A 72,089-nucleotide genomic window follows, 5' to 3' on the forward strand; every position below is an offset into this window, starting at 1 on the left:
AAAATTATTATTTATAAGCATTTTTCATTTATTCTTAAAAGTGCTAAAATTATTTTAAACACTAAGTGAAGATAGGTCAGTTAAACCTAATTCTCTCCTAAGTGTCCAAAATATAGAACTACAATCCTTAGTGGCATGGTCTCTAATGAAGTGATGTCTATTCAATGTGCTTAGTTCTAGAGTGTTGATGGGATTTTTAGTGAGACAAATAGCACTAGTATGGTCACACTTGATAGGAATGGTACCTACTTCAATTCCATAATCAAAAAGTTGTTGTTTCATCCATAAAACTTGTGCACAACAACTACTGGCTGAAATGTATTCTGTTTCAGTGGTAGATAATGCAACACAATTTTGCTTCTTTGAAAACCAAGAAATCAGCATATTTCCAAGGAATTGAAAAGTACCGGAGGTGCTTTTCCTATCTAGTTTGCATCCTCCATAATCCGCATCAGAAAAGGCATGCAAGCTAAAGCTAGAGTCTCTAGGATACCAAAGTCCTAAACTAGGAGTGTCCTTAAGGTATCTAAAGATTCTCTTAACAGCTAGTAAATGTGATTCCTTAGGACATGATTGAAATCTAGCACATAAGCAATCACTAAACATAATGTCCGGCCTACTTGCAGTTAGATAAAGCAAAGAGCCAATCATTGACCTATATAATTTAACATCTACACATTTACCTCCTTCATCTAAGTTAAGCTTTGTTGAAGAGCTCATTGGAGTGTTATGAGGTTTCCCATTTTCCAATCCAAACTTCTTGAGCATATCTTTGACGTACTTAGCTTGATTAATGAAGATGCCATCTTTTCTTTGCTTGATTTGAAGTCCAAGAAAAATGAGAGCTCCCCCATCATGATCTCAAAACTCACTTTGCATTAGCTTAGAAAATTCTTGGCAAAGAACATCATAGTAGAACCAAATATTATATCATCAACATAAATTGAACTACTAATAAATCTTTACCTTTATGCTTTAAAAACAATGTAGTGTCAAACTTTCCTTTTGAAAAACCTTTTTCAATTAAAAAATTTGACAATCTTTCATACCAAGCTCTAGGAGCTTGTTTTAAACCATAAAGAGCTTTTGTCAATTTAAGAACATGATCTGGAAATTTTGAATCTTCAAAACTGGAGGTTGTTCCACATACACTCTTCTTTTATAAAACCATTTAAAAATGCACTTTTAACATCCATTTGATATAATTTAAATTCATGAAACATGCAAATGCTAATAACATTCTAATTGCTTCCATCCTAGCTACGGGAGCGTATGTTTCATCATAGTCTATGCCCTCTTCTTGAGTATACCCTTGAGCACAAGTCTAGCCTGTTTCTCACTATATTACCACTTTCATCAAGCTTATTCTAAAAAACCATCTGTACCTACAGTAGATTTATACTAGGCCTTTCAACTAATGTCCATACTTTACTTATCTCAATTGATTTAACTCTTCTTGCATAGCCATAATCCAATGTTCATCATTTAATGCTCTTTAATATTCTTAGGATGCATGATAAATGCAACATAATTACAAATATTCTAAGAGAAGATCGAGTGTTACCCCTTTTGATGGATCACCTATAATTTCACCATCCTTGACATAGTTGTACTCTCTTGGATAGATACTTCCTTTTCTTCAATGGTTGATAGATACTTCCTTTTCTTCAATGGTTGGATTCTCAAGAGGATCATGAGTTTCCTCATTTTCGTTTCTTCCTTTGATGATGGTTCTCCAACTTCATGTCTAACGTTATTTGTATTTATAACACCACCTCATCATTCACACAAGAATCCTTCCTCGGAAGGGGATATCATCGAAACACATGTATAGACTATTCTACAACTAAAGTTTTTTATTAAATACACGAAGGCTTTAGAATTTAAGGAATAACCCAGAAAAATTCCTTCATCACTTTTATTTACATCCAAAAGGATGAAAATAGCTAATGTTAGGCTTTTTATTTTTGAGAATTTCATATGGAGTTTTCTTTAAAATTGGCCTAATCATTACTCGATTTACAACATAACAAGCGGTATTTGTGGCTTCCGCCCAAAAATATTTTGGCAAATTATTTTCACAAAGCATGGTTCTAGCCATTTCTTCTAAAGTTCGATTTTTCCTCTCAACAACTCCATTTTGTTGAGGAGTTCTAGGTGCTGAAAAATTGTGGCTAATACCATTAGAATTACAAAAATCAATAAATCCAAGATTTTCAAATTCAGTTCCATGATCACTCCTAACTAGTATAGAGTAACCTTTTTCATTTTGGATTATTTTTGAAAATGTGATGAAATGTTCTAATGCTTCATTTTTAGTACTTAAGAATAGAACCCAAGTATATCTAGAATAGTCATCTACCAAGACAAATGCATATTTTTTCCACCCAAGCTAGTAGTTCTAGTTGGCCTAAAAAGATCTAAATGGATCAATGTAATACTCTACTAGTTGATACATCATTAATAGATTTAAAAGAAACTCGCTTTTGTTTCCTTTAGCACAAGCATCACAGATTTTATCATTATCAAATTTAAGCTTAGGCAACCCTCTTACTAAGTCTCCTTGAATTAACCGTTGCAAACATCATACTAGCATGTCCTAGTCTCCTATGCCATAACCAACTATCATGCTCATCCTTAGCAACTAGGCACAAAAATAGTCATGTAAATAAATATAAATGCATCATGTATATGTTTCCTATTTATGACCAATAAGCATAATCGAAATAGATGCATGTCAATCAATTTTGCAAACTTTTAATTTAAAAGAAAATAAGACATTGTATCTTTTGTCAAATTCATTATTCAAAAGATTATGCTTTAACCCATTCACATATAAACCATTATGCAATGTTGATTATCAAAATTAAGAGCTTATGCATAAAGTTTTATAAAGATGTTATGCATTAAAGATTGATATCGATTTAGAGAGATCATTAAACTTTGAAATTACTTGCATAAACATTAAAACAAAATTTAAGGTCAAAAATCAAATTGTTTGAAATTTATATCAATGGTTTAAAATGAATATCAATTACGTTAAAATTTTGACCAAGTTTTATTATGATGAACTAAAATTCTGAAAATAAATATAACTTAAATGTTCATCATAACATATTTTCAACATACATGAGAATAAACAATTTTGCAAAATCAAAAATTATTCAACATTTGAAACCTCATGTATGCACAAACTAAATGAGCAACCAAATAAAATAATAACATTAAGTTTAGAGGTTACCCATTTCTTTTTCATGTGTGGCTAGAGCATTTTGAATCTCATCATCTTCATCACCATTGCTCCCACACATCTACAAGAGACATTTAGGTGGATTTTGGTATCCAATTGCTTTGGATCCTTGAACATTAGTTTCAATCCCTCTTGTTCCTTTTGGAACCCATACTTGTCTAATTTTAAATCGTTTTCCTTTCTTTAAAGGACAAGTATTTTCCTTATGACCATGATAATGACAATGTGAGCATATTGTCATTATTGAATTATTTGATATGATTTCTTTTTCTTTTGTTAGTCATTAAAGCTTAACTTTCAAATCGAAATTTTCTCTTTCAATATTTTCAAACTTCATTTTTGAAAATTCTAAATCCTTCAGCATTTCATTTTGTTTTTCAAAATCCATTTGATTTCTAAAAGAATGTTATTTAATTTGAAAATTTCTTTTTCAAAGTTTTCAGATTTTATTTTTGAAAGCTCTAACTCCTTTTTCAACATTTCATTTTGATTTTCCAAGTCTGTTTTAGCTTTCAAAATAAACTCATTTTTAGCTATAAATCTAGAAATCAATTTATTATATTTGGAGTTCATGGTCTCAAACTCCGAAAATAATTTATTATAAGCATCTTGTAACTCACTAAAGGATTTTGAATTTAATCTATTTGAGTTAGAAGATACCTTTGGCTCTGTGAGAGCTAATAGAGACATCACTTTTATTGGTTCTTCTTTTTCCTCGTCTCTATAGATCTCCTCAAGCTTTCCCACATTTCCTTGGCACTTGAACAAGAAGAAACTCTTTTATACTTAGGACAATTGCACAACACAACATGTGCATAGCCTTTGAGTTTTGTTGAGCTTCATTCCGTTCTTGAACACTCCACTTCTTTGCCTTCTTAGTAGGAGAGGAATATCCTTTCTTGATTATCATCCAAGCTTCCATATCAAAAGCTTTGATGAATATCATCATACACCTTTTCCAACGACGATAATTTGTTCCATTGAAGTGAGAAGGCACGTCAATTGGTCTGGATTCTTCCATGGACAATGAACCGGAAGTGGACCCATCTTTATCGTTTAACTCTTCCTGGATCTACTCAAGAGGTGATTAAACCTTCAAATGAGTGAGGCTCTGATACCAATTGTTGAGTTAATCGATCGACGGAATCGGCCAAGAGGGGGGTGAATTGGCAATTAAAAATTTCGTGGAAGCTTTTGTAGAAAATTGAAAGTAATTGCACAATGATTTACAGTGGTTCGACTTTCTCAAACAAAGTCTACGTCCACTACCTTAGCTATCCACTAAGGATTTTCCAACAAATTCACTAATTTGTTCTTTCTTTTGAGGCCAAAGAGATAACCTTACAAAATCCCTCAAGAGTATACCCCAACTCTTGAGACACTCTTTTTTCCCAAAGAGAATATTACAAATTTGCAAACTTACAAGAAAACCTCACAAGGTAAGATGTTTGCACAATTCTAGAACAAAGAAAAGAACACTCAAAGATAAATACAATTGAGTACAAAAGTGTTCTTGAAAGCAAATGATATTGGATGAAAGGCTTGAAATGCTCAAACTTGAGGTTTGATGCTTTCTCTTTGATTCTCTCTTGATTCTAGTTGCTTGATGTTTCTTGTTTTTTATCAATGGCTTCAGAACTTGTTTAAATACCCCTTGAATCAATTCTGAACGTTGGTGATAATTAGTGGAGTCAATAGAGCCGTTTAAGTGTGAAAACAATTAATTTTCTAGGTGGAGCGTCTCATGCATCGATGCATGATCAAGGATGCATCGGTGCATTCGTGTAAAATTCAAATATTTTGACCGTTGGAACACTTGATGCATCGGTGCACCAAGTGTGCATCGATGCATGAAATGCATTCGATGTTTGAAAAATAGCCTGGTGCATCGATGCATGGCTTGTGCATCGATGCATCAAATGCATTCGATGTTTTGAAAATATTCAGAGTGCATCGATGCATGGAGAGTGCATCGGTGCATGGAATGCATTCGATGTTCAATTAATTCATCGATGCATGGACTGATGCATCGGTGCATGCCTTTGAATAATTGATTTAAGGCTTGTTTTTGGTTCAAAATACTTTGTGAACATTGTTTCAAAAATAGTTTAAGTACAAATCACAATTTTACACATTTAGTAAGGATTAAAATTGATCTTGAAAAACTTGGAGTAATAATTTGATATTCGGTTAATTGAATCGAATATAAATTTGTAAAATCATTTGTGAAATCTTAAAATTCATTTAACTTAATTTGTTATATCGAAATATCAAAAATGTTTTCAACAGTTATTCATTAATGGAAAGTTGGTATTGATCTTAGACATATTGTTGTGTAGATTGAGAAAGACATCGTACTGATCGAAGTGATATATCAAAGAGACTGAATGAAAGTTAAAAAGGATTTTGTTTAGGACTTACGTGAGAAAAAGGCGAGTGCAACTCATTCTTTTTATATTAGATTTGAGAACGGCTCGCGATAAGCCAACATCAAAGTTTTTGATCGAAAATGATTTATTTATTTTATGTAATTATTTTTATTATGTTTTAGACAAAGTGTATTTTAAAAGTATTGTTTTGATTTTATATGTATTTGATTATGTTTTATATGAAATGTTCTATGTTAAAATGTGCTAAGCGAAAATGATCTTCGTGAAAGTGCCCTATGTGAATGTACTCTATGCGAATAATACTTTGAATAATGAAATGAGAAATAATTATGTGGTTAAAGCCCAAGGTATATGTAAGCGAATTAGAGGGATATTTGGAATGCTAAGAGTCAAGGGTCTACGTGGTCCTTCGGGACAAATCTATGTGGTCCTTTGGGACAACTCTACGTGGTCATTTGGGACAAATTCTACGTGGTCCTTCTGGATAAATTATACGTGGCACTTCAGTGTAAATTATATGAGAAGTGGTGACTGCATTAGTGCACAATCTCAATGTACTCAGATACCTAGATTTCTCAGTAATATGCATTGGGTTGTTAAAACAAAATGATATAATGTGAACAATGTGTAAAAGTATACATTCTTTTCATGAAATGTAAATTGAGTTTGGTATGAAATGTTTTCTATGAGATGAATCAACAAATAGTTTACAATGTTTTGTTATACTTGTATTTGCCTCACCAAGTCAATGACTTATCGTATGATTGTTTCACATGTAGGTTCAAAGAAATCCAAGGGCTAAAGCTAGGAGAGGACATCATACTCCCGAAGAGGAACATATCAGAACAATTTGAATGTAGGTCTATTATTTTGTTATTTTGTTGGCATGTATTCTAGTTTTAAATTGAAATGCTCTGATCCGTTTTGTAAATACCGTACTTGAAGTTTATGGATATATATAGTATTTATTTTATTGTAAATGATGAGTTTTTAATATTTACCTTTCGTATGAGGGTTTCACCACATAAATTAAAATAAGATTTATAAATATTTAATGGATTTTAATAGAGTCAAAGTTTTGAAAAGTCAGTGTGACACCTCGAATTTGTATCCGGGTCAGATACAGGTTAAGGGTGTTACATTTATTGATATCAGACCTATGGTTTAACTGATTTTAAGTTCGAAATGAAGTAATTTTTAGCTTTAAAAAGTGTACATGCCAATTAAAAGTTAAAAATCTCTAATCTGATAAGGTAATTAATATAATGTCCTTACTGATAGAATAATGATCATATCTTAATAGATGTCGGATGACGAGGGATCCTGAAGTGAAGCGGGAGCTGGACATGAGGGAAGTAGTAATTCACCTACCCTAGTTAGGCATGGTGAAGAGCAGTCGCATCAAGGAGTACCTGTGCAAGATCAAGGGATCTTTTTCAGGACGTTGGACGCGATTTTGACGCATTTCCAACCGTCTGCTCCCTCAGCTCCTAAGATGAATATGGTAAAGGAGCTTAAGAGCGTAGGAGCACCGAAATTTAGAGGAAAAGTTGAGGAAGGTCTTGTTTCTGCAGACCTTTGGTTAAATGATGTGAAGATAATGCTAGATGGTCTCTATTGTTCTGAAATGGAGAAACTAGATAAAGTAATCTCATTGCTATTAGGATAATCAAGGATATGGTGGACTAATATGACGATGAGAGTTATTAGGGACCAGGTAACATGGTTGTTCTTTATGGAAGAGTTCAAGAACAAGTACATTGGTGATTAGTTCATCCGCCAAATGAAATAAGAATTCATGACTTTGAAGAAAGGGAATCGCACTGTGTATGAGTATGAGTACGAATTTAATAAATTGAGTATATTTGTAGCGGAATTGGTCCATACGAAAAAAGACTCATGTGATTGGTTAGTAGAAGGTTTGTGCCCCAGAGTGAAGGAGTTGTTGTTAACACTGAACCTTTGTACATTTTAAGAGGTGGTAAATCGAGCTAAAGCCTTAGTGTGAGCTCAAACTAAAAGATATGGAGAGTAGAAGACCTAGTGGAATAAGAGAGCGATTTCCTCATCGAGTGCATCTCAATCGAAGAAAAGTCGAGGTTCAAGTTTTCAACCTCAATCTAGATCTGAATCATTTGCATCCTCAGGTAGAGGATCAAATCCAGTTAAAGCTAAGCAGACTCAATCAATTGAATCATGAGCAAGAAAGTCAACTCAATGTCAGCATTATGGCAGACATCATAGTGGTATTTTTCGAATGGTCTCTGGAGCATGCTTCAAATGTGGGGAGACAAGACATTTTATTCGGGATTGCCCATTGATGATTGGAGAGCCTGCACAATTAGAGAGATTTTCTACTGTACCTCAAAGAGGTAGGGGATAAGGCTGAGGAATGAATCAGTCTGAGTCAACCACTCAACCTGAAATGCGCTCAATTTCTCGAGTGTACAACCTTAAGACTAGTGAAGATCGTGATGATCCTGAGATTATTGCATGTATTTTCCAGTTAGTTGATAAACCTATTTTCGTTTTAATTGACCCATGATCCGCTTATTCTTATGTTAGTAGTAAATTGGTGAGATAATGGACAATTCAGTTAGAAGATATAAGTAGTTAGGTGATTGTGACTAATCTGCTAAAGCATAGTACTCGGGTAAATCAAATTTATCGAGGGTGTCCTATAAGGATTCATGGAATTGAATTCCCTGTTAATCTAATTGAATTACCCTTTGATGAGTTTGAAGTTATTATAGGTATGGATTGGTTGTATCGTTATCATACCATAGTTGATTATCGATTGAAGTGAGTAATGTTGAAAAGTTCTGATGGATCAAAAGTAAGTGTAGTCAGTGAGAGATTCGACTTTTTAGCTAATGTAATATCTGTAATTTCGGTCAAAAAGTTAATACTACAAGGATGTCAAGCTTTCATTGCAAATATGATCAATACTCGAGCCAATGAGAGAAGTTTGGAAGACATTCCAACCATCTGAGAATTCCCATAAGTATTTCCTGAGGAATTATTAGGATTACCTCTAAATAGAGAGGTGGATTTTCAAATTGAGGTTATGCTGGGAACAACACCTATTTCGATGGCTCCTTACAGGATAACCACAAAGGAACTAAGTGAGTCAAAGGTTCACTTGCAATAGCTTTTGGATAAAGGATTCATCAGACTTAGTGTATCACCTTGAGGTGCTCGGAACTATTTGTAAAGAAGAAAGATGGTTTGATGCATCTCTACATTGATTATCGATAGCTCAATAAGGTGACCATAAAGAATAAGTATCCTTTCCCAAGAATTAATGATTTATTTGATCAACTCAAGAGATCTTTAGTGTTTTCCAAGATTGATTTGCGTTCTGGCTATCACCAATTGAAGATTCAAGAAAATGACATTTCAAAGACAGCTTTCAGGACTCGGTATGGCCATTATGAATTTGTAGTTATACCATTTGGATTAACCAATACACTAGTTGCGTTTATGGACCTCATGAATATAGTGTTTCAACCCTTTCTTGATCATTTTGTGGTCATCTTCATTGATGATATTTTAGTTTATTCAAAGACAAATGAAGAGCATGACGCCCATCTGCGGGTGATTCTTCACACTACGAGACGAGAGGCTTTATGCTAAGTTTGTCTAAATGCAAGTTTTGGTTAACCGAAGTGGCATTTCTTGGACACGTGGTTTCTGCAGAGGGGATTCGGGTAGATCCTCAGAAGATAAAAGATATATTAGATTGGGAAGTCCTAATAAATGTTTCTGAAGTATGGAGTTTCTTGGGCTTGGCTGGATATTATCGAAGGTTCGTAAAAGACTTTTCGATGATTTCCTTCCCGTTGACAAAGTTATTAAAGAAATATGTGTCATTCATTTGGGTGGACGAATGCCATGAGAGTTTTGTAACTTTAAAGAAGGTTCTAACCTAGGCTCCAGTGCTAGTGCAACCAGAATCGGGTAAGGACTACACGATTTTTAGTGACACTTTCCATAATGGGTTAGGATGTGTTTTAATGCAATATGGAAAAGTTGTGGCATATACTTCAATACAACTTAAGTCACATGAGAATAACTATCGAACACACAATCTTGAGTTAGAAACTGTGGTATTTGCACTGAAGATATGGTGCCACTATTTATATAGTGAGCGTTGTTACATTTATACGGATCATAAAAGTTTAAAGTATTTGTTAACTCAAAAGGAGCTAAACCTAAGGCAAAAGAGATGGATCGAGCTACTTAAATAATATGATGTAATCATATATTACTACCCTAGGAAAGCCAACGTGGTAGCTGATGCTCTTAGCCGGAAGACTTTTGCAGCTCTACGCAAGTTAGATGCCCGGCTTGCATTAAAGGATAACAGTGCTTTGATGGCTGAATTAAAGTTAAAACACTATTGTTGGAGCAAATAAAGAAGTCTCAAAGGAATAATGATAAGTGTTTAGCAAGGATAGAACAAGTAGAATAAGGTGACATCTAGGACTTTGAAGTAAAGTCAAATGGATGCTAATACTACAGAGACAGAGTTTGTATTCCAAATGATGAATATTTGAAAGGAGATATACTTTATGAAGCTCATTGTAGTTCATTTACTATTCCAGGAGGGAACAAGATGTACCAAGACTTAAAAGGAATATACTAGTGGCCAGCATGAAAAGAGCTATTAGAAATTTTGTTGCAAAGTGTCTAACCTGCCAACAAGTGAAAGTTGAACATCAAGTGCATTATGAACTTTTACAACCGATCTCCATTCCTCGGTGGAAATGGAAAAGAATTATGATGGATTTTGTAACGTGATTACCATTGACACCAAATAAAAAGGATTCTATTTGGGTAATTTTGGATAGATTGACAAAGACAACCCACTTCATTCATGTTCAAACTGATTATTCAATGGATAAGTATGTTGGTCTATACATCAAGGAGATAGTTCGATTGAATGGAGTACCAGTTTCCATAGTTTCTGACAGAGATCCAAGATTCACTTCTAGATTTTGGAAATCTTTACATAGAGCATTGGGTACCCGATTGAACTTTAGCATGACTTTTCATCCAAAAACTGATGATCAATCGGAGTGGACGATTTAGGTTTTGAAAGATATGCTAAGATCGTGTGTGATTGATTTCCATGGATCTTGGGAGAAGTATTTACCGCTTGTAGAATTTGCGTACAATAACATTTATCAATCAAGTTTTATGTCATCTTAATTGGTAGTATTTCTAGCTATAAATGTATTTATTATTGTTCTCACTTATAGTGTTATTAAGTGATTATTAAGGCCCTTCTCAAACCCCTTGATCAATTGGGTTTCTTACCTAAATTAGTACAATGGTACCGATACTAAGCCTTTTAGTATCAATACTGACACTTGAGTACCAAAACCCACCCTTGGTACTAATACTAAAAATGGTTACTAGAAATTGAGGGAACTAAATAGTATCGATCCCTTAGTTAGAATACCAATTTTTCTGATATAGGGTATCAATACCAATCTAAGTATAATTACCAAAATTTGTTTCGATGTTTAAAATTTAATTTAATATCAATACCCTTACTGAAGGTATCGATACACTACATCGATACTCCCATGAGTAACGATACCAAAATAGGCTACTGAAATATGTAAACTGAACATGGTACCAATGTTCCACCCTTGAGTATCGATACCCAACGAGTAGTGTCGATACCCCGAAGAAAAGATATTGATACTTGCAGTCTAAAACCCCTTTATTTTGGGCTATCTAAAGAATAATATTGATATTGTTCATCTAATACCGATACCCAAATCTAGAAACGCTCTATTTAACCACAAAATGACACCCCCCATTTCTTCCAAAAGTCATACTAAGGTTCCCCAAACGTTATTTAAGTCTTATGTATGTTAAGAGGGGTCATGATAGGCCTATAAACATGTTGGAAAATACCATTTACCGAAATCTACCATGAACATGCTTGTATGCTTCATAACTCATGCAAACTACTCAAACACATACAGTGGTCTACAAGTGTTAGAGGTGAGTTATAAGTATGTTACATTGAATTCCTAAGCTAATGGAACACTTCCCAACTCAACCAAGGGCTAGCTTTTCTTTTCCTTTTCTTTTAGAGCTTTCTCCCAAACACCAAGGAATGAGTTACTGCAATCACTAATTTTCACGCATATATATATATATAAAACAGTGATCAATACTCGAATATCTAGATGCCCGATTACTGTGCCACCATCCCCCTGCCACGATCACTATGCCACCACCAACTCCATCAGATCCCAACAGCTGATTTTTTTTTATTTTTTCAGATATATAAATGGGTTCTATACAACCCGAAAAAGAAATATGTAAAGGGGATCCCCATCTTTCGGTTTCAACAATAATAAAAATAATTTCCAAAAGATTATTTTCTTGATTTTTTGAAACTAGCATATCACAAAAATATCATTGCTTTCACATTTCAATTTTCATTCAAAATTAAGAAAAATAAACGCAGAAAAAAGAAAGATCGAGAAGAAAAGAGGGAGCCATACTTTCATCGGAGGCTTAGCTGGTGTTGGGGTACCTCGTTCGAAGATTCGAATGACTAGGAGAGAGAAGAGAGGCCGACGAGCAATAGATCTTGAAATAGAGGTGATCTAATGGCAGAGATTGAGGGGTACAAGTCGAAACGTTCTCGACCATTTTCTTCGAGTTATTTGTTGGATCTAGCAAAACCAAGCCCGAATCTGTGACCACCACGTCGAGGCAAGAAGGCCCATGAAATTTGGTCCTGAACAGCCACCTATGACTGTGGCGACCGACGATAAGACTTCCGCCGAATTCCAGGGAAGTTTAGAGAGAAGAGAGAGCTTCTCTCTCTAAAAAAAGGAAAAATGAGATAATAATGAAAAAAGGAGATAAATGGTATTTATACCCAAAGAAAAACGACGTCGTTTTTGGTCCCCAAAGCTGTGCATTTTGGCCTTGAAAGTCTAATCATGCACGCAACCACTTAACCTTTCCTCGTATTCAATTTGGTCACCTATTTCGTTTTATTTCATGTAATTATTTTAAATTTTGTCCACATTTCACAATTTTCTATTTTTATTTTATAATAATAATTTTTTGTTTATTTTTTTTACATGTCCCTTTATATTTGCCATGTTTTTGCATTTTGCCCATTGTACTTCCCTTTTATAATTTATTGCAGTTTTATCAATTTGTTTTGTTTTGTTTTAATTTAGTCATTGTTTTATTTTGCCATTTAATTGAAATTGATCATTGAATTTTATGTTATTGCATTTTATTTACTAATTAGTTTTGTTATCTTTATTTATTTATGAATTTGATGCGATACTTTCAATTTTTGTATTCTGGTCACTTGTCTTGTGGTAAATCACATTATGGTCCTCATAACCTTTATTTTCATGTGATTTCATCCTTTTTTCCTTGTGATTTTTTATTTACTTATTAAACGTAGAATTGAATCCTTATTAACTTAGTCAAAGTTACCAATTTATTAGTTTATGCTTACATTCAAATAATTTTCTTAATTTCTGCATTTGTTTTAATTTATTTTTTCATTTATATAATTACCAAATAAGTTTATTTTCCATCCATTTTAGAATCATGTTAGTATTTATATTTATTTCCTTTAATATGTGCCCATTAAAAATTATTCTTCATATTTACATTTGCATTTACTTCATGGTAATAGATGAACGTTAATTGCATGTAATATATATATATATATATATATATATATATATATATATATATATATATATATATATGTTTTTATTGTACATATATGTTTATATTAATTGTATAGGATTAAAAGTTATCCACCTATGCTCATTTGTATATGTATATATTTTTAAACTTTCTATTTTTTTATTTTAATATATATGTATCATTAAATGTTATGATTATGTATATATGCTTTTACTATATTTACATTATATTTTACATTTATTAAATATATCTTATATTATTTACTTATATTATATTATGTGCATATTATATGTTTTTATTTATGTATATATCGGGCGCATTTTATTATTTTATAATAATACTTTACATTGAGAATATATTATAATAATTATTTATTAGCCTTTACCTTAGTGTTAATTTCAAGCTAGACCCTTTTTTAATTTAGTTCTAAAATTTTAATCTTAAATTACACCTTTTGATTTATATTTTTAATATTTTAGTCATAATCTAGATTACTCGGATTTTAGGTTTAGTCCTTTAATTTAGGAGAATTTTTTACTTGGTCATCGCTTATGCCCGAGGTTCATTTTAACAATAAAGACTCAATAATTCGTTAAAATGATTTAAAGATATTATTTGAGCCTACATTTTTAGGTTTATGCATCTAGGTTCCTTAATTATTCATAATTTGACACTTTGAGCTAGAAAAAGTCAATCTACTCTTAGTTTAATTAGGGTTAATAATAAATTGTTGGATTACATCACATTTTAAAACCTAAGGCAATGTTCACTTATTAGGGAGTCAATAGTATATCTCCCGCAAGAATGCAAGTGATTCCCGAAATAATTCGACATCCTTTTCAATACCGCATCATGATTTCTAAAATCGAGGTAATGTCTGGTTATTGGGCACAATAGTTGATCACCCATATTCATGCTAGGGGCGAATGTTATTGGCTTTAATAAACAGAAACCCTTTTTAACTTTGCATCCATAATGATTTTTAAATTAGATAAACTTCGAACTCAAAATTTTCAATTTTAAATAGCGGGTAATCAACTAGGTACCATTTTTTAGCGCTATGGGGGTGCTTATCATTCCCCACGCGTACCAGACTCCCGAACTTATTTTTTGGTTTTTGTAGACCCTAAAACTTGGTATTTTGTTAAAAATAAAATATTTTATTAGAATGAATCGGTTTTTTGGTGTCTCGATCGCACTTTAAATGATTGGTGGCGACTCCTCATATTTCAAAACCTTTTCAATGAAAACCCCTAAGTCGTACCAAGTTTTCCCCACCCGGGCAAAAAATGGTGTTGACATCTTGGCGAATCCGCTGGGGACATTTTGCTTTTTAAACAATATGAGAGTCGAACCACGAGTTGGTTACCCTAGATTTAGGATTCTAAAAATTACGAGTTCGATCTTATTTAATTTACAGTTCATTATGTTATTTTAAAAAAGAAAAAAAAGATTTTCTCTATGGTTAATGCTTACACTTCTGTAAATATTTAGAATTGTTGCATATCATAGCTCTAAACTCGATCTCAATCTCGATTTACTTAAGTAGGGGAAACGTCACACCTCACATGAAGAATTAGGTTTCCTTGTGTGGGTTTGACATATTACCTCTGGAAAGTCTGTAATAGGCCAGAATCGGAGTCAACCTTAGCAGGTTTTAAAGATGGCTTGGGAACCCTTTGATAGAACCCAACCTCATGTAAAGAAATTAGTAGACCTACCCCCAAAGTCGTGTGAATAACCTAGGAGAACTAGAACGCATGAGGTTAGGACTCTTAATTTCCTTTGTATATTTTCCAGTCTCAGCTTTAAGCCGTATTTAATTATTTTTTGCTAAACTTACATTTCTTTAAATAATCATTTTAACTAACTTGATTATTTTCGTCTTGTTTCTACTAACCTGATTTCCTTTTGTCTTGTCTTGTGCTTTGTTATATTTTTGCATGAACATGACATATCCTTTAAAGGTATTAATCCCTGAAATAACTGATCTTTTATAAAGTTCTTGAAAAACAATGCCCACAATAATGGCTTTCATTGGGTTCGATAGAATTTTAAAGATTCTCTATGAAGATTGAGTAGTTTCAAAAGATAGTCTACCTACTAAGGAGACAGGCCAGACATCTACCTGCTGAGGTAACAAGTTGGACTCAAGAAGATTCGAAGCTAAAGCCAACAGTTGAAGGTCACGAACCAACTCAAAAATTTCTGAAAATACGAGACAAAGTAGAAGCTTGGAATATTTTCAATATACCTAAATCTGATAAAAGACGATGCAATACCCAAGAGCTCACAGGAGCTAGACAACTTGAAGATAGACCAGATTTTCACTTCCCCAGTGTACCGAGACATTTTCTGTTTTTCAAGAATTATTCAAGGAACACTTATTTTTTGGATCAATTCTTTTGTTGCATTTACATTTTTGTATTTTGTATTCCCATTTTTGCATCTTTGCATTAGCATCTATACATTGTACATTGCATGATATACATTGCATCTCAATGTGCATTAATCACGAATCCTGTGAGAAACTCACGAAGAATTTTGCGATAGAAGTTTTTGAGGTAAAATGAAGTCACCTCATTCGTACTTAAAAAAGGATTGAGAGCTATGGACGTGATGTTAGCACCATCTGAAGTTCAAGGCACATCACTGAGATCTGTGGGGCACCGAGGAGCAAGGTCCAGATTTTGTTTGACCTAGGGGTATTAACCTTTAATTCATAATGAGACATTCTGGTGCCAATTAAGAAGAAGTTCTTCCATCCACCGTGAAACCTTATTGCACTGGCTTTGTCCTATTTGAACGCGTTTTTGTTCTTTCTTTATATACTCAATAAATATTTTGTTGATTGAACTCATGTCGTTTACAAGGTTATGAGAAACAAATCAAGTGTTAATCTTATAATTCTTTGAATATCAAATGAATTAAAGGTTCTTTTACTACTTCATTAATTATATACTTTTGACAAGTGACAAGATTAGACCTTCCTTACCCTATACAAAGCCGAAAGAACCATTACTTGGTTCTTTACCCGAAAGAACCATGATTGATGCTACCGAGAAGAAAGGGCTTGTGTGGATTGTGTATGTGCAGGAAATTAGCTAAGGAAGAACATTTCAGCCGCGACAAAGTATTTCACAAGGGGCAGTGGAATAGAGAAGATAAAGACAACGAGGAGTAGATTTATCTCGCCAAGGCAAGGTTTATCTTGCAAGTATGAAGCGGATATGGCGAATTACCTATGTCACATGCTAGCTGTACGACTACCCTCATGTGCAAGCAAGCCCTCAAGATTCTGACAACAACCAACCGCCTTTCCTTTTTTAACTGGTTAATAAAATAATGGGTATTTAGGGAATCTTCACTTACGTGAAACCCTAGGAGATTTCCCTTTATAAATACTCAGCCACAACCGCCAAAAAGAGGAGGCAAGGAAGTAAGAATAGCTTTAACTGAAGCGTGAGTGAGCAACTGCAGTGCTTCCCCACCATTTTCCAACTGATCGTCCTTGGTGTCCTCCATATCCAGGCTATAACAAAGCGGTGGTCAGGCCTCGAGAGAGGTTGGCCGCCAGGGCAGGCACGGTGTTGATCAGAGATGTCACGACAGAGCCCCCAGTTTTAGGAGTCATTCTTCTTTTGTTCTTAATTTCTTTACTTTGTTTGGGGTTATATTAAAACGATGATACTTTGGTTGACTTTTTGAACAACACCATGAACTGCATTACTTGGTGTTAATCTTTGTTTTGCCGAAACAATTATTTTATGTTTAATGAATGATGAATTATGATTTTGCTCATGTATGTTTTGTTCATTGTTTAAATATTTTACCCTGACATTGTAAGAGCTTCGAGAGATTGCCTGGGGTCTAGGTGAAACATGTATTGACATTGTAAGAGCTTCGAGAGATTATTGTTTGTCTAGATATTAATTCTTAGATTAAAGAGAATTAAGATAGATCTACGTGAACAATGGAATGGATCTGGGATGGTGATGTTCTAACTTATCTCCTTAGAGATAAGGAGAGGGTTTCAATCGACTAAAAGGGATAGATGCTAGAGTAGGATAGACAACAATTATAGTTCACACTGAGAGGTATTGCTACAACAACAGTCTGACAAACCAAGGGTTGTAGTTAACGCTGAGTAGTATTGCCATAACAACCGTCTAAGAATACACAGTAATCCTGTCGGGCAACTTAAGTATATCATAACAATTCATTCTAAACTTAGAATAATTGCTTGTCATAACAAAAGATTAGCATGAGTGCTCTATGAAAAGTCTGAATATGTGAGGTTGTTTTGAATATATTTAAATCAACGCTTTTCTTTGCCTTATTTATTTTAATTCGATAGTTTTGCATATTTATTTAGCCTCGAACAAACTTTTCTGCAATCATATTTTATAATATTTTCTTGCTTTATTTTACTACTAATAATTTTCTAGTTTGATAAGACTTCAAGAATTAGCTTGTGACAATTAGTTCTGGTTGTGGTGAAACTTAAAAAGAACCGACCAATCCCTGAGGAGACGATAACTCACTTACCCTTTATTACTTGATTTGATTGTGTATACTTACACAGAATTGCTTGCCTTAGCATATACATTTCCAAGAGATCAATAATATTAGAGCATATATAGTTTTAGGTTTATGCCTCTAGGTTCCTTAATTATTCATAATTTCACACTTTGAGCTAGAAAAAAGCCTTAATATACTCTTAGTTTAATTAGGGTTAATAAAAAATTATTGGATTGCATCTCATTTTAAAACCTAAGGCAATGTTCACTATATTAGGGAGTCAATAGTATATCTCCCGCAAGTATGCACAAGGTGTGACTACTGACGATTCCCAAAATAGGTCGACATCCTTTTCAAGATTGCATCATGATTTCTAAAATCGAGGCAATGTCTAGTTATTGGGCACAATAGTTGATCTCCCACATTTATGCTAGAGGCGAATGCTATTGGCTTTAATAAACGAATACCCTTTTCAACTTTGCATACGTAATGATTTTTAAATTAGATAAAGTTCAAACTCAAAATTTTCAATTCTAAATATAGGGTAATAAACTAGGTACCAATTTTTGGGCGCTCTGAGGGTATTAATCCTTCCCCATGCGTAACTGGCTCCTGAACCTATTTTCTGGTTTTCGCATATCCTAAAACTTGGTATTTTGATAAAAATAAAATGTTTTATTAAAGTCACCCGGTTTTTTATGGTGTCCCGATTACACCATATAATGATTGGTGGAGACTCCTCAAATTTCAAAACCTTTTCAAAGAAAACCCCTAATTCGTACCAAGTTTTTCCCCACCAGGGCAAAAAACGGCGTCAACAGTGACTAACTTATTTAGGAAGTTGAGAGTGAGTTAATAAGACTTCATAAGGCTCGAATCCATCAAAAATGGACTAGATGGCTAAGTCTTCTTAAACCCACACTAAACCCCTTTCTATGGCCACCATATCCAAAATATAATATTGAGGGCTTGAAATGAAGCTTGGGATGATAGGATTACAAACCTTACCTTGGTGTTTTCAAATTAAGCTTGAAATGTGCTAAAGTTACCACCTTTTTGCTAGCCTCCAACTTGAAGAAGAGATGAAGAGAAGAGGGGTAAAAGGCAAAGGAGAGTGAAAAATAAGGGTTCAAGCGTGAGGTAATCCCAAATAAATAGGGCTCAGCCTTAAAAAAAGGGTAATTTATTTCATTGGTCCCTCTAATTTTGGAAACAATTCAAAAATTCCTATTTAAGTTCATTTAGGGTTTATCCAAGCCCAATTCCACTCCAAAAGGGCCAAGGCCTCCTACAAAGCTAAAGAACCTATCCTAAACACTCTCGGTTTGACTCGAAACTACTAATATGAGATTTGGAGCGTTGCAATTAGTATTTTTTATTGTGATAATTCAAAATATTAATTTGGCCTAAACTATAATTTTGGACTTATTTAAGAAATTATGAATTTTAAGGATTAAATTGAAATGATTCAGAACTTAAAGGAAAATGTAAAGTTTGGCGCTATATATGAAAAGCCCTAAAGTTTGGTGTTTCATTCCATAACTTTCTTCAATTTTAATTTAATATTTAAAATTATTTTCTCTTCACCTCTATTTGCATGAACCTTCTCTTGAAAGAATAAGATGTCATTAGGGTTATAAATGAGACGAGTTCATCATTAATTATTTAAGTCTAATTTAATTAAATTCAATTAATATTCAATTTGAATGGCCTCAATTCGAGCTCAAATTTAGTTTGAATTTTAAAGAGTCTAAGATAAACTACTTAATATCTGAATAAAAAAGTTTCCAAGTAACTAAAAAATAGTAACATATTAATTTTTTTAAATTCTAAAATAAATCATTAATAATCTAACATTTAAAAAAAATGTTACTACAGTCTGGCTTGCCCAAGAGAGCGCCTATTTTTAATGACTTCAGGGTGCCAGAGCCCTAGGAGTTCTGAGGTGTTACTACAGTAGATCCAACCATTTTTTTTAGTATTGGTTGGAGGGTGTCGAGAGAAAAATAAATGAATTAGAGTGCACACATAAACACTTTAAAACAAAACTATATGGTTAGAGTACACAAATGTTTTAAACATCATTCATATATATATATATAATAATTGAGGAACTTAATAAAATAGTACTTTATAGTCAAAGGATCATTATATATATATATATATATATAATATATATATATATATATATTATATATATATATTATATATATATAAATGAGTTGCCCAAAACCTTTAGGTAGGGTCTAACTCTACAAGGATCCTTATAAGTGTAATTGGTTTAAACACCATATTTTTAATAACATATATTCTTTATACAATTTGTATGTACTAGAAGATAACATGGTATTCTTGCATGAAGTTTTATCTATGGTATGATTCATAGTATGACATTTTAGGTTAATGTGAATGATAAGTTATTTTATTATTATTCTGCAATGGGTTGTAAATTGTAAATTCGACGATGGTTTGAAGGAATTAAGTCACAATGCACAACATGGATGGTTTAATGTGATCTTACACCGGAATGTAACTAAAAATTTATTATAGTGGAGTTAAAACATTTTTTTATTTTTCATAAGTATAATATTTTAAATTGAAGATTGATAAATATTTCTTTCTTTATTTTTAAAAAATATATATTTTTAACATTAATTAATATTTTAAAAAATAATTAGCAGGGGCTTAGAGTCCCTTTAACCCTACTATGTTTCGCTCATGATCTCATGTGGATGCTTATTACCTATTGTTTACTATTGATTTTCATATTGACTTATGAAGATCAATTTAAATTAAAATCATATAATGTCACGTTTATTTATAAGTATGTTTGTGATGCAAGTATATGTGACATGAATGATATTCGCTGGTATGTGATATTTGTATGTATGTTTATCTAAACATCTTTAAAAAATAGTTGTTTTAAAGAGCTTCGATGAATTGGGGCTTTCTTTCTTAAAAATATGTGGTTAAAGAAACGTCACCAATCTTAATCTAAGATGTGACTGAATCATATAGAAAAAATTGTCTTTTTAATAAAATTATTTTAAGATAAAAATATTAAAATTAAAATTGAGGATCTATTTTACCAGAAAATGGGTTCAAGAGTCAATTACACGTGCGAAAATATTATCAACTCACAATACATTTTTTATACCTAATCAATTATGTCATTGTCATAACAATTAGAATTACAAATTTAAATTTAATTTAATTAATGACCCATATAAGTAACCAAATAAATTTCACTTATTAACCAAATTTTTTTAAAAATATCCATAAGTATAATTAACATTAAAGTATGTATAAAAATATTATACATATAATATAATGTGTAAATAACTTAAGGACCAAAATAATATAGATACAAAAATGCATACTTAAAAATGAAAATAATGCATAAATTAAAACATGTCTAAACTGTAAACAAAGTAAACTTAATTAACTAAAATGTAAGATGCAACACATATTCTAGGGATGAAATTGAAAGGTGCTAAAAGTAAAGGGAAAGCTGATTTATATAAAATTAAAGTCGTAAAGCAATTTAAGGATCAAAATAATAAAAATTAATAGGCGTAAAATAATAAATAGAATAAAGAAGCATTAATATTAATAGCATAAAAGAAAGAGAAAATAACCTCAGTGACCGAAAATGTCTTATAATATACGATTTTAACCAAATTTTTTTGGATTTGCGAAAATGATCAACAAATTCGCAACGCGAACTCCAATTTCGCAACCAGTTTCCAAATTCGCAATGCGAATATGTGAATCGCATTGCGATTTTCTAAATTCGCGTTGCGATTTTCCAATTTCGCAACGCGAATTTAGAAAATCGCAACAAATAAGTCAAATTTGCAACGCGTTTGCCAAATTCGCAACACTGAAATTTCAAATTCGCAACTCGATTTTCGAATTTGCAACACGAATTTAATTTCGCAACAGGTTTTAGTTTCGCAACACAAATCTTTTAGGTATATAACTATGCAGCAGCAACAACTCATAACCTAAATCCCTAAATCGCAACTCATTCCATCTCCATCTATCACTCTCTCCGGCGACATCTGTTCCTATATCCAACAACATCCTTCCCCATCTCTAATTTTTTTACATAATTTTATTTCTATATAATTTTTCAATGATTTCTCTCCCAAATTATCAACTATCAACTTAATAAAGGTATGTTTTTCTCTAAGTTAGTGATGATATGTAGTTTATATCTCGTTTGTTTAGTAAATTAATTTACAATTTGTAGAATGAAATCATCTAATGTTGATCATATTTGGATAGATTTGTGTTTTGGAGGGTTATGGGAGAATGTTCATGGTGTTTTACAATATGTGCCTTTACCCATGAATCTTCAACTAAAACTGTCATTAAAAAAGTTAACTTATGAAACTCTAATGTTATTTGTTGCAAAGAAATTGAATTTAGAGCCTCTAAGTGGATTTAGGCTATCTTATCAGAGAAAAGGTAAATTTTATTTGTTAACCGACAATTAAGATGTTGAATGATTCATTGCTTACATTAGTGTTTCGCAAGAAGATGATGTTACATTGTATGTTGTTGAACCTAGAAGTAGTGAAGTTGGGTCAATAGTGGGTAGTAATCAACTAAGTTCTTCAACCCCAGTTTATGGTACTCACAATGTACAACGTTGTTATCAACCTCAAAATTTAATAGTTCCACCACAATTTCATCACCAAGAAAATTTTGTTTCACCACATTTCCAATACCAAACACAATCTCAAAACCCACAACCTTTTCCTAATCCAAATCCCAATCAACTTTCAGCACCAAATTCTAGTTTTCGTATTAACCAGTTAGACGATTATGAGCCAACAAAAAAAATTGTGAGTACTAGTAAGTATTCGAAATTTGATCTTGGTCAATACCCGGACTTTGATCTTGGTCAATATGCAGATTTTGATGATGTTTCAGAAGAAGAAACATACCCTGTGTGTAATGATTTTGATATTGGTCAATACCCGAATTTTGATGATGAAACAACCGCTGTCGAGGAAGATGTTGTTGATAATAATGAGGAGGAAGTTATGACTGTGAATGAACATGTTGAACATCCATTCTATAATTCATATAACCCTAAAGAAGAAGAAGAAGAAGAAGTCCCCGAAGAAATGAAAAAGAAGAAAATGCCACGGGAATATAACTCGAATATGCCAGAATTACTTCAGATACCGGAAGAAAAGTTGGTAAAGATAGCAGTTGATTGTTACACAAAAGTTATTCGTATCAAGAAATATGATTTTTTTTATACAAAGGAAGACTTGAAGATAGCTTTGTATACGAAATGTGTGGAAGATGGTTATCAACTAAAAGTTAACAAATCAAGCAAAGATCGTTTCGAAACAAAGTGTATGATTGACAAAAACTGTACGTGGCATATGATTGCAAAGAGGATAAAAGATTGCGAAATGTTTCAAGTTAGGACTTTTATTGATAAACATACATTTTCAAGAACCCAAGTTTTTCCTCACCATATACAGGCAAACAAAAATGTGTTGGGTGGTTTTCTGGCTGAGTTAATGTTTTTGAATGGCAGAGTATATCGGGGACATGAAATTATGACTGACATGAATGATCGGTTCAAGATTAGTATCTCATATTCTCAAGCTTGGAGAGCCAAATGTTATGCCTTGGAATTGTTGAGGGGGTCTCCAGAAGCATCGTTTGCCCAACTGTCAGCTTATTGTCACAATTTAAAGCTGAAAAATCCTAGGTCGATAACTCATATCAAAACAGATAGAGATGAACACTTTGAGTTGTTGTTTATTGCCATTGGTGTTGCGGTTAGTAAATCAATATAATTTTGTTGACTCATTTTTGTTAGTTACATGCATTTCACATTTAAATGATTATATGTCTTGTGTATATTATTTTGTAGATTCGTTCGTTTATTACTTGCATTTGCCCAGTTATTATAGTTGACGGAGCACATTTGAAAGGTCGATACATTGGAGTAGACTTATTAGCAGTAGCCATGGATGCTAACAATGGGATACTGCCAATAGCTTACGGGGTTGGCAAATCTGAAACCTCTGATTTATGGACATGGTTTATGGGGTATCTTAGGGATTGCATAGGTCCTATTAGCAATCTGACAATCATATCTGATAGGAAAAACTCAATTGACAACGTTGTTAGAAGGTGTTTCCCAGATGCTTTTCATGGACTTTGTGGTGTTTATTTGTACAGAAATCTAAAATCAAGGTCTGTTGGTATAAAAAATCACAAATGGACATACTGGAAGGCTGTAAAAGCTTATCGGGAAGTGGATTTTAATAAGCATATAAATTATTTAAGACGTGTTTTGCCTCAATGTGCTCAAACACTAGAAGATGTTGGGTTTTAAAGATGGTCAAGAATACATCAACTTGGAGCAAGATCAACGCTCTAAGTCGTCATTCCCGAAAATTACCCATTACTATGTTAATGGAGTTTTTTCGAGCCTCTATTCAACAGTGGTACTACAAGAAAAGAAACCATGCAGGTATTATTTCTTTAAATTCGTAACTTATCATATTTAATATATATTTTACTAGGTATTATTTATTTAAATTTACAGGAACATTGGAACGTCGTGTTACACCATGGACTGAAAAAAAGATAACGAAATGTGTTGTGAAGTCAACGTCATGGAGAGTTGAACCATGTTTAAACACTTTGTTTGAAGTATTGGATAATAACTTAAATGGGCTTATCGATCTAAATGCAAAGACGTATAGTTGTATGAAATGGCAAACATCTGGTTATCCGTGTGGTCATGTTATAAAAGTTGCTCTTCATCTAAACCAAGATTATTCAAGCGCATACGGTATGGATTGCTACACTACAGAAGTATATCGACAGACTTATGCCGAGATTGTCTACCCTATTCCACATCCTTCTGAGTGGGACATACCAGATGACTTACAAACAGTTTTGCCACTAGTCATGTATAGCAGGCTACCTGGCCGACCAAAAAATCACAATCGTATAACATCTAAGGGTGAAGAGAAGAGGATATCGACATGTAGTCGGTGCAAGGAAAGTGGTCATACAAGGTTGACCTGTGGATCACCAGTGTCATCACAATCATCTTTTCCTCTACCAAAATATGGATCCTCATCAAAATCCAAAGCTCATATGGTGCCAAGCAAAAGAAAATCAAAATCAAAATCCCAATCACAATCAACTTCACCTTTTGGGACTTATTAACTTAGGTGATTTTTAAATGCAAACGCTGTATTATGTGTATTTTATATGTGAATGCATACATTTTTAGTTAGATATTCATTAGTAACTTGAGTTTGAACATTGCTATGATTTGTTCAGTTGTTATCACTTATCAGATTGTTGTCTGTTATCTTTTTGAAAGTGTTTTCCTTGAATTCACAACGCGAAAGTCAAATTCACATTGCGATTGATGCGAAAGTCAAATTCACAGCGCGATTATCGCGTTGTGATTGTTGCGAAAGTCAAATTCAAAACGTGAAATCGTAAACTGAAAATCGCAATGGAATTTGAATTTTGCGTTGCAAATTTGACTTTAACGTTGCGAATTTGACTTTCGCGTTGTGAATTTGACTATCGCAACGAAAAAATCGTAACGCGAATTTGACTTTCGCGTTGAGAAAGTGTACATTCAACAGGTCTTTTTTGCCTTCAACATAATGCAGATTGAATAAACAACAAATCAACTTTTACAAATCAATTAAACAAGCAAAAAATAATTCTTATTTACATATTAATTAAACAAATCAACTTTTACAAATCATATTTTACAAATCAATTAAACAAGCAAAAAATAATTCTTATTTCCTCATCAATTAAACAAATCAACTTTTTCAAATCAACGTAAAATTCAATTAAACAAGCAAAAAAAGTGTACCCCAGATAGTTGTTTATGCACAAATACATCAATTTCACGCAACTCACTTCAGGATTAACCTGCAGAAACCAAACATTTGCTCAAACAACACTTTCTACACATCTAAAACCAACAAACAACAAATTATTGAATTCTAGGTACTTAACCAAACATTTTCAAACCAACAAAGAGTATATATGTTAACAACACTTGCTCAAACTTACCAATTGTTTATGCACACTTTCAGCATGCAGAAGCAGGTAGGCAGCGTCTCACATATATCGCTCTAGCCATAAAATGCCGAAACCACAAGCCTACTGCACCTCTATCTCTATCTGTGGGAGGTAGAAACTATTTACTTCCTGTCGCCAAACGTTCCAAGCAAATGCAAACGAGAGGACCACAATCCCCTCTGGCTCCCTCCGTTTGTTGTGGAGCGATCTCGTCTCTGATCATTGTAACTTTAAACTTTTTTGGCTTCTTGTTTCTAGAATTAGTCCAATAATCAACTGCATTCAAGTATTTCGCCAAATGAGCGCTCCATCCCTTACAAATAATATCTCTCAAATCATACAATGGTATGTAATTTAACATGCTGTCATATACTATTGTCTTCAGGGATGAGAGTTGAATCTCGATGAGAAGCCAATGACGACGTTCCAAAATAGGGGTAAATACCTTTAAAATATTCAAAAAATAAATACTAACCTTATCGACCTCCCACCACGCACGATAAAGTTTAGCTTTTCCATTACCCAACATATATGAAGCATCTATCGGATCCTTCAAGTGAGCTACGTGAAAAGACGTCGGCATAATAGTCCATCGAGTATTTTTTATTTTCTTCAATTTCCTTATTAATAGAATACGTGACACCTATGCATCAATATATTGTTTTATAAAAAAATACATAGATTAGTGAATTTATTAATAAATTTAAAAAAAATTAATCAAAATGCAATATAAGAAGAATAAAAGACTTACCACTCCTTCGAGATAGCCATTATCTTCAACCCCTAATAAAATACCCCACCAAGACTGATCAAGAAACAACTGAATAACATCGTCGAGTTTGCATATGTCAGAATAACACCCCTTGCTCCGCTCATGTAGATAAAAATCAAATGCGGTCTTAGCCCAAAGGGTATTATCCGTAATTGTGTCCGGTAGTGTTCCCCTCTCCTGCTGAGGAAAGGTACTGGCCGGTAACACATATGAAAGCCAACTCGTATCCATCATATTGGGTACGGGAGGGGGTTTATCAATATGTCGAGAGCCATGTGAATCGGGCTCTTGAACGGTGGGAGAAACCTCTTGAACGATGACAGGGGCCTCTTGAACGGTGGGAGGGGCCTCTTGAACGATGAGAGAGGCCTCTTGAACGATAGGAGACGCCTCTTGAACGATGACAGGTGCATCGGGCTTCTTCTTACGGAGTCTTGGCACTAGTGGGATGAAAGGAGATGTAATGGCAAGTGCACGACGTCTGATGCGTGAACCCTATCGTGCAAGAAAAACCCGACGTAAAGCATTTACCTTATCGGGCCGCTGAAAATAAATTAATACATAAATCAGTAAATAAATAAATAAATAATGCTGAAAAAAGGTTATTTGCATTTTTAGTATAGTATTAAACAAATTTACCTCATTGTGTAGAGTATGAACCTCATTATACGATGAAACAATCTCACGTAGAGCGGCTACCTCATCACGTAAAGTAGATACCTCACCATGTAGCACACCATTGTCATCGCCTAAAACATCCACCTCACCACGTAAAGACCGTACCTCATTACGTAGCGCACCATTGTCTTCACGCAAAGCACCGACCTCATGACGCAAAGCACCGATCTCATCACGTAACTTCCCTAACTCATCCCGTGGAGGAAGAGAACAGGGAGATAAATGTCGTGGCCTCTTTGCCAGTCGCCTATCATGAGGTGATGGTGGAGAAGAGGCTCGATGATGTGATGGAATAAGTGATGGTGGAGGTGGAGAAGAGGCTCGATTAGGTGATGGCTCCGGGCGTCAAGCTGTAGAATCGGCCCGATCAGGTGATGTCTCTCGAAGTAGGGGGTGCTCATCATCCATCCCATAAAAAACCGCTTACTATCTTGCCACCAATCAGTGGCAAGCTCAGCCTCTGTGGGTGTCAGCCTCTATAATGGATAGTTGGCCTCCTAACAATATAAAAGCTCAAACAAAGTTAAACGTGTACTAGTAATAACTTGTTTATATATGGTAGTATTTGTGTGTTAACTTACATTCATCATCGTATATGGTAGTAACTCTTCCCAATCCAACAGGCGGATCCTCCTCCAGGTAATAGCCCTAGGAATATCATTTGAATTTTTTATCGCATATGTCCGTATGCTGGGGAAAGCCTAAAATATCCAAATCTACAAACAATATAATACACAAACATCAGTAATTCTTAAATAATTAAATATAAATTTAGAAACATTATATAGAAATTCTTACCTTAAAGGCCCAAATAAAGCCTGCCAAAGTGTATTTAGAACTATCGCCCCGTAAACGTTTTCGGTCCTCAAAGAGAGACGACAACTTCTTCAGGTACCTTTCCATAGATATGAACTCCACGAAAACAGGTTCCATGCATTTAGGTCATCTACCAATAATATTAGGTCCTCAAAAATAGGTTGTCTGCCCTCTTTGCCTAAAGAGTCGGCATACAAAAGTAATAAATGGTATACTCGGACAACATCAAGGTCATCCATCCGAGTAAAACCATCTTTAACAAATAATCTCTTCAAGTCGTTGACGTGTAAACTCGGCTTTGACTTTCCCAGCTCAGGAAAAACCCGAGATAACCATGATGGGCGGGAGATATTACTAGTGTACCGGATTACTTCATCGTGTTCGAAGCGTAGACCAGTGATTAAGCAAAACTCCTCCCGCCCAAAACAAGTATACGCCGGAGGAAAATGAAACCATATCTCTTCATCACCACGTTGTATCCTCTAGGGTAGATCATTAGTCATGGTCTGAAGAAACAAATATGTCAACATAGCATCTCCACCCGGATGTTGTACTTTCAGCTATGGCCCGAAGCAAGTATCCTCAAATAATTTTCTTTGAAGAGGTGTAAGCGTCGACGTAATTTTAGTGGCTAGGCTTAATTTATTCCTTAAGGTCAATTGAGCCGAAAAAAAAATTCTACAAAAACAATAAACATACCAAGTTAGATATACCAAACACTACAAATTATACACTATAAACAGACATGATATTAAACAGTGAAAACAAAGCCAAATATAATTTAAACTAGCACGGTATTCACCCAAGTCATTATTCCATCATAGTTCACAAAATGCATCAGATAACATTTCAGAAGTAAGCACTTATAAAACATTTAAAAGGATAACATATAGGTTTAGTGCAGGTTCAAGGACAACATAAAGAGTAGTAGTTTATTATTGAAACTTAAATTCGCAACACTGTGAAGTTAGTATTTATCTTTGTTTTTTGGTAAAGTAAGGCAATTCATTCAAGTTTCAATTTGCAGAAGAAGAGTAGTTTCTGAAACTTAAATTCGCAAAGCGAAAATGAAAATCGCAATGCGAAAATGAAAACCGCAACGCGAACATGAAAATCGCAACGCGAAAATGAAAATCGCAACACGAAACTAAATTCGCGTTGCGATTTTCATTTTTGTGTTGCGAATTTAAGTTTCAAAAACTATTCTTCTACAAATTGAAACTTGAATGAATTGCATTTCTTAAACAAAAAGACAAAACAAAGACAAATACTAACTTCACAGGGTTAAAGACTAAATAGTTTAGTAGTATTGGCAGCAACCGAATGAATTTACTAAGCAATCTAAGTGAAATGGTTAATCTATATATTGAAATTACCAGTAAATTTATCATCAATATAAGAAAAATCTAATAATAATACAAAAATTTCAAAATAAAAATAAGAGATTAAAAAAACTAACCCTCGGTGGTAGATTTTACATTTCTGACCGTGAATGGTTGTGAGGGTTGCTATGAGAGATGGAGATAGATAGATTTCGTTGGAGATGGGGACGAATGTCGCCGTAGAGAGCGAGATATGGAGATGAGACTGAGTTATGATTTAGGGTTTTATGTTATGATTTGCGATAATACTGTTTACATTTGTGTGTCGAAATTAATATTGCAAAAATAAACGCGCTTTGACTTCTGTGTTGCGATTTACAAATTCGCGTTGCAAATTTGGAAAATGGGTTGTAAAATTGGAAAATCGCAACGCGAGTTTAGAAAATTGCAATGCAATTCACATATTCGCGTTGCGAATTTGGAAACTGAGTTACGAAATTGGAGTTCGCGTTGCGAATTTGTTGGTCATTTTCGCAAATCCAAAAAAAATTGGTTAAAATCGTATATTATAAGGCATTTTCGGTCACTAAGGTTATTTTCTCTAAAAAGAAATATGAACTAAATTGAATTAAAATTAAAATCAAATCCTTCATTAAAAGATTTTATGAACTTAATTGATACAATATTGATGCTTTATGAAGTTAGTTAGAAGATTTTAAAGGTTTGGACCAATTTAAAATTTCGAACATAGTTTGGGGATGACCTTAGGATTAACTCAGCTTATTAATATCCATTAAGAATTTAGCACATTTTAGTTGGCATATTCGATCAAACTAACGGCGGTGCGACTGACACGTGTACAGCCAGATATCATCACAACCGCGTTAGTTTTTAGGTTAAAAGCATGGGAGAGGACTCAAGGGCAAGGCTGTTACTTTGTTCGAAAGAAGAAAAGAAAACCTTATCGTCTTCTTTAATTTTATGTTTAAGAACGTGCTTTTGCCTTATTTTAATTTATTCATATAAAAAGGGATTTTGAGAGTTTTTTCCATTTTCTGTCTCTTTCTCGGGAAAAAAAGAAAGAATATTTTAGACCTGAGATTTGCTATCATGGAGATGGAGCACGTGACGGAGTTCCCTCATACGCATATGGATCGGCGACCTAGAAAGCGTCCACGATTAGGCTGGGATGTAACTCAGTTGCCGCCGCAGGTATTGTGTTTTCTTCGATCAGATCTTTGTTTCGATTTTGATTTTCCCTTCGTTGATCTGGTTATTTATTTATTTGCTCGAATAAGGGTTTCGAATTTATGATTTTTGTATTCTCATGGCTTTTGTTTCAGATCTGATGTGATTTGTTTTATTCTTCTTCTGATCAATGAGTATTATATAATTTATTTTATATATATAATTACCCTTTTTCTAGAAGATAATTTCCGTTCATAGGGATTTGTAAGATATTCTAGTCGCTATAATGAAAAACGTAAAATTTCTCTCGAACGTATATTTTACGTTAAATATTGTTTGCTGTGGGATTTTTTACATGGAAGCTTCTTTTAGAAACTAAATTTGTTCTTGCTAGCATATATTTTAGTTATGGTAATTTTGGTGAATGAGAGGGGTTGTAAGGTAATTTGGAAGGGTTAAAAAGTGCTGATTTTTAATCTCTTAGTGGTGCAATGAATGAATGGCTGTGTGTAGGCTCAGGTGGAATGTTTTGTGCTCAAGTTGGGAAAGTGGCGGGCTTAGCTCTTTCCACTGCAAGAGCACATTCGGATTATGCTAGTACTATTACTACTAGTTCGTCTATAGTTCTAAAGGGAGTGGCTCAAAATGGTTCTCCTCCATGGAGACATGATGACAAAGATGGACATTATATATTTGAGCTTGGAGATAATTTAACCTCTCGCTGTAAATCTCACTTTTCTCATCATTATAAACAAATCTACATGTTTCAGAATTCTTGGTAGTTGAATATTGAAGAAGCAAACATAATTGATTGTTTGTAGTAGTTTTTTGTTTCTAATTCCATTTAATCTTATTTTGCAGATAAGATACAAAGCAAAATGGGTGAAGGTATACCTTCATGAACTTCTGCACCATTCATTCACCTATAGCTTATTTGAATCTTAGTGATTCCTTCCTTTATTTTAGGGACCTCATCCCTGATCCCCTATTTTTTACAGGTACCTTTGGTCAGGTTCTAGAATGCTGGGATAGAGAGAGGAAAGAGATGGTTGCCATCAAAATTGTCCGTGGAGTTGAGAAGTATCATGAAGCAGCCATGATCGAAATTGAGATGTTGGAACAGCTTAGAAAACATGATAAAGGTGGCAATCGGTGAGTCCTCATTAGCATTGTAATTACTTTTAATTTTACTGGAACTAGCTACTTTGTAACCAACCTTTTTGAAAAAAATTTATGGTTAAATGGATTCATTCCTTGCAGTTGTGTGCAAATACGGAACTGGTTTGACTATCGTAACCATGTTTGTATTGTAAGTATATTATTAATTTGTGATGGATTTGTTTCCCCTGCTCACCAATGGTACGGGGTTAAACTTAAAACTTCTGGGTGAATTTAAATGGTTTGGACAGGTGTTTGAGAAGCTTGGACCAAGCTTGTATGATTTTCTACGCAAAATCAATTATCGCTCATTTCCCATTGATCTTGACCGTGAGATTGGCAGACAACTATTGGATTGTGTAGCCTGTGTGTAATAACGACTAAGCTAGTTTCTCTGCCTATCTCTTTCATGATATTTTTCTGTTCTGCTTTTGTTTCTGATTGCTAAATCTTTACTAGAATTCCTCAATTTAATTATACAAGTGTTGAACAGGTTGTCAATTACTGTGCTCACACTTGTACTTGTTTCTTATATTGTTCTTTTGTTTAAATATTCAGTAATGCATGATTTGCACCTGATACACACGGACTTGAAGCCAGAGAACATTCTTCTAGTCTCCCCAGAGTATGTCAAGGTTCCTGATTACAAGGTATTTTCCTTTACGAGATTCTATTGTTAATCTATAATTTTGTAAAAGCCTGCCAGTCTTTGGTTTATGTTTCAAGTCCCTGATTGCAAGGTATTTTCCTTGATTGGATTCCCAATTAATTTTATTTTAATATATATATTTCTGACAGGGTGAATCACGATCTCCGAAGGACAAGTCGTACTTTAGAAGATTTCCAAAATCAAGTGCTATTAAGGTAATAGATTTTGGTAGCACTACTTATGAGCGCCAAGATCAGACTTACATTGTGTCAACGCAACATTACCGTGTTCCGGAGGTTATTCTTGGTATGTATTTTCAGGTTGTATTGATGCTTTAGAAAATGGTCAGATGATGGATGTAATTTCTCATATATTTTGTTTTATAGGACTTGGATGGAGTTATCCTTGTGATATATGGAGTGTTGGTTGCATTTTAGTTGAATTATGCACAGTATGTTCAGAAAATTGATTCTTGTCTTTTTATTAGATGCGATTCTAATAGGTGTGAGGTGTTTTTATTCAACTAGTCTGATATTTTGACAGGGTGAGGCATTGTTTCAAACACATGAGAATCTAGAGCACCTTGCCATGATGGAGCGAGTGTTGGGTTCACTACCTCAGCGTATGTTGAGGAGATTAGAGTGCGTGTTCTTACGATAGACCTGTGTAATCATACCATAAGTTATAATCTAAATTAATGGTGATAATTTCTTATATTCCAGTCGTCATTCTGAGAAGTATGTTAGAAGAGGTCGATTAGATTGGCCAGATGGTGCAACCTCTAGGGAGAGTATCAAAGCGGTGCTTAAGTTACCTCGTCTCCAGGTTTCTATCTTTATCAAACTTTGTTGGTAAAGTTATGGTTTGATGGTTTTCATGACTCGTAATGTAAAGTAATGGGTATTGTGTTGTTTGTGTTGAAGAACCTTATAATGCAGCATGTGGACCATTCAGGGGGGGACTTGATTCATTTACTGCAGGGATTGCTGAGATACGACCCAAAGGATAGGCTCACAGCTCGTGAAGCCCTAAGGCATCCTTTCTTCAGTAGGGACCAATTTAGGTGAACTTTGCATTTGAATGATGTAGGTAGACTAAGACAGGGATTCATATGTGTATTGTTTCTCAAACTCCCAATAGCATTTGCACACTAAAGATTAATCTGACTCGGATGCATCCATCTGTTAGAATTTGTATAATGGTGTCCTTTGATCAAACTTAGCTCTACTTTGGTGCGTTGTTTGAATCAATCTCCAATCCTTAAATGGAATCATATCCTTGGATTGCCAAACATGCGTTGGATGATGGATACACGCAATAAGATTGATAATTATGCTAATCATTAAAAACTTTAGACCAATACACAAATATTTAATGTTGGTTGACATCATAAAATTGATGCTGAAGTGAGATTGTAATCCGAGGAGGTACAAGTAGAGCGGGGTGATTCATACTGTGGGAAGTATATTGGAGAGAACCGGTTTGAAGGACTGAGATTTAAATGGATCGAGGCCTGGAGAGATTTAAATAAATAAATATAAAAGAAAACAAATAATTAGTTGGCTCGCCCATAATATTAATGGATTGAGGTTACGCAAAGGACAATTAAATTAGAAAGACTGAGAATTTGGATCTAAACAGATTTAACATGTAATTTGTTGATTCCCACATGATCATTGAGATGGGCCAGACGACCCTTACAAAGCCTTACCGAGCTTTCTTACGGTCATTATCTTCTTCAATGCCAAAAGTAGCGATGGTATTTATATTTGAAAAAATAATGTCGAAATCTTATATCTAAAACGAAAATTGTTATCTACGTCTACCCTACTTTGCTGCATACAATCAAGGATCAAGATATATGCCGCTAAGTTTGACATTTATTCCCTTTATTATGATCAAATTTGATGGTATTTATATTTTAATTTGATTATATATATATATATATTTGAATGGAAAGTAAAGGCTAAGTCAGCCTTTATACCGCAAATATAACGGACAACAAATAACTCTATGAATAATGCGACGAAGATCAGGTGGAATCGAATTGTAAACAACTCATGATAGTTAATTTTAGAATTATTCATAGAGTTATAACATCTTGAACAAATGATAGATATAAATAAATTCCATTATTAACAATGAAGTATAAACACCATCAATATTAATATAAAAATACATATAACAATGATATCCCATTGAAAAATTAGCATTATCATAACTTAATCACAACCTATCTTTGATGACTGTGAGCCCTTATAATATTCAACCTGAGAGTTTAAAGAAGAGATAAATTATTAATATAACGAAATAAATATCATCTTGATCTAAAAAGATTATGTCAAATTTAATCTTGAAGAAAAAAAAAACGTTCTATAATAGTAGACAAAGAACAAACTATAAGAGCAGATAACACTATCTATCATTTTTATTCGGAAAAGAGAAAGATTACTTGAGCAAAAACATAACATAACTTGGTTTTTGAAGATAAAAGAGAAACATAAAAAATTAAAGATTGACGAACAATCTAAAAATATATTCTATAAATTTAAATGTTATATAATTTAAAATATAAATATAAAAATTATACATATATAAATAAATTTATAATGATTATCCAGTAATATATAAAAATTTACATTTATATACATATATAACACTTTAAAACTTAATTATAATTATAGATAAAAAATTATACACATAATACATGTACAATAATATTTTAATGTTTTTGTTGTGTCCCCTAACGTGTAGGAAAGTGCAAAACGACGGAAAAAATTCATTTAAAATTGGGATGGAGTAAGTTGGAAATGAAATGACCATTTCAAACAATCAAACATGGCTTTAAAATTGGGATGGAGTAAATTGTAAAGGTATTAATAGTGGTAGCTGGTGAAGTTCACGATGGTTGACGACAGAGGGTGGCATTAAACAGGTGAGAGAGAAGAATGAACGGGAAAGGATGAAATTATAATTTTTTTGAAAGTATTATTCATCGATCGACTTATTTTTGACAAATTTATTCACTAATCAATTTTATTGTTTGACTTTATATCGTCCCGTATTTAACCGTTTGTTTCAAGAGATATATTAGACCTCCGAATTGTAGAATTGTTTGTTCTTATATCATTGACTTGAAGCCACCTTTTAATTAAAAAATAAATTAAAATTTCAGTAAAGACATGAGGATTAACTTTTCTATTATATCTTAAATTTAAAAAAATATCATATACTAATTTTAATTGGTTCAAAAATTTCACATCAAATTATGTTATGAAAATGGATAACTCGTTAATAATAAAAAAGTTCATTGTTAATGGAACCACATGGATTGTGGAGACTATCGGTGGTTCACTCTTTTTGATTTAGGTGAAGAGTCGTAGTCGGATGAAAAATGATCGTTGGTCGGGATTGAAGTGCTCTGTGTCTATAAGAAGGTAGAGCACAAAAGAATATAGGTGACACGGTTTCATAGAGGTCTCATCTCATCTCTCGATCTTACTTGAGAGGTTATATAAGGACTCGTTAGTGCATGTATCAACCATAAGATTATAGTAGATACTCATAGGCGGGCATTCTAAGTAAATACAATCAGGTGGTGATGGATTTGGCTCTGGTAAGTCCTGTGGGCCTTTCAAAAGTCATATTGAGTAGTAGAGACATTTTGAGAAATAATAGGTATTTGAGATTCTTCTTTAGAAGATGTTCTTTCTATGTCCTTCGCAGGTCCCTTAGTGTTTGAAAGTTGATAACAATTTAAGATCCTCCGATAGGCATGAGGTGATATGCAGAGGACCTTTGACGGGATATAACATTTGCCTATACTTGGTTGAGGATATCATAAAGTGATTTGATTTGAGACTTAACTGTTAAAGAACTATAGACATTTAAAGAGTTGTTTTGGTAGAATATCACATTTATTATTTCTTGAATGACTCGATGATTTAAATGTTGATTTAGTGTAATGGTTTGTTGTTTTGATAATGAGGATGCGGGATATAACATTTGCCTATACTTGGTTGAGGATATCATAAAGTGATTTGATTTGAGACTTAACTGTTAAAGAACTATAGACATTTAAAGAGTTGTTTTTGGTAGAATATCACATTTATTATTTCTTGAATGACTCGATGATTTAAATGTTGATTTAGTGTAATGGTTTGTTGTTTTGATAATTGAGGATGTACCACTTCGTTCTGCTATATAACGAGGGTTTGGAGTGGCTCTTGTAAATTCTCTTGTGTTGTTATTTTTATATTTGTGATATTTTTCATAACTTTCATTTGAGTTAACTTTTTGCATCAAATTTGTTAAGAATATCGTTTTCATTATTTAAAACTAAAACATTACACACGAAGGTAAAAGTAGTTAATGTTAGACTTTTTATTTTTGGAAAAAAATCATATTGAGTTTTCTTTAAAATAAACTTAATCATTACTTTTTTACAATATAAAAAGAAATGTTTTTGACTTCCTCCTAAAAATATTTTAGTAAATTATTTTCACAAATGATATTTCTAGCCATTTCCTCTTTAGTTCTATTTTTCCTCTTAACAACTCTAATTTGTTGAGGCATTATAGGGTTGAAAAATTTTGACTAATACCATTAGAGCTTCAAAAATCATCAAAAACCAATATTTTAAATTTGGTTTCATGATTACTCCTTATATTGAAAATTGAGTAACATTTTTCATTTAGGTTAAATTTTAAAATAGTGAAGAATCTATCTAAAGCTTATATTTTTAGTACTTAAAAATAGAATTCATACGAATCTAGAGTAATCATCAACTAAAATAAATGTTTATTGATTTTCACCCAAGCTAATAGTTTTAGACTTAAATTAATCCATGTGAATCAATAGCAACACTCTACTAAAGGAAACATCATTAGTAGATTTAAAGGAAACTCTTTTATGTTTACCCTTAGCACATGCATCACAAATTTTATTTAAATCAAAATTTTATCTTCGGCAAATCTCTTACTAGATAATTTTGTATAAGTTTATGTAAAATGCTCATGCTAGCATATCCAAATTTTCTGTCATAACCCTAAATCATTTTCATATTTAGCTACAAGGTATACATTTGAGAAAATTATATCATCTAAATGCATCATGTAAATATTTGCTATTCTTTGACCAATAACAATAATCATGTTTGATGCAATGTCAATAATATTACAATCATTAGACTAAAAAATGACATTGTATCTTTTATCACACACACTTAACTAATACTAAGTAGATTATGGTTTAAATATGTAACACTTTAATCCGATCTGACTTGAAGATCGAATGATTAAAACATTACACGAAACCACCAAAGTGGCTAACCCAAAAGTTTTCTTTAAAAATAATACTGTAATCATCATTAAAATACAATCAATTGAAATCGTACATGAAACATAAGTATTCAAGTTTACAAAAGCGGGGAGCTCCCTAATACATTCCAATATAACATCATAATATTTGTATCAAAATAGAATTATGATCAGACTACACAAAGTTCCATGAATAGTACATTCCCTCTAAAAGACTCAAGACGTTCTCTAATGACTTGGAAAATATGGAACATGAACTTATGATAAGCTCATTGAGAAACCTCATAAGAACCTGAGCATGGAAACAAATTCCAAACGTTGAGTTCACAAGCTTAGTACTACACAAATAACTCTACTATACTATATGTGTTCATCATATGAGCATGCTAGTACATATATACATAAGCATACAAGAATGATAATCAAGAATGCTAAGGTAGGCATCATGTGTGGTAGGATGGTTTATTGCATCTTAGACTCGCAGCCCCTATATTATACCTATGGTACAGTCGGGTACCTAGGGTGAGATCGGGAATTTCTACATCGAAAACGTAGACTTGGGTAACTTACTCTTCGTGAGTACTTGAGACATTTAAGCCTAGCTATAAACTAAAGTGCCTTGGCATTACCTGAAATATATATATGGATATTCTATTCAAACAAGAAGATCGTCATACTTACTAAAGTAACTCATGTGTCCTTATTGTTTTTCGAGCGTCACACAAGGTCATAAGTTTTATGGCATCTTACTTCATATGATTCTTATCATTTGTTCTATTCATTAGTTGTTCTCACTTGTAAGTTTATTAGAGTATTTTTGGTGGTCCTATACCCTTTTTCAAGCCCTTAAGCCAAAATTAGGTTTCTTATCCAATTCCATACGATTGTATCGATATTAAGCCCCTTAGAATCCATATTGATCTTTCAGTATCGATACCCACCCTTGGTACCAATACCAATACCAATATCAATTCTATATTTTGTGATATAAGAAGGCCTTATAGTATTGATACCCCTATATGGAGTATTGATACTTCTTTATTAGGGTATTAATACCATCTTGGGTACTAATACTAATTTTAGATTCGATGTTTAGAAAAATAAATCAATATTGATACCCTTTCTTAGAGTATCACTGCTTCTTCTTTGTATGGTATTAATACTCCTTGAATCTCGATACTGGACCTTGCTATTGGATTGTAGCTTAATGAGGATACCAATACCCCACCCTTAGGTATCGATAGATGAGGAAAAACACATCGATACTCTATAAATTGAGTATCGATACTATCCATCCCAAAGCCCTTGTTTTATCTATTTGAAGAAAATATTGGTATTGTTCATTTAATACTAATACCTAAACCTATAAATACTATATTTTACACGAAAATGATGCCTCAACCTCATCCTTCAGCCTTTCTAAGGCCTGTAAAAATTACTTAAAGCTTATGTAAGTTTTAAAAAGTCATAATGGGTTATTTCTCATGTTGTATAGCACCTATAAACATTACAAGCCAAGTTTCACCATAAATGTACTTACATGCTTCATGAGCTCATACAAGTTAACCTAACATACATAATGATGTATAAGTGGTAGAGATAAGTTAGAAGTGTGTTAACTTGATTCTAATTTGCTGGAAGGAACTCAATGTTCAACCAAGTACTAGCTTCTCCTTGTTGTTGTTCTTGGAGCTTTCTCTTACATCTTTCACTGGAAAAGAATCAAAGAAATGAGTTACTAAATCATTTAAGGGGAAGAGGTGTAACATGAGCTGGGTTACTTTGAGTTATAAAACCCTTTCAAGCCCCTATTTGGGGTCACCATGGCTAACTAAGGGGAAAATGTATAACATCTCATCTCAATTATGGACTAAAGTGAAGCATTTAAAACTTCTATGCTTATGTAATAATTCTCAAGAGTTTAGGGACTTATGGTAATCCTTGACAGATGATATCAATTGCACTCCTCACTACGATCATACGCTATTACCTACGCGTGAAAATCATCACACGCTAAGTATTCACTTAGTGAGGCATAATTTAATAAAGGAGGCATATTAAAACATAAGTATTTCATAAAAGATCAAAATACGAGTTTAATTGTATAAAATATATTAATGCATAAAACTGAATTGGTAGGACAATTGTCCATCAAATAACCTGTGAAATAGCATTTTGTATGCCTAGCATACTTATCAACCAGTATATTCCAAAATATCCATTCACTGTCAAATGTATGAAAAATGGGAATGCAAGGTACACAATAAGCACGTAAGTGTCGCAATAACGTATATGTACTGTGGTACACAATAACATTATACTAATAATTTTCGGAGTAGTAATCCCGTACGACTACCATTCTTGGGCACAAAGTTCCATAGTACATAAAGTACAACTCCAAGTACACAAAGTACTGGTACGAAAATGCAATAATGCATTAACAAAATCGATAGAATACATCACACACCAAATATGCCAATTACATATATAGTGATACAGTACACAAAGTACTACATAATATCAACTTATTTAAATCCGAATCACAGGTTAAACATTTAGGTCAAACCATCAATAAATAATAATCTGTGTGAAATACATCCATTCATTTTAGGGCAGTTCATACCCTAATCGTAAAATCATTTTCACAAAAATTATGAAAATATTTCAAAATGTGTCAAAACATATTTATATAAAAATACTCGAGGTTGATTCATTGCAAGTCATCCTCATATCATATAATTACACAATAAATGCACTCACATGGTATGTCTTACTTTAATGCCTTACTGTCAATATCCGATTACTCTTAGACTTTTTCCTTACCTTTCGCTTTGCTTGTATCACGATCTACACAAGCATCCATGCAAACACATACAAATATAAAAGACGTGAGTACTCTTACTAGCATTTTAGAAATGATAATAATACCCAAAAGTATTATTATTTTTTGAATTCTTCTAAAATTCATCTTAAATTTTCCTTTTTACTCATAATGGGCCCTTGACATTATTTCCTTCAATTCAGGACCCAACTAAGCCCAATAAATTTCCAGCATTAGATTCCCATCCCAATATCTCAACAATACCATACTGACCACTTAAGCCACAAACTTTCTCAATATTTACCATTTAGTACTTAAACTTTGCTAAATTTCCAAAATGTCTAAATTTCACATTCTAACTTCAATTTCAACCCTCAAACAATAATTTCCAACAATGTACATAAATTATTGAGTAATAAAACATTCAGACCATAACTTTTCAAAATTGTTGAGTAGGTCCCTATACTTTTGAAAAATTACAAAATGACCCAAAAAATTTTATAAGGCTTTTAGAACCTTTAAAATATAATTTTCTAAGCCATGAGAATTTTTTTACAATTTTTCCCAACTTATTTCCTCAAGGTCGAACCATATATGTTTTAGGAATTTTATGTTTTCACTTGATTCAAGCATGAAACCAACCTTTATTCAACATTATAAAATCTCTACAATCAAACCTATAACTTAATTTCATCAAATCACAATCATTCCCCAAATCTATGGTCAGGCCAAAGTCAACATAAACATGTATAGACATGTATAAGTGATTTTAATCGAAAATCAAGCTTGTAAATGATTCTACAACCTCAATAACATCTAAATCTATCATTAAATAATAAAACCCTAACATGAATATAAACCCTAGAATTTGGGATCTTTGAACACAAACCAAATTAGCATTCAATAACGGTACCAAATGATAGCGTTTTTCGAATATAACAATTTTCTAGTTCACAACTCGATCCAAAATTCAAAGGAAATTACTCAAAATTGAAAAATAAAATTTCTCTTACCTGGGTATGAGGAGCACGAAATGGAGTTGAAAATAGCTTGGTTTCATGAAATTTGTCCTTAATTTCATTTAATTTATCATATATTTAAGATTAAATGAATATAATATCTTATAATTAGTTTTAAAGATTAGGAAAAGCACAAGACCTATAAATTTCACTCTTGAATAAACACTTGAAGCCTAATTTATCAGAAGTATTGCCCCTGACAGAATTGAATAGAATGACGATAATTCCATTAAAGTATAAAAAGGACTATGGATGGCTATGATAATGGAGACGACCTAAGAACTAATATTTTGATCTACTTGAACCTTGGAATCATCAATTAAATTCCCAATCTATTTGAAAAACCCAAAAAAAACTTCTACATTTGGAATTCTTGATACGACGATCTCTTTGTTTTTGAATGACAATTTGAAGACTATATTACTGGAAGTGTGACACGTCACTGAAGTATTTAAATGATGGATTATCCTCAAGTTTTGAAATAACTAATGTGCATGGACCCTAAAATGACTAAAATAACCTCGAAAACCGATATAACATAAATACCTTTATGACTTGGATTAAGTGAATGCCTTTAGATAGACTATGGGAACACCGATGAACCTAAATAATGTACTGCCCTAAAGGTTATGGAGCACGACCCAAGTCGTTGGACATTTTGGATACTATTACAATATAGAAATGAAATAAATACCAACGGAATACCTATTCGTCTCCTCAAGAACTGATCAATGATGATCCTGATATTGATCAGTTTAGCTAGTGCAATCAGTATTAAGAAGTGAATAATAGTGAAATATCGTGGTCTGAATGATTGACAAGTATCGTAGTGTTGGGATATGTAGTTCAATTGGACTCAAAATCTTGATAATTTGATATATATTCTTGAATACTACAAATCATCGCTCTACCCTTGTTGAATTAAATTACTGAGAATTCTCTAAGAATCAAAATATCTGAAATACCCCTGTTTGTTTGAATAATGGAATCACTCATGTCATACTTGAAATCTTAAGTAACTCTGATGCAAAAGATTCTGAATATCTTCCTGATTACCAAGCACCTTCGAAGAATAATTGGATCCTCTAATGTGTTGCTTATGTGACATGCAAATGTTTTACCTGTTTTAATGCGTGATTTTTTAAAATTACGGATTTACTGATGTTTTGATTTACTTTTAAATGAACTATGGCTACATGATATGTGTTCTTTGATTACCTGTTTTCACTAACCCTTCCTGGTTTTTGGATCATAGGATCTACTTGTTACTACTTAAATTGTTTTATTGGGACATTTTCTGGGTAGGCTGGAGTATGGAGGTTCAGCTCGGTCAAACTAGTAATTCCTTATATAGGTTCAGACCGATCGATTTGGTAATTCCTTATAGACCTAAGGTGACCCTTTGGTAGGCTCCGAGGCCTCGAGAAATTTTCTTGGGTAGGCTTTCAGGCCCCAAGGCACTCCATTGGGTAAATCATGGGACTGCATATGATGTATGGGTGGAGGGCATTCATGTGATTTAAATAACTACAAGATCATTTTTACAATATACTATTGGATCATGATTTTGATATTATAAGGTACTTCTAAATCTAATTTCTATTGGGGATTGTATGGGTAGGTTGGAGTGTGTAAGTTTAGCTCAGTCAAACTGGTAATTCCTTATATAGATTCATATCGATCGAGCTGGTAATTCCTCACGGACCTAAGGAGACCCTTGGGTAGGCCCATAGGCCCCAAGGTAGGTGGTTTCTTTGTTGTGTGCTTAGGGTAAGTTCTTATGGATGTAGTTCTGGGGAAACTTCATAAAGGTGTTCGGTTGGAGGGTATTACTGTGGATTTAAAATATGTTTTAAACTTCTAATGTTTTAAAGGATCTATATACAATACTCTATTTTGTTGGAATACACTAGACATCCTTTTCGATCTCCTAAACCCGGTCCTCTGAACTGTAAGCTTCCTATCGTTTACTTGAAGAAATATCAGTGGATCCTCAGCTTCTCACAAAAACCTGTAAACATCTGAATCAATAAGGAAAATTTATGCTTTCCCATTTATCTATATGTCATTCGATATCACTTGGTAGTTCTATATTACTGAGCTTCCCAATGTTCATTCTTTTACTATCATTTTCAGGTTGAAAGAATTGATCTAGTGCAACTATCAACATCCGTAATGGGAGTTCCTTTGGCTTGGGATGAAGAGTACGGTACAAGGGTAATTAGGGGTCATGTAGGTCACATTTGATTTTTATACTGAGTTTGAAACTTGTATGATTTTAATTTTGTTTGTAATATATGAATGTTTTTTTAACTTGTATTTTTATTATAAATTGTTTTATGATTTTACGTGTTTTAACAGAAATTTTAAAATTTTCCAGGATTTTTATTGTGGGCCGCCCCGGTGGCCCAAATATGACACCTCAGATCGAATCGGGTCGGGTCACCTGCATCGGTCTGTGGATGTTACAATTTTTGTCTTTGGATGCTCATTACCAACTACTCTACTCTATCGTCATCAAAAATCAATGTGTCTATCGATCATCAAACCTCGAATGCAATATGTTCCAATCGAACGACGAGGGAATGACGTGCAAAACGACAAGGACTTTCATTCGATGGCAACGTAGTGGGTGAATTTAAGGAGGATTTTCAAAAAATTTAGAGGTTTTATTTAAATTTTAGGAATTCTAGAAAATTTTTGAAATTTTTTATCATAAATTAATATATATATATTATTTATTTATAATATATTTATTTTTATTATAAAAATATTTTTTTAGATTGAAAACATAAATTATAAATAATTTTAACTATTTGATATGTATATTATTTTTTTATAAGAATATAACATAAATTTAAGTTGACTTAGTGATTAAAGTTGAAATCCTCGCAAACATCATCGTGTCATTTGTCATGTTATCATCTTATTGACTTATAATTAACAAAATTTGGAACAACTTGAATCTAGTGTAGCGATGCAAGCTAAAACATCCAAAAACCTAATTTTAAATTTCAATTTCTTGAAAGGTTTTTTCTTTTTCCACCAATGAAGGTTGCTAATCATTCAAAACATGGCACTCTATTGTATTTAAAAAAAAATTGAGAACTCAAATCTAATCACTTTTAATTCAAATTCTCTGCTATCAAAATCTTCAAAATCCTATAAAGATTCTTCCAAGAATTCAGTATTTCATTCACCAAGAACCAAGGTCAAAAGAGAGAGTTTGTGATGGCCAAGCAGAAGTTGAAGAAAGAAAGGTCTGATCCAAATTTAAATGTTGAAATCCATTACAAATGTTACGAGAAGTTTGGTGGTAGTCTCAAGAAGAAATGTATTTTTATTTCTTGTCAAACCTAGGGCATCTCAAGAGAATTTCTTCAAGAACAAGTTTGAAATACAAGTTGAAGAAAGGAGGAGGATAATTTTGGGAACATCAGGTAATTGGTAGACTCAAAATGTGATTCGATTTTAACTTAACATATTACATGATTCTAACCTATAATTTTATCTGATTTCAACCTCAAAGATTACATATACGTTAATACAACTATTTACAACCTAAAAAAGTGTTTGAAAAATGTGCTGAAATCGTTGATAATTTTGATAATTGAATTTTCCTTAAATATGACATATTTATTTGAATATTTCGAATTAAAAAGATATTGTGTGGATTCTGTAGAATTTTAATATTAATAAGATGATGTTCTATTATTTAAAGATTCATATTCAATTAAAATATGAATATATTATTACAAATTTATATTTGACTGAAATATGAATACATTATTTATAAATTTATTTTTGATTAATAAATATAAATTATTTATGAACTTATATTCAATTTAAATATAAATATATTATTATGAATTTATATTCGATTGGAATACAATATTGAAGTTCCAGAAGGATTGTTTTTCTTTTGAGAATCCCCTATAAATATTATGCTAACCTGCTAGGTTAAACACATCTCACAAGTTTGCAAGCTTTCAAGTTTTCACAATTCAATAACGTGAAACAATTCAAAAAAAGTTTTTCTCCACTAGTTTTTCGGTGATAGATAAAAGTAAGGTATAGTTCGTGATATTTGCAGTTGTGATACTATAGCTAATCATCTAGATGTTGTATCCTGGGAGACTGACAATCAACGATCTCGAACACCAAAGGAGTTGTAAAAAATATGCCTTAAGGAAATTGTGTAGCAATAAACCTCAACTGTTTTTGGTTAATTTATCTATCAGAAAGAGTATTCCTTTCTATACTTATTTTTATTATTACTTAAGAAGTTTGATTTCGTTTATTTTATCTTCCCAAGTGTGATTATGTTTTCAGATTGTTATACTTCTAGCAATCCTGAGATAGAGTAAACTTGTTCTATCTTTAATGATATTTGAATATTATTATCATTATTATTTTATCTATCTCATTCTCGAATTCATGACATTTTCTAACAATCCTAAGACGAAATTATTTTGAGTTTAGTCATCGTTGTGTCCAAGGGAAGCACAAAAAATTCAACTAAACAAATATTGGGCAATTAATCAAGAGGAATTTATGACAATGATAAGTTTTCTTCAAATATGAATTATGAATTCTAAAATATATTATGTAAAGATTTTGTATTCAATTTTAATGTGGGACATGGTTCCACTAATTTCTGTGCAAGGATTCCAATAATTAGATTCTAGAACATTTTGTTTGTTTCAAAACCAATTTAGGGCAATAAGGCAACTTTTAGATCAAATTTGCGGATAGCACATAATATTCTTTGTTGTTGTGCACTTTGTGGGAGCATACATTGAATTTTGATAGTTAAAATATTGATTTACATCATGAAGTCAATGACGATCAAGAAATAAAGCATGTGTGTTATATTATAGTATTTCCCTAATTTAGGACGATTCAAAACTATTTTTTCTACCTTTTTTTTTTAATCTGATATGATTTGGAAGTCTTGCTAAAAATAAGATAGTGAATAAATTTGTTTCTAGATTTATCTTGTCGTTTTAACGAGTTTGCCTAAATCTTAAAATTGATAAATTTGTTTAACATAATTTTTTGTTGAAGTAACATTGATTATTGATTTTGTTTTAGAATTTTGATTCTATATGGTAACAAAATCGAAAATAAACGAGAATTAATTTTTTGTTTATTGGAATTTTTAGTTTTGTGTTTAAAATCAATCAAGATTTTAACAGAATTTATTTGATTACTATTTATAATAGAAATTTTTTGAAAGTAATAACTTTTTTTATTGATTTAGTTTCTAACTAAATTTTTTTGGTAGAATAAAAAAATTATTTTTCGGTTTATTGTTAAAATTATTATTAATTCTAATTTTGTGTGTAAAACAAAATCATGATTGTCGGTGGCCATGCTTCACAATGAGAAACTTTTGATTTTTTGTGGATAAAAAGATATGACAACATAAGATGTTCTACATGGTCATGCTGAATTTGGCCAAATATCGGATGATCCTCCTATTATTAGAGAGGAAGAGGTAAACGTTGTTACCGCATTCACTAATGTTAAAGGTAGGGAGCATTCAGACTTCCTATGTTGGAACTAAATCCTGAATGGATTGTCAAATACACTATATAAAGTGTATAGTATCCATAAGATGGATAAAAGAATTATGGATGATATTGGACCATAAATACGAAACAGAAGATGCTGACACTAAGGAAATTTTAGTGGTCAAGTTCTTAAAATTCATAATAATGACACAAACGAGGGAGAATAAATATTTTATTACCTCCAATGATGATAACAAAAATATTGCTATGTGTATTTTCTAAAAGAGCAAAAGAAAAGTTATAAAGAAATTTGTTTTTTATAAACATGTAGTTGAAAATGTAACACCTATATTCCATATATATGTTTCAGTATACGAATACAATTGTCACATTACTTTAAAAATGGTTTACTCATTTTGTAAAGTCTTTAAAATTTTGTTTCAAACTTAATTTCCACATAAATAAACATAATAAATAATATTCATTAAGACATATTACCAAATGTTATGTTAAATTGAATTAGATGCCAACAAGTTTACAAAAGGTTTACTATTGTCATAATGTTACTGGTGGGTCAACCTTAGTGAATGATATATGCTGCTACGACTTCAATCCTTACTTGATTATTTATGTTGTTACCTACGCGTGGAAACACACACGTTAAGTAAGTTCTTAGTGAGTCATAATATTGTAAAGTAATCATTATATATAAATATAAGTTTATTCACAATTATCATGATCATTTGTCATTATTCTTTCTTTTCATTTGTAAGCTTCATTCATGTTTATAATGCACCATTATGCATTTTTAACTATAGCATACTTTTCTGTTGATACCCATATGCATTTCAACTATAGCATACATTTCTGTTGATAATGCACCCATATGCATTTCAACTATTGCATACTTTTCTGTTGATAATGCACCCATATGCATTTCAACTATAGCATACTTTTCTGTTGATAATGCACCCATATGCATTTCAACTATCACATATTTTTCTGTTGATAATGCACCCATATGCATTTCAACTATGCCATAATTTTCTGTTGATAATGCACCCATATGCATTTCAACTATGCCATGATTTTATTTTGACAATGCACCCATATGCATTGCAACTATAGCATACTTTTTAGTTGACTATGCACCCATATGCATTTCAACTATGGAATCCTTTCATACCAATAATGCACCCATATGCATTATTATTTTCATTCGTTTTAGAGCAGTTCATACTCTAAAACTCATTTAAAATATCATTTCCATGTATTCAATAAAACATAGTAATTAAAGTAAAACATACATTAACATTTAAATATTACATCTTGAATAATTTCTAATCATTTTCATCTAGAATGCATACAATAAATGTACTCATCTGGCTTGCCTAGCTTTGATATCCAAAACTCACCAACTGCTACTCCAGAACTTGGCCTTTGCCTTTTACTTTACTTAATTCAGGAGCTTGATTCCGTTCTACACCATTATCCATTAAGTACACATAACATACCAATGTTAGTATACTTTTTACCATTGTACCTGAAGAATTTTCAAAATATCATTATCTCAATTTCTATAACAATTAGAACTTAATTGGTCATTCCAAGCTCAGTAGTATCGATACTACTACCTTAGTACTGATACTTCCTCCGGGTATCGATACCAAAATTAGGTTCGATGTTTTCTGATATCGATACACATACCATGGTCTCGATACTACCATACTATGGTACCGATACCCCCTTACGGTATCGATACCGAAATTAGATTCGATGTTTGCTTGGTATCGATACCCTTACAATGGTATTGATACTGCTTCAACGATATTGATACTATCCAGCATAATCATCTCTATTTTGCCTACAGTATCGGTATTGTTCTATCAGTATCGATACTCTTGCCCGGATTTTCCAATTTTTAACCCGATTATTTGCCAAATGGGGCCAAATTTCATTATATTTACACCCAACAATGCTATGTAACTCTTCTCTAATTATCCATACAATGTTTTCTTCATATTGTTTCATAAAACATATAACATCTATCAAGAACACTAAGTTCTAAAAATCACCACTTTTTCTAAAGTGTTTTTAATCCTATCCAATGCTTCTAATCTCTCATTTGCCTCTATGACAAGTCAAATTTACCATAAAACATCCATAAACAATCCTATATTAACATATCATTTAAAAACCCATTTTATAAAATCTCATATATTTCTTCTATTTCTTAGTTTTAATCTCATTTAATGCTTCCTTAGGCTTTTATCCACTTAAGGTTGTAAAAGCAACTCATAATCAACAAGAAAAACTAATTAATTGAAGCTTACCTTTGGGAGCTATAGAGGAGGCTTATTACGTGAAAGAAGAAGAAAAGGAAAGAGCTTTTGTTGATATCTACTTTCCCCTTTTTCCTTTACCTTTAATATCTTATAAAATAAGAATTTTAAAAATCATTTTCCTTTAAAGGACTAAAATGCCCTCTAAACTATCCCTTGTTATAATTTAGTCAAATTCACTAATCCAAATCCTTTCCATATTTCATATTTTAATCAAAAAATTCCTCATATTTTAAATCATTTCAATAAAGTCCCTAATTTGATATTTGGGATATTACAATTTCCCCCTTTAAGAAAATTCATCCTCTAATTTAAATAAATACCTGAAGCAAAAAGGTAGGGAAATTGCATTCTCATATCCTCCTCTCTTTCCCAAGTAACCTCTTCCACCTTATGATTTTTCCAGAGTACCTTAACTAAAGGAATTTGTTTGTTGCGCAACTATTTGATTTCTCTAGTCAAGATTCGCACTAGTTCTTCTTCATAAGTTAGATCCGTTCGGACCTCTATTTCCTCCGGATTAATGACGTGGGATGGATTGAATCGATATCTTCTAAGCATCGATACATGAAAAACATTGTGAATTTTGTCCATATCCGGAGGCAAGGCTAGCTGATATGCTACTGGTCCAACTCTTTTCAAAATTTCTTAAGGTCCAATAAATCTCGGACTCAACTTTACTTTTCGCCCAAATCTCAAGACTTTCTTCCAAGGTGATACCTTTAAAAACACTTTATCTCCATCTTGGAATTCGATTTCTCTTCTTTTCAAATCAGCATAAGATTTTGTTGAAAACATTTTGATGTTTTGATATAACAAACTAAGTTTAAATGAATTTTAAGATTTTACAAATGATCTTCTAAGTATATTTGATTCAATTAATTGAATATCAAATTATTACTTTAAGTCTTTCAAGATCAATTTTAAACCTTACTAAATGTGTAAAATTATGTTTTATACTTAAACTATTTTTTAAACAATTTTTACAAAGTATTTTGAACCAAAATCAAGCCTAAAATCAATTTTTAAAGTGATGCACCGATGCACCAATCCATACATCGATGCACCAATTAATTTTTCAAACATCGAATGCATTTTATGCATCGATGCACATACCATGCATCAATGCATGCACTCAGTGCATTTGATGCATCGATGCACAAGACCATGCATTGATGCACTCTGGTTTTTTCAAAACATCGAATGCATTTTATGAATCGCTGCACACTTGGTGCACCGATGCACTAAGTGTTCCAACGGTCAAAATATTTGAATTTTACACTGATGCACCGATGCACCATGGGTATACATCGATGCACAGACGCTCCCAACTGAATTTAATTAATTATTTTCACATTTAAACGTCTCTATTGACTCCACTAAGCATCCCCAACGTTCAAAATCATTTGAAGGTGTATTTAAACAAGCTTAGAAGCTATTGATCAATAACAAGAAACAACAATCAACAAGAATCAAGAGAGAATCAAAGAGAAAGCATCAAACCTTAAGTTTGAGCATTTCAAGCCTATTTTTCATTCAATATTCATTTTGCTTTCAAGAACACTACTTGTACTTAATTGTATTCATTTTTTAGTGTTCTTTTATTTGTTCTAGAATTGTGCAAACAATCTACCTTGTGAGGATTTCCTTGTAAGTTTGTAAATTTGTAATCTTCTCTTTGAGAAAGAGTGTTCTCAAGAATTGGGGTATATTCTTGAGGGAGTTGTAAGGTTATCTCTTTGGCCTCAAAAGAAAGAACAAATTAGTGAATTTGTTGGAAAATCCTTAGTGTGGATAGCTAAGGTAGTGGACTTAGACTTTGATTTAGAAAGTCGAACCACTCTAAATCGCTGTGCAATTATTTTCAATTTTCTACAAAAGCTTCCACCAAAATTTTAATTGCCAATTCACCCCCTCTTGGCTGATTCCTTCAATCGATTAACTCAACAATTGGTATCAGAGCCTCACTCATTTGAAGGTTTAATCACCTTTTGAGTCGATTCGGGAAGAGTTACATCGATTATCAAGTCATCAATGGCTTCTACTTCAAATGTCGACTTCGGTCTCGATTCGATGCCCGTCAACAAGCCTCATTTCTTCAAAGGAGCTAACTATGCCTATTGGAAGAATATGATGATGTATTTCATTCAAGAAAGTGACATGAGAGCATGGAATGTTGTAGAAGACAGATATATCAAGCCTCTCACTCATCCAAGATTGTGGAGTGAATGAGAGAAAAGAATGTTTCATCTCAACTCCAAAGCAATTCATATCATATTTTGTGCTCTTGGACCAGATGAATATGGAAGAGTTTCATCTTGTACAACCGCCAAAGAAATATGGGATAAACTACAAGTCACTCATGAAGGCACCGATGAGGTAAAAGAATCTAAAATTAGTCTTCTAATACATAGCTATGAAAATTTCAGGATGAAACCAAATGAAGATATCAAAGTTATGATGGATAGATTCTCAACGATTGTCAATGGTCTCAAATCATATGGAGAGATCATTCCAAACGAAAAGCTTGTGAGGAAGTTAGTTTACTCACTTTCAAAATCGTGGCAATCCAAGAAAACGGCAATCATTGAGGCTAAGAACTTAAAATCCTTAACTCTTGAAGAGCTAATTGTTCCCTCCTTACTCATGAAATGATGCTTGAAGATGAGGTGGACCTCAATAAGATTGATGAGACACCAAAAGAGAAGGAGAAGAAGAAAAACATTGGAGTTGCTCTCAAATCCACAAAATATGAGAGTGATTCAGATGAAGATGATGATGACGAGGAAATGTCATTGTTTACCAAACGGTTCAGAAAAATGATGAGACCTTACCGAGGACGAAAATTCAAACGAAATGAAGGTCTCAAAAATGAACCAAAAGAGAAGAACCCTATCATTTGCTATGAATACAAAAAGTTGGGGCATGGGATTGCCCATAATTGAAAAGAAAGGGTCAATCAAAGAATAAGCACAAGGCTCATGTGGCTACATGGAGCGATAAAGAGGAACAAGAAGTAGCAAACTTGTGCTTGATGGCATTCGGGGAAGATTCTAAGGTAACCTCTAACTCATCTGAATTAGATGATTTATCTTATGATGAGTTATTAGAGGAATATAATGGGTTGGCTTCGGATTATGAGAAATTGTTTTTCAAATATAAAAATGATATCTCAAAATTGAAAAATGAAAATAAGCTCATATCCAAGACCAACAATGATTTTGAAAGTAAAATCAAAGATTTGCAAATCAAACTAGAAGAGTTTGAAAAGAAAAATTCGGATTTGAAAAATTTACTTTCAAAGGTCAATGATGATCATCAAAAGAAAATTGATGATCTTAAAGCTTCTTTTGATAAAGTTGGAACAAAACGTTTTGAAAATGGAGAAAATTCAAAATCCAACTTTGTTAGAAAAGTTTTAAAAACTACAATCATAGAGGTCCCTGAAGAACCTCTAATGGAAAAATCGTTAGAAGTATATGGGTTCCTAAAGGACTCATTACTACTAAAGATAAAGATATCCTACACAAATGGATACCTAAGGGGACTAGGATTTTGGAAACTAATGAATATGGACCCAAAAGAATTTGGGCACCAAAAATTAGAAATTAATCTATGTTTGTAGGAAAAGGAGCATTGCTACAAGGCACGAGAAACAAATTCAAACTCATGGTACCTTGATAGTGGATGCTCAAGACACATTACCGGAGATAAAAGTCGGTTCATAGAGCTTAACGCCAAAAATGGAGGAGAATTGACTTTTGATGATAATTCAAAAGGTCACATCGAAGGTATAGGTAACATAGGTAATACCACTTCCATACAAATTAAAAATGTTTTATATGTGAATGGATTAAAGCATAATCTCTTAAGTATTAGTCAATTATGTGATAAATGATTCAATGTCATGTTTGAAACTAATGGTTGTAAAATTATTAACATTGCATCTAATTGGATTATGCTTGTTGGTCATAGAATAGGAAAATTATACAGAGTGCATTTAGACTCTATTGATATGACTAGTTTATGCCTAGTTGCTAAGGATGAGCATGATAGTTGGTTATGGCATAGGAGACTAGGACATGATAGTATGAGTATTTTGCAATGGCTAATTCAAGGAAATTTAGTTCGAGGGTTGCCTAAGCTTAAATTTGACAATGATAAAATCTGTGATGATTGTGCTAAAGGAAAACAAAAGCGAATTCCTTTTAAATCCATTAATAATGTATCAACTAGTAGAGTATTACAATTGATCCATATAGATCTTTTTGGGCCAACTAGGACTACTAGCTTGGTTGGAAAACAATATGCATTTGTCTTGGTAGATGAATATTCTAGATATACTTGGGTTCTATTGTTAAGTACTAAAGATGAAGCATTAGAAAAATTCATCACGTTTTCAAAAGTAATCCAAAACGAAAAAGGTTACTCTATAACTAATGTTAGGAGTGATCATGGAACTGAATTTGAAAATCTTGGATTTACTGATTTTTGTAATTCTAATGGTATTTGTCATAATTTTTCAGCACCTATAACCCCTCAACAAAATGGAGTTATTGAGAGGAAAAATTGAATTTTAGAAGAAATGACTAGAACCATGCTTTGTTAAAACAATTTGCCAAAATATTTTTGGGCGGAAGCCACAAATACCGCTTATTATGTTGTAAATCGAGTAATGATTAGGTCAATCTTAAAGAAAACTCCATATGAAATTTTCAAAAATAAAAATCCTAACATTAGCTATTTTCATCCTTTTGGATGTAAATGTTTTGTTTTAAACAACGGTAAAGATAATCTTGGCAAATTTGATGCTAAAAGCGATGAAGGAATTTTTTTGGGTTATTCCTTAAATTCTAAAGCTTATCGAGTGTTTAATAAAAGAACTTTAGTTGTAGAAGAGTCTATACATGTTGTTTTCGATGATAATCCCCTTCCGAGGAAGGATTCTTGTTTGAATGATGATGTAGATATTATAAATATACATGACGTTGGAGAACCATCATCAAAGGAAGAAACGAAAGATGAGGAAACTCAAGATCCTCTCGAGAATCCAACCATTGAAGAAAGAAAAGTATCTTACGCAAGAGAGTACAACTATGTCAAGGATGGTGAGATTATAGGTGATCCATCCAAAGGGGTAACAACTCAATCTTCTCTTAGAAATATTTGTAATTATGTTGCATTTATCTCATGCATAGAGCCTAAGAATATTAAAGAAACATTAAAAGATGAACATTGGATTATGGCTATGCAAGAAGAGTTAAATCAATTTGAGAGAAGTAAAGTATGGACATTAGTTGAAAGGCCTAGTAATAAATCTACTGTAGGCACTAGATGGGTATTTAGGAACAAACTTGATGAGAGTTGTAATATAGTGAGAAACAAGGCTAGACTTGTTGCTTAAGGCTATACTCAAGAAGAAGGCATAGACTATGATGAAATATACACTCCCGTAGCTAGGATGCAAGTAATTAGAATGTTATTAGCATTTGCATATTTTCATGAATTTAAATTATATAAAATGGATGTTAAAAGTGCATTTTAAATGGTTTTATAAAGGAAGAAGTGTATGTGGAACAACCTCCTAGTTTTAAAGATTTAAAATTTCCAAATCATGTTCTTAAGTTGATAAAAGCACTTTATGGTTTAAAATAAGCTCCTAGAGCTTGGTATGAAAGATTGTCAAACTTTTTAATTGAGAAAGATTTTTCCAAAGGGAAGGTTGACACTACATTATTTTTAAAGCATAAAGGTAAAGTTTATTAGTAGTTCAAATTTATGTTGATGATATAATATTTGGTTCTACTAATGATGTTCTTTGCCAAGAATTTTCTAAGTTAATGCAAAGTGAATTCGAGATGAGCATGATGGGGGAGCTCTCATTTTTCTTGAGACTCCAAATCAAGCAAAGAAAAGATGGCATCTTCATCAATCAAGCTAAGTACGTCAAAGATATGCTCAAGAAGTTTGGACTGGAAAATTGGAAGCCACATAACACTACAATGAGCTCATCGACAAAGCTTGACATAGATGAAGGAGGTAAATGTGTGGATATTAAATTATATAGGTCAATGATTGGTTCTTTGCTTTATCTAATTGCAAGTAGACCGGACATTATATTTAGTGTTTGCTTATGTGCTAGATTTCAATCATGTCCTAAGGAATCACATTTACTAGTTGTTAAGAGGATCTTTAGATACCTTAAGGACACTCCTAGTTTAGGATTTTGGTATCCTAGAGACTCTAGTTTTAGCTTACATACCTTCTCTGATGCGGATTATGGAGGATGCAAATTAGATAGGAAAAACACCTCCGGTACTTGCCAATTCCTTGGAAATATGCTGATTTATTTGTTTTTAAAGAAACAAAATTGTGTTACATTATCTACCACTGAAGCGGAATACATTTCAGCATGTAGTTGTTGTGCACAAGTTTTATGGATGAAACAACAACTTTTTTATTATGGAATTGAAGTAGGTACCATTCCTATCAAGTGTGACAATACTAGTGCTATTTGTCTCACTAAAAATCCCATCCAACACTCTAGAACTAAGCATATTGAAATTAGACATCACTTCATTAGAGACCATGTCGCTAAGGAAGATGTAGTTCTAGAATTTGTTGATACTTTACATCAATTACCGGATATCTTTACAAAACCTTTAGACAAGGAAAGATTTTGGACAATTAGGAGAGAATTAGGTTTAACTGACCTATCTTCACTTAGTGTTTAAAATAACTTTAGCTCTTTTAAGAATAAATGAAAAATGCTTATAATAATAATTTTTTATTGCATTCTTTACTATTAGTTAGGGGGAGTTTATGTTCTTTGGTGAAAATTAATTTTATGTTCAAATATAGTTTAAGGATTAATTTGATTGATTGAACATGATTAATTTTCAATACATGAGTTGCCAATACCACTAAAGCCAATTATTTTAGCATTTTGAGTATTTAAAACGGATTTTTGACATTTTTGTGCTTAATGCATCGATACACCTAACAGTGCATCGATGCATCCTTGAATGTGCATCGATGCATCCTTGAATGTGCACCGATGCACGCCTTGAATGTGCATCAATGCAAAAGGCCATGCATCGATGCATCCATCGGGTTTTAGGTATTAAAACCCTATTTTCTCATTCTTTCAAATGTCTAAACCTCAAAACACCCACCGTTCGTCCCTCTCTCACTCAAAAATCTCCTTTTGCTCAAAAACAACGAAATATTATCAGAATCTTCGAGCTTTTTAACTTCTTATCCTGCTCTTATCATCAATTCGTTCAAAACAACATCTCATTCTCATCAATGCAAAATTTTCAAGATAATATTTCAAAAACCTTTATTTTATCATATTTTAATCTTAGGACTAGTTTTAATTAGTTCTAGGATGAGCATTTTATCGGGCATTGATTGTTTGATGATTACAAACTAGATTTTACAACCAATTTCATCAAAAACTCACGAATTTTCAAAGAATTTTTTTAACTTTCGAAATAAAAAAATCGAAAATTTGAATTTAATTTTTAAATTTGATGTTTTTGATTTAATTATGTTGTTTTCATAAAAACTATACATATTATGATTTTACAAAAATTATTTTCAAATAGTTTTCAAAACTATGCCCATTAGGATTCAATTTAGAGAACCTTGAATTATTACGACTCAATTGAGTTTTGGGATTGATTAAATTGCATACATGTGTTTCAATTTGCAGGTTATATTCCTTTTTCCGACTCCTAAACCATGTATAATCCCAAACGCCCTAGAACTTCATCGAGTTGTTCTCGTTCAATCCAACCTCCTAATCTCGTTCCTCCTCCACCTACATCTCTATTAGGATCTTGTTTTAACATGCCTGAGCGTCGTAGAGACGAATTGTACTCTAGGTACATAAATTCTTTTCAATCTTATAGAATCCGGGAAGAGCGTATTACTTCTCTTCAAGCTATGATAGACATTGACTTTGAATACCTTCCGATTCTTAAAGCTTGGAAGTTTGATAAAATGTTTCAGTTCAAACCTATTGTTTATCAACAGTTAGTCCGCATTTTCTATTCCAATGCGGTATGTATTCAAAACGAAACTCAATGTGGGACTATAGCCATTAGATCCTATCTTTTAGGCCAATATATTAATATTGACCCCGAGACTATAGCTTTCCATTTTGGGTTAGATGATTATGGGTTATTTAATGGGAATGAAAATGTGGAATATCCCTATGTTCCAAATTCTAGTGTTAGTACTCTAAGATCTCATCACGATCGTTTTCTTCATTTGATGATTTCTTGGTGGTTTAGACCATCCGGAGGTAGGTACTCCACTCTATGTGCTAGGGATTTATGGTGGATGCAATGCATTAAGAATAAGATAAAAATAAATCTGCCCCACATTATATTTAGTCAACTAGTGGACATCATAAACATTGTTCCCTCAAATCATGTTGAAACATTGATTTATGGATGTCTTCTGAGTAACCTCTTTATCAAACTCGGTCTAGACGTCTCTCTCGATAATCCTATCCCACTCCAAAATCAAATCAACCTTACTTCCTTGAAGAAAGCAAATTGGAAACAAGACGAGGAAATCGGTCTTTGGGTCTTTCGACCTGGTAAGCAAACTCCGGGAGTGAGTTCTTCACGAGCTGCTCCTAGCTCTTCTCGTGCTCCTCCTCCTCCTCCGGCACCGTCTGCTGACGATGATCCTGAGTTTCAACAACTTATGCAAGATATCGACGAACACATTCCAGACGATGAGCCAGCACCAGAACTGGCACGGCAAGAAGATCAAATGCCACCATATTTTCGATCCTTCTTGGAGTCGTTTGATATGCGATTTGCCTCCATGGAGTCTCAGATTACTGAGTTTCAGCGGGAGATACGTGAACGTATGGATGCGCTCACTCTTGAAGTTCGAGCTCATTATCCTCCTCCTCCCGATCCTCTGATGGAATGAGTTTTTTTCCTTGTTATAATTTCTTGGATTTTCAAACTTGGATTGATTTTGATGTTTCTGGATGTTTAAACTTGATGGTTGTTGGATGTTTTGAACTTATTTGTTGTTTTATGGATTTTTAAACTTAATATTTATATATATATGGTTTGAATTTTCATTATGAGCTTAATGTTTATTAATTTTAGTTTTTTACATCATTTATATACTAGTTACATTATGACCAATTATGCCATTTCACATTTGTTTATGAATATTGATTATGAAACTAATGGCTAATCTCTCTTTTGATTGTGATCTTAGCAGCTTAAGCTATATATATATTTATAATCAATTGGCTATTTTTTTCAAAAACTTGTTTAAATCGGTTTTTGAGTCTTTTTGATTTAACAAAAAGGGATAAAAAGGGGGAGAAATGTCAAAGTAATTAAGTTTTTTTTTAAGGGAGAAGTGTTAAAGTAAGGGGGAGTAATTTCAAACTTGGCTTTCAAAATTTATTTTCAAAGAAAATCTTAAAATTACTCAAGTGTTTTGTTATATCAAAAAGGGGGAGATTGTTGAAAACATTTTGATGTTTCGATATAAAAAACTAAGTTTAAATGAATTTTAAGATTTTACAAATGATTTTCTATGTATATTCGATTCAATTAATTGAATATCAAATTATTACTCCAAGTCTTTCAAGATCAATTTTAAACCTTACTAAATGCGTAAAATTATGTTTTATACTTAAACTATTTTTAAAAAAAATTCACGAAGTATTTTGAACCAAAATCAAGCCTAAAATTTGTAATCTTCTCTTTGAGAAAGAGTGTTCTCAAGAATTAGGGTATATTCTTGAGGGAGTTGTAAGGTTATCGCTTTGGCCTCAAAAGAAAGAATAAATTAGTGAATTTGTTGGAAAATCCTTAGTGTGGATAGCTAAGGTAGTGGACGTAGACTTTGATTGAGAAAGTCGAACCACTCTAAATCGTTGTGCAATTACTTTCAATTTTCTGCAAAAGCTTCCACCAAAATTTTAATTGCCAATTCACCCCCCTCTTGGCCGATTCCTTCAATCGATTAACTCAACAGATTTCTAACGATCGGAGGCTATTTTTAGATTCCCTTGAATAATCTTTACTTTCTCTTCCATCTCTTTAATAAACTTCGACCCAATTATGTCTTGGTCTTTCAATTCAAACCAATTTAATGGTGTATGACACTTTCTCTCATATAATGCTTCATATGTGGCCATCTTAATGCTTGACTAGTAACTATTATTATACGCAAATTTGGCTAAAGGAAAATACCTTTCCCATGATCCTTTAAACTCAATCACTCATTCCCTTAGCATATCCTCAAGTATTTGGATGACTCGCTCTGACTGCCCATCTGTCTGTGGATGAACAGTTGTGCTGAAGCTTAATCGAGTACCCAATGCCTCATGCAACGACTTCCAGAATCTTGAAGTAAATCTTGGGTCTCGATCAGACACTATTGATATAGGAACTCCATGCAGTCTGACTATTTCTTTAATGTACAACTATGCATACTTATCCATCGAGTAATCTACATGAACTGGAATAAAATGAGCTATCTTGGTTAATCGGTCTACAATAACCCATATGGAATCCTTTTTACCAGGCGATAAAGGTAGTCCTAAAACAAAAGCTATGATAACTCGCTCACACTTCCACTCTAAAATAGATATTGATTGAAGTAACCAGAGGGTACTTGATGTTCAGCTTTCACTTGCTGACATGTCAAACATTTCGCCACAAACTCCGATATAGCTCTTTTCATACCATACCACCAATAACGACTTTTTAAATCTTGATACAACTTATTACCTCCAGGATGCATCGTCAAAGGGATATAATGTGCTTCACAAAGAATGTATTTCTTCAAATCATCGTTACCCAGAATACAAAGTCTTCCCCTATAATAAAGACATCTATTCTCTCTTACCTCGAAGTCTTTTATCTCATTCTTTTCGACTTGTGTCATTCTTAATAAGCATTTCTCATCTTGACTTTGTAGCTCCTTAATCCGATCCAAGAACATTGGATTTAGCTTAAGCTCTGCAATTAAGGCACCATCTTTCTTCAATGACATTTGCGCATCCAAAACCCGTAAAGATGCAAAAATCTTTAGGCTCAATGCATCTACTACCACCTTCGTCTTTCCCGGATGATAATCAATAATTATATCATAATTCTTTATAAGCTCAATCCATCTTCTCTTCCTCAAGTTCAATTCTCTCTAAGTCAATATATACTTCAAACTCTGTGATTAGTATAGATATGGCATCGTTCCCATACAAATAATGACGCCAGATTTTCAATACAAACACAACTGCTGACAATTCCATATGTCGGATAGTTTTCCTCATGATTCTTCAACTGTCTGGAAGCATAAGCCACCACCTTACCATCTTGCATCAACACACAACCCAATCCATTTTGAGAGGCATCACTAAACACAACATAATCTTTTTCGGACTCAGGTTTAACCAGTACAGGGGCCTCGATCAATATTCTTTTGAGCCTTTCAAATCTTTCTTGGTACTTTTCCATCCAAACAAAAGGAAAATCCTTTCGTAATAGCTTAGTTAGCGGCAAGGCTAACATTGAGAAGTTCTTCACAAAACACCTATAATAACCGGCAAGTCCCAAGAAACTCTAAACCTCATAAACATTCCTTAGAGATTGCAAATCCACTATAGCTTGGATCTTTCTTGGATCTACTCGTATGCCTTCTGTAGAAACTATGTGACCAAGGAAAGCAACCTCGGCTAACTAAAATTTGCACTTTAACAATTTGGCATACAATTTCTTCTCACGAAGCGTCTGAAGAACTATTCTAATATGAGCATCATGTTCTTCTCTTGACTTGGAATATACCAAGATATCATCTATGATTATCACCACGAATTGATCCAAATAATATTGGAATACTCGATTCATCAAGTCCATGAATGCCTCTGGTGCATTAGGCAAACCAAATGGCATCACTACAAATTTATAATGCCCATACCAAGTTCGAAAAGCTATCTTTGAAATATCATCTTCCTTGATTTTCAGCTGATGGTACCCCGACCTTAAGTTTATCTTAGAAAACACTGATGCTCTTTTCAATTGGTTAAACAAATTGTCAATCCTCATAAGAGGATATTTTTTTTATTGTGACTTTATTCAACTGACGGTAATCAATACATAATCGCATAGATCCGTCCTTTTTTCACAAACAGTACATGTTCTCCCCAAGGAGAAACACTAAGTCTGACAAACCCCTTATCAAGTAATTCTTGTAGTTGGGCTTGCAATTCTCTCAATTCTGTAAGAGCCATTCTATACGGAGCCATAGAAATAGGTTCGGTACCTGGATAAATCTCAATCCTGAATTCTACCTCGTAGTCTAGAGGCAGTCAGGAAATACATTCGAAAATTCTCTAACTGTAGGAATATCATTTATTCATTGGCTAGAAAAGTTATTCATCCTTTCGACATCATCTTTTGCGTAGACATAGTCGATATCACATTTGAGGGGGATTTCGAACTTTCGTCGATTACCACAATCTCTAAACCTTCAGCATTCTTTAAAAACAAATGTTTCTTACGACAATCGACCCATCCATAATGTGAAGACAACCAATCTATGCCTAGAATAATTTTGAATTCATTGAAGGGTAATTCTATTAGGTTTGCCAAAAACACCATCCCCTGGATCTTTATAGGGCATTTTCTACATACTCTAACTACTCTCGCACTGTGACCCATAGGATTTATCACTATCATTTCACTCACAATTGGTTCTAAAGGAATTCCTCTAGTGTTAACCAACTTTGTACTAATATATGAATGTGTAGAACTAGGGTCAACAAAAACAAATACAGGTTCATCAAAAAGATGGAAAATACATGTTATGATCTCAGGGTCATCCCAATCCTCATTGGTTATGATGTTATAAATTCTAGCGACTCCCTGAGTACCTTGTCTCAGCACTGAATCCGTTTGCCCCCGAGATCTACCCCTTCCTCTGTTTCTATTTGAGGGTGTTACTGATATTTCAAACTGTGCCGAATTATCACCAGATTTCTTAGGACAGCTCCTGGAAAAGTGACCCATATCGCCATATAGAAAACAAGATCCACTGATAAATCTACAGACTCCTCGGTGTAATTTGCCACAAGTTGGACATGGGTTCATTTCCCCGGACCCAAGCTAACAGCAAAAGACTAGGAGTGTCTACTCTTCTGTGATGCTGCTGCAAAACCATCTCTCTCAGAGAATTTGGAACTCGAGCCTTTTCCTCTTTTATCATAATGGGGAGTGGACGGCATTCTCACTCTTTTCCCCGCTTGAACACTCTGCTCCACCGCTAATGTTTCCTCCTGAGCTCTTTCAATAGCTTTGGCTCTGTTTATAACTTCTTGTAGACTCAACAAGTTCAAGGCCAACATCATCTCTTTTAGCTTCAGCCTTAAACCCTCTATGAACCAATCATGTCTTGCCTTGTTGTTTGGCACAACTTCAGTGGAAAAACGGTTCAACTTATTATACTCAACCTCAAATTCATGAACAAATCGATCACCTTACTTTAAATTAAGGAATTTTAACAACATTGCTCGTTTAAACTGTTCACCCACATACTTGTTTTTGAATTATTCCTGGAAAAATTGTCAGGTGACTTGGTCCTATTGTGCATACATTGTAGTGTTGGACCACCATACTCGAGCTAATCCTCTATGCAAAGATACAACTCCTCCCAACGTTTCCTGATCTTAGCATTACAGGATTTCAAGCATTAACATCACATCATTTAGCCATATATTGGCCTCCATAGGACCATCACCCTTATCTCCTCGAAACTCTGGAGCACCCAAACTCTTGAGCTCCTTTGGAATCAGTATTCTAGGTATTGGAGGAGCATGGGGAGTTTGAAACTGAGTCAGTATAGCATCAAGGGCTTGCATGAAAGTTCCAAACTCAGGCGTCGGAATCCCTTGAGGTGCATGTGCACTTGCATTTTCAGAAGGAAGAGACACTGTACTATTATCCTTATAACTTTCACTCCCCGTTCCCTCTTACATTTCTTATTTCCCCGCTCTTTGCGAGTTCAAGGATTATGGCATCTAATAAAACATACATAAAAATAACAATACCATTAGTAAGGAGTGTTATCAATCACCCTCTAATGACACCATCTCAGTAACATTGACAACTTTATTGGCATGTAATCTTTTTTTCTATTTCAAAATAGAACTAGATTTGGCCGAGAATCGGTTAAACCTGTAGCTCTGGTACCAATAAATGTAACACCCATATTTTTTATACATTTTAGTATACGAATACAATTGTCACATTACTTTAAAAATGGTTTACTCATTTTGTAAAGCCTTTAAAATTTTGTTTCAAACTTAATTTCCACATACATATTACCAAATTTTATGTTAAATTTAATTACATGCCAACCAGTTTACAAAAGGTTTACTATTTTCCTAATGTTACTGGTGAGTCAACCTTAGTGAATGATATCTGCTGCTACAGCTTCACTTCTTACTTGATTATTTCTGTTGTTACCTACGCGTGGAAACACACATGTTAAGTAAATTCTTAGTGAGTCATAATATTGTAAAGTAACCATTATATATATATATATATATAAGTTTATTCACAATTATCATGATCATTTGTTATTATTCTTTCTTTTCATTTGTAACCTCCATTCATGTTTATAATGCATCATTATGCATTTTTAACTATAGCATAATTTTCTGTTGATAATGTACCCATATGAATTTCAATTATAGCATACTTTTCTATTGATAATGCACCCATATGCCTTTTAACTATAGCATATTTTTATGTTGATAATGCACCATATGCATTTCAACTATCGCATATTTTTCTGTTGATAATCCACCCATATGCATTTCAAGTATGCCATAATTTTTTGTTGATAATGCACCCATATGCATTTCAACTATGCCATAAGTTTCTGTTAACAATGCACCCATATGCATTTCTATAGCATACTTTTCATTTGACCATGCTCCCATATGCATTTCAACTATGCCATCCTTTCATGCCAATAATGCCCCCATATGCATTATTATTTTCATTCGTTTTAGAGTAGTTCATACTCTAAAACTCATTTACAATATCATTTCCATGTATTCAATAAAGCATAGTAATTAAAGTAAAACATACATTAACATTTAAATATTATATCTTGAATAATTTCTAATCATTTTCATCTAGAATGCATACAATAAATGTACTCATCTAGCTTGCCTTGCTTTGATATCCAAAACTCACCAACTGCTACTCTGGAACTTGGCATTTTCCTTTTACTTTACTTGATTCAGGAGCTTGATTTCGATCTACACCATTATCCATTAAGTACACATAACATACCAATGTTAGTATACTACTCTTTACCATTGTACCTTAAGAATATTCAAAATATCATTATCTTAATTTCTATAACAATTAGAACTTAATTAGTCGTTCCAAGCTCAGTAGTATCGATACTACTATCTTAGTATCGATACTTCAACACTATGATACCGATACTTCCTCCGGGTATCGATACCAAAATTATGTTCGATGTTTCCTGGTATCGATACCCTTACCATGATATCAATACTACCATACTATAGTATTGATACCCCTTTACGGTATCGATACCAAAATTAGATTCGATGTTTTCTTTGTATCGATACCTTTACAATGGAATCGATACTGCTTCAACGATATCGATACTGATTGAATCAGTATCGATACTATCCAGCATAATCATCTTCGTTTTGCCTCTAGTATCGGGATTGTTCTATCAGTACCGATACTCTTGCCCAGATTTTCCAATTTTTAACATGATTATTAGCCAAATGGGGACAAATTTCATTATATTTACACCCAACAATGCTATGTAACTCTTCTCTAATTATCCATACAAATTTTCCTTCATCTTGTTTCATAAAACATCTAACATCTATCAAGAACACTAAGTTCTAAAAATCACACCACTTTTCCTAATATGTTTTTAATCCTATCCAATGCTTCTAATCTCTCATTTAACTCTATGACAAGTCAAATTTACCATAAAACATCCATAAACACTCCTATATTAACATATCATTTAAAACCTATTTTATAAAATCCCATATATTTCTTCCATTTCTTAGTTTTAATCTCATTTAATGCTTCCTTAAGCTTCTATACCACTTAAGGTTGTAAAAGCAACTCATAATCAACAAGAAAAACTAATCAATAGAAGCATACCTTTTAGAGCTATGGAGGAGGCTTATCACGTGAAAGAAGAAGAAGAGGAAAGAGCTTTTGTTGATATCTATTTTCCCCTTTTTCCTTTACCTTTAATATCTTATAAAATAAGAATTTTAAAAATCATTTTTCTTTAAAGGACTAAAATGCCCTCTAAACTATCCCTTGTTATAATTTAGTCTAATTCACTAATCCAAATCCTTTCCATATTTCATCTTTTAATCGAAAAAATTTCCTCATATTTTAAATCCTTTCAATAAAGTCCCTAATTCGATATTTGGGATTCTACAAAAAACCAATATAATAAATAGATTAAGATGATAATAGGTGATAGTGATGGTGAATATGTTAAACCATTACGCACAACATGATATTATTCATGATGTGACACTATTATACTCTACTCGATCAAATGAAGTAGTTGAATGAAAAATCAAACTTTAAAAGAAATAATAATGTAACACTTGAAAGTTCTGGATTCCATGGAACAAGTAGAGGAGAGGAGAAATTGTTTTGTTAACTAATTACCTTTTAAATAAGGTTTTCTGAAATGAAAAAGACAAGACATCATATAAGTTATAGAAAGGTCGAAAACTTCATACAAACACTTGAAAATGTGGGGATGTATTACGAATGTAATGACCATATTAGCAAAATAGGTCTTAAATGATATATTGTATTTTCTTTGATTATTCTATTATCTTAGAATGATAGATTAATGCTAGTTGGATATTTGATATTCAAGATATCAACGACGCAAATGAATATGTTTCACATTGAAAGGATAAGTTGTTTCATGAAAGTCCTCAAAAAACAATTATAATTACATTCACAACGAAATTTGAGTTTGTAGCTCTAGAAAAGTCTAGAGAATAAGTTTAATGAATTTAGAATTTCTTGGAGGTTATTCTTAAAAGACTGAAATTTGTGTCCATGGTATGTATATATTGTGACTAGCACAAAATTTCATGTATAATCGTAAATCGAGACATATGTTTCGTCGATATAATATTGTTAGACAACTGATCTCAAATGGAGTTATCTTTATTGATTTTGTAAGACCAAATGATAACATCATGAATCCGCTAACCAAAGGAATGTGACTAAAGCCCATGAAATTTAAAGTCTTTTTGTGAAGGAAAACCCTACCTAATTGACTGTAGATCCCAGATCTAATTTCGAAGGGACAACTTAATTGCATAAATCGTGTACGATCATTGTGGGGTTCTTATTCCAAGTTTGTTCCTATGATGTAAATAGTGATCAAAGTAGTAGAGGCTAAGTGAAGCTTTTAATGACCATTGTGTGCTTTAGTGAACCAAGCAACATAAGTCACCAATGTGAGAGTGAAGTAGGGTCACTTCAAGGAAACTATTGGGCATAGTTCTTTCAAACTCTTACAAAACCAAGCGAAGTCCATGGCTTTAAGGACATACCCATGAGAACTAAAATTCTTGTTAGAAAGGTAGTTGTATTAAGTATATCATTGATTACACAAATGGAAGAACATTTCAAGGCTTCACGTCTACTGGTTAGCTAGTAAAGTAAATATGCTATCACAAAGGAATTTTCAAAGGATGACACCTACCTATCCTATGCAACTATCGATCGTAGAGTCTATCACCACATCGAATCAAAATGTTTTTGATAAAATCATCAGTTTCATTCATGTGAAGGATTATTGGAAAAATATGTTGAATTCATTGATGAATTTGATAATTGAATTATCCTTAAATATGATATATTTATTTGAATATTTCAAATTAAAAAGATGTTGTGTGAATTCTTTAAAATTCAAATTTTAATATGATAATGTTCTATTATTTAAGGATTTATATTTAATTAAAATATGAATATATTATTATAAATTTATATTCGATTGAAATAGGAATATATTATTTATAAATTTATATTTGATTAAATATAATATATTATTTATGGATTTTTATTCAATTAAAATAGGAATATATTATTATGAATTTATACTCGATTGAAATACAATATTGTAGTTTTGGAAGGATTATTTTTCCTTTAAGAATCGCCTATAAATATTGTACTACCTATTGGGTTAAACACATCTCACAAGTTTGCAAGCTTTAAAGTTTCAACAATTTAATAACGTGAAACAATTCAAAAAAAGTTTTTCTCTACTAGTTTCTCGTTGATAAATAAAGGCAATGGTATAGTTCGAGATCTCTGTAGTTGTACAACTGTAGTCGATCATCTAGTTGTTGTATCCTAGGAGATAGACGACCAACGATCTTGAACACTAAATGAGTGACCGAAAATTTAACTTAAAGAAAATGTGTAGTGATAAACCTCAACTATGTTCGATCAATTGATCTATTAGATAGAGTATTCATTTATATACTTATTTTTTTTATTAATATTTAAGAAGTTTGATTTCGTTTATTTTATCTTCTTAGGTGTGATTATGGTCTCAAATTGTTATACTTTTAGCAATCCTAAGACATAGTAAACTTGTTCTCTATCTTTAATGATGTTTGATTATTATTATTATTATTATTATTATTATTATTATTATTATTATTATTATTATTATTATTATTTTATCTATTTCATTCTCCGATGAATGACATTTTCTAAAAAATGTTACATAAGTTTCTCGATTGAAAAAAAGTATAATTAATTGTAACATTTTATGTTTTAACATGAAAAGTTATATGATCTACATTTTTAAGAAAATGTCGTTCAACTTGAAACGTCACCTTATCCAACCTAAAATGTTACATATTTGATAAAAAAAATATTGATTACAAATTAAACTATTACATGATTTTCTCTGTTGAAAAACTTACCACTAATAGTAATATTTTACATTTTAACCTGGAAAATTGTTCAATTTACATTTATGTATAACATAACATTTTAGTTTGAAACCTAAAATGTTACATTTTCCAACTTAAAAAGTGACACATTCAATAAGAAAACTGATTACAACCTAAAATATTACTCTCTTTGTGTCCCACTAAATGTGTGTCGAACCTATTTTGATATAACAATTTAAGACAAAAATAATTTTTGAACTTAATTGAATTTATTCAAAATTTTCAAAAATAATTCAAAGTCCACAAAACTTGAATTTGAACAGAAAATTGTGTTTTGGATAAATAGTATCGATATTGATCTTATAGTATCTATATCACATGAAGATCATCGATATTGTTCTTGCAATATCGATATCAAAGGTAAGAGAAGTATCGATAGTCCCATGGTAGTACCAATATTATTTGTTGTTTTTCAAAGTATTCAAAGTCTAGTAAGCAAAATTCATACCAATAATCTGGGAGTATTGATACTCCTTTACACAGTAGTATCAATACCATGAAACCCTAGTATCGATACTGGTAAGCCCAATAATCTGTAATAACTAGTTTATTTAAATATTACAAAGAAAGTATTGATACTCTTATCCTGAGTATTGATTATCTCTATTCTAGGTTTTTTTTTTTGCATAAATTTATCTTCGATGACTCATAAACATCCCCAACGGATAGAACTGGATATAAACTCATTTCAACATATAAAAACAAGTCTATGACACTTGAAGAAGGTTACATGCCTATTGAAGCAATCGAGTTCAAGAGAAAAAAATTCCATTCTTTATTCTTTATTTTCTCTTGTACATAGAGTGTTTTTATGAGTTTAATTGTGTAAACAGCTACCTTTGTGAGGTATTCTTGTTTATTTCTTTATCTTTTTGTAAAAAGGGAAGTGATTCTAGTTTATCCATTAAAAACTAAGGAATTTGTAAAAGTTAATGTTGAGCCTAGAAAAATAAAGAATAAAGTAGTGAATTTGTTAGAAAATCCTTAGTGTGGAGCTAAGGTGGTGGACATAAACTTGATTAAGGAACTTAAACCACTATAAATCATTGTGCACATTTTTCTTTTTCTTTCTCCACAATTCCCAATTTTTCAAAAAGCTAAATCAGCCCCTCTTTATAATATTTTTTATTGATTTATAGTGCCTAAAATCCCAACAGTTGGTATCAGAGTTGGTCGCAATTGAAGGTTTGAAACCTTGTGAAGATTCTAGAAGCGCTTTATCAATTCCATTTTTAACCGAGAAGATGACTTCCACATCTAGCTCATACTACCTCAAGGATTCACACTCCATCACTAAGCCACCATACTTCAATTGAGCAAATTATTCCTATTGGAAGAATAGGATAATGCTGTTCTTCTAAGCCACCAACCTTGTGGTTCTTTCACCTCTCCAAGGAATCAATCAGAATAGACAAACGAAGATAAGAAGCTAGCCCAACTCAATGTCAAAGCCATGTGCATCTTCTTTTGTTCCCTTGGCCCATACGAATATAATAGAGTATCTTCATGGTCTAACGCTAAGGATATTTGGGAAAAATTAGAGGTGACTCATGAAGAACAAGCCAAGTGAAGAAGTCTAAGATTGGTATTCTCACTCTCAACTACGAGAACTTTAGGATGAAACCTGAACAAGCATAAAGATTATGTCTAATCTATTCACTGCCATCATCAACGAGCTTAAAGGCTTTCGAAAGGTTTATCCCAATGAAGAAGTAATGAGAAAGATGCTTTCTTCATTGTCAATGTCTTCAGAAGGAAAATTGGTTGTCATCGAAGAAGCCAAGGATTTGGAGTTGCTGACTCTTGATGATCTCATTGGTTCTTTACTCACTCATGAGATGAGACTTCAAAGGAGGAATGAAGAAGGAAGAATAAGAAGAAAATAACAAGAAGAATGAGGAGGTATGAATTGTTTTCAAGTTCACAAATGAGAGTAATCAACACTTAAGTGAAGAGGTGTATGAATATGAAGAGATGACCAAGCTCTTCAAAAGATTCATAAGATTCATGTCATCTAAAGGAAAAGAAGTGAAGCATGAATTGAGCAAGATGAAGGCTCTCCTAATTTGCTTTGAATTCCAGAGACCAGGACATGTCAAGTATGATTGTCCCCTCCTAAAGAAAAAGTGATCAAGCAAGAAAAAGGCATTTGTAGCTGTTTGGATGAAGTAGTCAACCTATGTCTCAAGTCCATCGAAGAAGATTAAAGATTAACTTTTAACTCTAGTGATTTAAATTCTTATTCATTTAAAGAGTTACAATATGCATATGATGAATTATATTGGGAATTTAAGACCATGAATTCCAAATCTAAGAAATTGATTTCTAAATTAAAAAATGAAAATGATTTGGTTTTGAACGCAAAATTGGATTTTAAAAAACAAAATTAAATTTTGAAAAATGATTTAGAGTTTCAAAAATCAAAATTGAAGTTTAAAAAATATAAAATTTAAATTTAAAAGTTAAGTTTGAATACTTAACAAAAGAAAAAGAAATCATTTCTCAAAATAATTCATCTATTTTAAAAATGGCAAAATGCTCACATTGTCATTTTCATGGTCACAATGTACATACATGTCCTATAAAGAAAAGAAAACAATTTAAAATTAGAGAAGTATAGTTCACTTGGGAACTAGAGACATTGGAGCTAACCCTTAAGAAATTTGGGTGTCAAAATTCAAATGAATGTCTCTTGTAGGTGTGTTAAAGCAATGGTGATAAAAGTAAAGAATTTCAAATGCTCTAATCATACAAGAATAAGGATCAGTAACCTCTAAACTTAAAGCTTTTTTATTTTGTATATTGGTTGCGTATTGATTTTTTGCATGCATGAGTATTGAACATGAATTATTATTTGTTGTGTGTTATCTCATGTATGTTGAAAATATGTTATGATAAACATGTTTTTAAAGTTATTTTTTGTTTTAGTTCATCATAATGATTTTTGTTCAAGTTATGCTTTCATAATTTTTTTCTAAATGATTTTTTTTAATCTTGATCTTAATTTGAATGTTTATGCATGTGTTTTCACTTAAATGATATCTTTCTAACAATTGATATCAATTTTTAGATGCATAACATTTTGAAACGCTTGATGTATGTGAGTTTTAATTACTTATTTCTAATTATTGTATAAAGTATGATAGACTTGGATTTATTGAATTCCATGTGTTACCAATTTGTTTGTTCATTTAAAAAAATCAATATTCTTTAACTGTTAAAATTTTTGTGTCAATTTTTTTTTGGAATGATTTTGTTAAGGGGGCTTTTAATTTTTTTCAAATAATATTATGATTAAATTTTTACTTACTATTCATTGTTATTTTGAACCTAGAAAGTTTGAATTATTTTTTATATAACAAAAAGGGGGGAAAGCATAGGTTTGAAAAATTCAATTTCAAGAATGAAAAAAGAGAGAAATATTTTTCCAAAATATTTCTCTTT

General features: G+C 32.5%; 1 protein-coding gene across 4 annotated transcripts; it reads left to right on the plus strand.

Annotated features, from left to right (window-relative positions):
- The first annotated feature begins 8,146 nt into the window (after positions 1-8,146).
- LOC120158528 (serine/threonine-protein kinase AFC2-like) lies at positions 8,147-33,698 on the plus strand. 4 transcript variants are annotated; one of them, XM_039169347.1, is made up of 13 exons: positions 8,147-8,167; positions 30,614-30,784; positions 31,273-31,476; positions 31,615-31,641; positions 31,752-31,905; positions 32,014-32,062; positions 32,163-32,277; positions 32,470-32,561; positions 32,710-32,866; positions 32,947-33,011; positions 33,104-33,201; positions 33,283-33,385; positions 33,484-33,698. In XM_039169347.1, exons 2-13 carry the CDS (start codon positions 30,676-30,678, stop codon positions 33,625-33,627), a joined length of 1,317 nt encoding a protein of 438 aa, XP_039025278.1. In that variant the 5' UTR covers positions 8,147-8,167; positions 30,614-30,675; the 3' UTR covers positions 33,628-33,698. The 4 variants fall into 4 exon arrangements, with proteins under 4 accessions (XP_039025278.1, XP_039025275.1, XP_039025276.1 ...); XM_039169344.1 differs by lacking the exon at positions 8,147-8,167 and having other exon boundaries at positions 30,614-30,777; positions 31,267-31,476; positions 33,484-33,697; XM_039169345.1 differs by lacking the exons at positions 8,147-8,167; positions 31,273-31,476 and having other exon boundaries at positions 30,614-30,777; positions 33,484-33,694.
- Positions 33,699-72,089: the final 38,391 nt, after the last annotated feature.

The sequence above is a fragment of the Hibiscus syriacus genome, unplaced genomic scaffold, assembly GCF_006381635.1.
Source record: "Hibiscus syriacus cultivar Baekdansim isolate YM2019G1 unplaced genomic scaffold, ASM638163v2 tig00111330_pilon, whole genome shotgun sequence".
Taxonomy (NCBI): Eukaryota; Viridiplantae; Streptophyta; class Magnoliopsida; order Malvales; family Malvaceae; genus Hibiscus; species Hibiscus syriacus.

Bases quoted from the DNA above. Each gene is read 5' to 3' on its own strand.
- LOC120158528 (XM_039169347.1), top strand. From the start codon at position 30,676: ATGGAGATGGAGCACGTGACGGAGTTCCCTCATACGCATATGGATCGG. The intron at 31,477-31,614 runs GTAAATCTCACT...CTTATTTTGCAG, and splicing joins AGATAATTTAACCTCTCGCT to ATAAGATACAAAGCAAAATG. The intron at 31,906-32,013 runs GTGAGTCCTCAT...CATTCCTTGCAG, and splicing joins CATGATAAAGGTGGCAATCG to TTGTGTGCAAATACGGAACT.